The sequence below is a fragment of the Leucopleurus acutus genome (assembly GCF_964270905.1).
Source record: "Leucopleurus acutus genome assembly, chromosome: 6".
Classification (NCBI taxonomy): Eukaryota; Metazoa; Chordata; class Mammalia; order Artiodactyla; family Delphinidae; genus Leucopleurus; species Leucopleurus acutus.
This window is the reverse complement of record NC_139149.1, coordinates 89727344-89799432: the sequence shown is the minus strand read 5'-3', so window position 1 is coordinate 89799432 and position 72089 is coordinate 89727344. Positions and strand designations below refer to the sequence as shown.

The following is a 72089-nucleotide window of genomic DNA, read 5'->3' as shown; positions in this document are numbered from 1 at the left end:
ACTATGTCCCAGCGCCCCTTGGAGAAAAGCTTCCCAGCTCTTCCCAATAAATGGCAGTTTCTGTCCCAGTCAGGAGTTTCCTGTTTCAGTTCAGACCTAGGAATTTTGGCTAGGTTCTCAGTCCTTTCTAACTCAGAAATCCTCCCAGGAAACCAGATAATTTCTGGCACTGATCTGTAGAATTTAAGGCAGCTCTCAGCAGACTCAAATATCCATCTGCCATGTGGTTAGACCATAGTGGAATTCCAGAGAGAAAGGGAGCAGTATTTGTCTGCATTCCAATGTATAAATCCTTTTCTTTGAAGAAGGGGACTTGAATTTATTGAGGTCCTACTATGTACTTTACATAAGTAATTGCTTTTAATATTTACAATGAATTAATCTCCCATGGCTGCTGTACCACCAACTGGGTCACTTAGAACAAGAGAAATTCATTGTCTCACAGTTCTGGAGGCTGGAAGTCTGAAATCAAGATTATGGGAGGGCCATGCTCCCTCAGACACCTGGAGGGGAAATACCCTTCCTTGCCTCTTCCTAGCATCTGGTGGTTCTCAGCAATCCTTGACATTCCTTGGCTTGCAGATTCATTACTCCAATCGCCCATCTTCACATGGTGTTCCTTCTGTGTCCCTTCACATGTCTTCCCTCTGCACATGTCTCCCTGTGTCCAACTTTCCTCTTTTTATAAGGACATCAGTCATGTTGCATTAGAGCCCATCTTAATGATCTCATGTTAACTTGACTACATCTGCAAAGACCCGATTTCCAAGGAAAGTCACATTTGGAAGTTCTGGAGGTTAGGAGTTTGGGGGGCACATACAATAACCCCACTAGTACCCCCTCCTCTCTTTTGCAGACAAGGAAAGTGAGGCTGAGGTTCACTCAGCTAGTAAGTGTTGGAGAACAAGAATCAAATCAAGTCTAAGTCCAAGGTTGCACTCTTCCTATCCACATCGTGCTGCCTTCTCAGGATAACAAGCAGTTTATTCCTCTCCTTAAGTGACACCTTTTAAGAACCAATGTGTTTGCTTACGACACGTCTCAGTCTTGTTAGTGACCTGGAAGGTCTGGGGCCCACTCAACACTTGTTCTTCTAATGAGCCTCCTGTTCTTGCTGCTGAATAAATATGAGGTACACCTGTGTTATCGAGGGGAGCCATAGATGAACACCTGCCGGGTACCCCTACAGGTAGATGTGACATCCCAAGAGGTCTACACTGCTCAGGAGAGTTTCTCATACTGTACAAAACAGCAGATGCCATACGATGTGTTTTACCCTGGAAAGATTTATTTGTGGTACAAAGAGTCAGAAACTCACAGAGATAATCCCACACTGGCACCTGATGCCTCACAACGAAGTGTGTGTCCTGAGGCGACTCACTTGACCTCTCAGCCTCACCATCTGCGACCTGGAAGTAATGATGGCCAGCTCTTTGGAGGCATCATTTGGGGCAGCTTCAGAAATGGCCTGGAAGACTGTGGCAGATGGAAATGCTATATTGACAGCAAGAACGTTAACTGAAAATAATCGGTATTTATAGAATGCCATCCTTAAGGATCCTAAATTTCTTGTGGCCGTCATTCCCCAGCCTTGGGAATTGGAAGAATTGACCTGGAATGTGGTGAAAATGTTCACTCCTCCCCCATCTTCCTTGCCGTTCTGTTTTCAGTTAGAATCACGATTTGAGTTCTCGCCGAAAACAGAACACTGGGTCAAGGGGGAGGTTTGGGATTATTAACGACCATCCATCTTCTGAGAGTGAATGTGCTTCTGCATCAAAGTCTCCTTTCGATTTCTTTCTTTGATAAAATGTATTCAGCAACCAGGCTCTGAGGCAGACACTCCTCTCCCTTAGTCTTCCTCCCTCAGTCAAGTTATTTAATTATATTGTTTTTACTATCCCTTACTGTCTGGCTTTTGGATACCCATGTAATTATCTGATTAGTTCCTATGTAAAATCCTTGCTTTTGGTTTTCCTTCCAATATGCTAAAGATACTTCTAGTGGCAAAGAGCTGGCACTGCTACATTAAACAGCCCAGAATAGCGTGGAGCCAGATGAAAAAGGGTCTCATCTTACTTTATATTAGAGCTCCAGAGCTGGAGAGACTCTTTCCTGCCCATGTTGAAGATCTGCTTGGAAGAGATCCGCACCATAGCACTATTCTGCAGCATGGGTCCCATTTACCTTTATTAATAAACAGCACAGTTACAGGTTCCAAATAAAGAGGGCAGTGCAATCCCATTACACTAATTGTTCCCTATGATGAGTAGGAAGAGTCTAATTGAACTTATTTGAGGTGCCACCTTTATGTTCTCTCAGAACTTTCTACTTGCTTGGGGTTCATGCCATTCTCAGTGTCTCTGTTTGTTTAAAAGAAGACTGAGAGAGATTTGGAGCTGCCTAACTTGTGTCAGAACGTTTCTAGCCTGCGCATTTCCTGGTAATCAGCTATTTGGCCAGATACGTAGAGTTATTTGATCGGGTGTTTAGTCCTCAAATGATGGTCACTGCGTGGGAACAAAGCGAAAATGATTTAATTTACACAAATGCCGTTGTTTAATCACTCATTTGCTGTAAACTTGTTTCAAAACGAATGGAATATCTCTCTAGACCAGCACGGTTTCACTGCTGCATATAAATGAATAATTAGCCAAGAGAATCTATAAATGGCATTATTTTCTACCATTCTAGTTTGCTTTCTGCTGCTGGACTTCTTTAAGAACTTGAAAATATACTTTCTGATCATAGCACTTTTCCAAGAAGTAGAGAGAATTGTTAGAGGGACCCAAATGGCTGTTTATTTGTTATCTGAGGTAGACAGAATTGAGATAATTCATGAAACACTATCATTCTTGCAAGACCCCTATTTTATTTTATTTCATCTTATTTTGTTTCTGCCTTGGCCTCCATCCCTAATACCCCTAGCACTCCCATCAACACCTTTTTAAATGAGTTGTTATATAGATTCTTCTAATTCACCTTCCATGTGTTTATTTAGTTTGTGTTTATTTGAAAGATTTTATTGTGTCATTTTTGTATGCATCTTAAAGTTGTATAAATGGTAATGTGCTATACATCTCATTCTCTTTCTGACTTTTCATTTGAAGGAGTGTTTTGACAACTACACATTTTTCTCTGTATAAATCCAGTTCATTGCTTCTGAGTCCCACAGATTATTTCAATACCGATGCGTATACCATTTCTGATTCTTGCATAGAGCCCGTTTTACTTATTCATTTCCCTAGTGGATATCTAACAGGTACTTAGATTCTCTAGAGGGTACTTGATTGCTTTCAACTTTTTGGTACCACAAATAATGCTACAGCAATACTCTATCATCATGTTTCCTTATGGATTTCTGAGCAAGAGATTCTCTAGAGTTTATTCCCAAGAGTGGAGCTTCTGAGTTGTAAGGGTATACACATACTTTACTTCATTAAGTACTTTCAAATTGCTATACAGAATGTTTGCACTTCACCACCAGTGAGGGTGAAATTTCCCCACATCCTTGCCAGCACTTTATAATTTTTGCCAATTTGGTAGGTAGAAAATAATATCTCATTTTTTAAATTTTGCATGTCTCTGATTACTAATGAGGATGTATATCTTCCATATACTATAGTAGCTGTTTCCACTTCCCCATCTGTCAATTGCCTGTACATGTCCATTGCCCCTTTTTTTCTTTTAAATTTGCTCTTTTTCTTATTTGTTTGTGAAGTTTCTTATATATTCTAGATACCAATTCCACGTCTCTTTTGTAAATATCTTTTTCACAACATTTTGCTGATTTGTCAGTAATGGAAGTCTTTAATTTAGATGTGGTCATATCTACCAAATTCTTTTCCATTAACAGATTTTCATGAGCAGCCTCTGTGTAAAATCTTTGTTTGTTTTTCATTCTGCTATGCTAAATGTATATGTAATAGCAAAGAGCTGGCTTTGGTACCTTAAGCAGCCCAGAATAGAGTGGTGTCAGAACAGGTCTCATCTCACTTTATATTAGAGGTCCAAAGCTTTAGACACTCTCCCCGCTGTTGCTGCATTGCTTAGAACAAAGCCACATCATAGCTTATTTAGCAGTGTGGATTCCACTTATTTTTGTAAATAAACAGCACATTTACATGTTCCAAATAAGGACGATAATACATTCTCTTTGTACTATTGTTCTCTATAATGAGTATGGAGATGACTAATTAGAATATTTTGCAGGGCCACCCTTGATGTTCAGTCTGAACTTTCTACTCACGTATTGTTGCGTTTTGCGTTGTTTGTTTTGGTTTTGCTTTGGTTTAGTTTTCTGGAACTTAGGTGTACACTGTTGATCAATCATACTCTCAGTTTACGGATTATTATCATTACTTGTCCATACAAAACTCCTCTTCATTTCTTTGTTTTTTTAAGAATATGTGTACTTATGTATCTATGTATAGACATACGCACACACATAACAGCTATCGACCTATCACAGTAAATGGAATTATTGATTCCAAGAATTAAAATTTCCTACACTGGTATTATATGTCTACATCCTCGCTGTAGCCTCCTGGTGGGTGGGGCATTTTTCTTGATACTTGACTTGGGCTTGGCCATATGACTTGCTTCAGCCAATAGGATGCTGGTCCCATTGCATTAACCTGGTTAAATTCACACACTTCAGCTCCTGCTCTTCATCCCAAGAAGAACATACCTTGGGTAGCCACTAGTCTAGGGAGAATGAGAAGAAACATATGGAACAGATCTGGACTCAACCTGTAGCTTTTTTTTTTTTTTTTTTTAAATGCGTGATACGTGGGCCTCTCACTGTTGTGGCCTCTCCTGTTGTGGAGCACAGGCTCCAGACGTGCAGGCTCAGCGGCCATGGCTCACGGGCCCAGCTGCTCCGCGGCATGTGGGATCTTCCCGGACCGGGGCACGAACCCGTGTCCCCTGCCTCGGCAGGCGGACTCTCAACCACTGTGCCACCAGGGAAGCCCCAACCTGTAGCTTTTAACCAATTTCCCAGTCTAGATCAGCCAACCCCCAGCTGACCTGCACATGCATGAGAAATAAATGTTTGTTGTAAACCACTGAAATTCTAATATTTGTTATGCATTATTATTGCAAAAATAGCTAACTAATATGTCTTTCTTTCTTCCTCCATCCCTCCTTCCCTCCCTCTCTCCCTTCCATTTTCCCTTCCTTTCTCCCCTCCTCCCTCCCTCCCTCCTTTCCTTCCTTCCTTCCTTCCTTCCTTCCTTCCTCTATTTATGTATCCCATTTTATCCTCATACCACTACCATTTCCCTCCAGCAAGATTAATGTTTTATGTATATCTTTATGTATTTTTGAGTGTATATAATTTTTAAATTTTTGTAAATAATACTGTATTATACATCTTCTTCTGTTTCCAACTTTTTTCACCGAGTGTGTGAACATCTAGTCCTTTAATTCTAATTGTTATATAATACTTCATGATGTGTACCAATCACATTTTTCCTATTCTCATTCACAGTGATAAATACCCAGGGCACTTCAAATCCCTTTCGTGTCCCCTTATAGACCCAAAGAATCAATTCCTTGGGATACATGCCCAAGTGGAATTACTGGCTCATAAGGCAAATGCCTACTTAGTAAGGCTATAAATTGATAAATTGGCACCAGCCTACCATTGCTCTAGTAGTGTATGAAGGTCCCTCTGTCCCCATAGCCTCACTGATACTTGGCATTATCCAACTTTCTCTTTTTGCCAATCTAATTGTTTTAATTTGCATTTCACTGATTACCAGTGGTTTTGAGCACCTTGATGAATGCTTATGAACTTCCTGGGTTTGCTCTTCTATAAATTGCCTTGCCCACTTTATCTATAAGAGTTATTACCTTATTGATTTTTAGGAGTTATTTGTATGTTCACAAATTTATCCTTTATTCGTTTAGATGCCACAAGTATCTTTTCCCATTTTGGTAGGTGTAGGAACTTTGTGCGTAGTGCTCTCAATTGAACTAAAATTCTTAATTTTGATGTTAAAATTTAGTTTAGATGTTTTGTTCTGACTTGTGATTTATGCTTTTGAAGTTTTGTTTAAGAAGTCATTCTCCCCTCCTACACTGTTTGTGGGAATGTAAGTTGGTGCAGCCACTGTGGAAAACAGCATGGAAGTTCCTCAGAAAACCAAAAATAGAATTGCCATATCATCCAGCAATCCACTCCTGGGCATATAAGTGGACAAAACTATAATTCAAAAAGATACACACACCCCTATGTTCATAGCAGCACTATTCACAATAGTCAAGACGTGGAAGCAACCTAAATGTCCATCGACAGATGAATAGATAAAGAAGGTGTGGTACATATATACAGTGTAATACTACTCAGTCATAAATAAGAATGAAATAATGCTATTTGCAGCAACATGGTTGCAACTAGAGATTATCACACTAAGTGAAGTAAGTCAGAAAGACAAAGGCAAATACTACATGATATCACTTATATGTAGAATCTAAAATATGATACAAATGAACCTATTTATGAAACAGAAACAGAATCACGGACATAGAGAACAGATTGGTGGTTGCCAAGGGGAAGGGGGTTGGTGGAGGGATGGAGTGAGAGTTTGGGATTAGCAGATGTAAGTGTTTATAAATAGAATGGATAAACAGCAAGGTCCTACTGCATAGCACAGAGAACTATATTCAATATCCTATGATAAACCACAATGGAAAAGAATATTAAAAAATGTATATATATGTATAACTGAATTATTTTTCTGTACAGCAGCAATTAACACAATATTGTAAATCAACTATACGTCAATTTAAAAAAAATGTCATTCTCTGCCCTAAGTCACAAAGATGTTACATTACATTTTGTTATTTTAACCTAATTGTTTTATTTATCACATTAAGCTATTTTTCTTTTTTTTCAAAGTTTTCTCAAATTATAAATGTAAGTACTGAACTTTATCAAACATTGTTTTGTATCTGAAATGATCAGGTGATTTTCTATTTTTTTCCATTAAAGTGGTGAACTGTATTTATAGACTGTCTGATCACTCATTCTTCTATTCCAAGGATAAACCTGACTTAATTATAAAATTTTTTGGTATGCTATTGGGTTCAGTTATTTAAGATTATTACATCTCTGTTAATACATGAAGTTGACCTATAAATATCTTTATTATACTGTAACAAATCAGTGCTTATTCAATTAAATTCTTATTCATTTTTGGTATCAAGGATATACTAATTCCATGAAATGTGTTGGTCAGTGTTATGGGCTGAATTGTGTCTCACCAAAATTCATATTTTGAAGTTCTAACCCTCAGAACCTCTGAATATGAACTTATTTAGAGTTAGGATCTTTACAGAGGTAATTAAGTTAAAGTAAGTTCAGTAGGGTGGGCTTAATCCAATATGCCTGGTGTCCTTCTAAAAAGGGGTGATTTGGCTACTGTATACATGGAAAATGCCACATGACCAGGAAGACAGCCATCTATAAGCTATGGAGAGATGCTTGGAAGAGATTCCTCCCTCACAGCCTTCAAAAGGAACCGACCCTGCCAACACCTTGCTTTTGGACTCCCAGCCCCCAGAACTGCGAGATAGTAAGTTTCTGTCATTTAAGCCACCCAGTTTGTGGTACTTTGTTATGGCAGCACCATCAAACTAATACAGTCAGGTTTCCCTTTTTCCATTTTGGAACACAATTTATGTAAAATGGAGATTATTCAAAACTAAGCATTGTAATCTGTTCTCATATTTTCTTTCTTGTACAAATTTTTCTTTTCCTTAGCATGAATAATTGATTTGCTTTTTACTTGCTTAGTTTTGTAGGTACTGAACACCAATTCACCCCTAAAATTTCTGCCATGATTAAGTCTCTTCTCAATACATTCAAACATATCAGATATTCTAAAATTTGATTTTCTTGGAGTCATTTCTCCAGAGCCCTCCTCTGATCTCCATCTCTAATATTAACTGGATGCTCCCTAGCTCTGCCACATGACAGTCATCCTGGAATCTCCTCTCCCCATTAACTCAAGAATCTCTTTTGCTTCTCTCCTGATATGAAACTCTTATTTCCTGGATCCCATGTCTTTTTCTTTCTTGGTCAACTCTTTTTAGTAGATCACATACTACAGTAGTACAGGACAAATAGTGCAAAGCACATATTTTTCCTTTAATTTTAGGAAATTCTTCACCATTACTTTTCGAATATTTTCTTTTCTCCATATGGAAGCTGATTTATCTCCATCTGTAATTCATAATTGAGGGAGCCTATTACTTCTAGTTCTATCTTCCATATTACTTAACTTCTACTTCATTCTCTCCAACTTTTATCCCTTTCTAATGACTTTTAGTATAGTCTTTATATATAATTTTCTAGCTCACTAATTCTTTCTTCAGCTATGTTTATTCACTCTGCTATTCAAGCTACTCATTGAGTTCTTGATATTTTGAACTCTGTTTTTGGCTTCACACTCCCAATAGTTTACTGGGCTGCATTACTGCCCTGAGTTTATACCACCTTGGACTTACACTGGCCTGCCTTGAGGCAGCAGCGTGTGAGCAGGGATCTGACAAGACAATGTGGAGGAGAGAAAGCTCTCTTTGGCCTCTGACCTAACTTCCAAGGCTATTCTTCTTAACACTTTTGTCCTCCCAAGGGCTACTTGCAGTTAGTTATAAATAATGAAGGCTTTGTGCTCCTTTAGCTACTTAAACTCTCATGTGGCATCTCCAAGGTTGAGTTGCATTGCGGTGGTTGGGAGAAGCCAATAATCTGTGCTAACTCACTGTCTTGTCTGGACCGTTAAACCCAGATGATCATTTCTTCTTTTTTCATTCTAGGATCTTCATTAAGTAATCTTATTAAGCTTTGGGGGTTTCTTCTTTCTATGTTTTAAATGAGAGTGATATATGATTTGTTAATTGAGAGTGAATATCTGTTTTCAATTTTATAAGAATCTTGAGAATATTAAAATCATAAAATTGAGAATTATAAAATTCCTTTACTACACTGAGAAATGGTTCTAATTATGAAAATTCCCAAGAACATTGTCCTGATGTTAAAACACTGAAAAAACAGGTTCTATTCTGGTTCTTGGTCTCATTTTCATGTCAGGAAAAGTGATCCTGACCTAGGCAATGTTCCATGGGAGGCATATTAGCTATGGTGTAGGCTTCAGGAGCAGATGGACCTGGGTTTAATTCATGTACCTGCCATTTATTCCTACATCTTAGTCATCTTTTTATCTCCAGGGCCCAGCACAACTCCTGGCACATGGTAAATCTCCAATAAATGTGTATTAAGCAAAAATATTTAGCATTTCTAAGCCTCAGTTTTCTTCACTTAAAAAATGGGGATAATAACTTTCTAACATAATATTTGGCAAAGAATATGTATTCAATAAATATTTGTTTTCTTTCCTACTATCCCCTCCTTGTGGTCTCAGCCACTATATTACCCAAGTAGCTTATCTCAGTGCCCAGGGAAACCTGTGCTAACTTGTTGTTATTACCTCAATTCTTTGAACAGAACAGGGAGGATGATTTTCTCCAGCTGCTATTCATACAATAATTTCCTAAAGAGTAAATTATGAATGACCCCAAATGACAAAATGCATCCTAAAGTCTGAATCAGGTTAGAAGATACATTAAAGCTAATGAAATACCTAATTTGGAAACAGATTTTGGAATCTACAAAGCTCAGGAATTGACATGGTCTGATATAAGAGTTCAAAATTAATTTCATTCATAAATCTCCAATGTTGCCTTTTGAAGGGACACTGATGAAAAATGTCAGATGGAAATCTAACCTAGTCTTGTTTATTTGTTAAGTGATATATTTTGTTTACTTTTTAAAAATTATTATTAATTTATTTTTGCTGTGCTGGTTCTTCGTTTCTGTGCGAGGGCTTTCACTAGTGTGGCAAGCGGGGGCCACTCTTCATCGCGGTGCACGGGCCTCTCACTATCGCGGCCTCTTTTGTTGCAGAGCACAGGCTCCAGATACGCAGGCTCAGTAGTCGTGGCTCACGGGCCCTGTTGCTCCGCGGCATGTGGGATCCTCCCAGACCAGGGCTCGAACACGTGTGCCCTGCATTAGCAGGCAGATTCTCAACCACTGCGCCACCAGGGAAGCCCTTGTTTACTTTTTTTGTTTGTTTTTTTGCGGTACGCGGGCCTCTCACTGTTGTGGCCTCTCCTGTTGCGGAGCACAGGCTCCGGACGCGCAGGCTCAGCGGCCATGGCTCACGGGCCCAGCCGCTCCTCAGCATGTGGGATCTTTGCTCCTCAGCATGTGGGATCTTCCCGGACCGGGGCACGAACCTGTGTCCCCTGCATCGGCAGGCGGACTCTCAACCACTGCGCCACCAGGGAAGCCCCCTTGTTTACTTTTTATAACAGAATTGGCTTGGATACAGAGCATACCATCCAAGTTACAGAATACAAAAAGGCATATACTAGAAAATGTTTGCCTTGACTCCTTCAAGAAATTCGGTAGCTAATGAAAAGATTCCATTGTAATGTTTTTTTCTCGCCTAAATGTTTTTAAAACAATATAAGGGAGAAATGAGATCAAAGCCAGAACTATTTAAAACAAGTCATCCACATCCCTGGCCCAGTTAGACCCTGGTCTTGACATCATAACTTCCAGCTGACTTTAGCATCTTGGGACCTTGTATTAGAGTATGTAGTTACAACAAAGGGAATGGATTCTGGCCAACTTACACAAAATGGGAATTTACAAGGGGGCAGAGGGGAGTTCCACTGAGGGAGGCTCACAGAATGGAAGGCAAAGCTCAGAAACTGGACTGATTAAGTGTAAGAAAAAGGAACCGAATTGCTTTAGAATTCTGCTTCAAGATTTACTTGACCATCTCCCCAGGCCCTGCTGCCAAGATGGGTGAGTGCCACTCACAAGAAACTTAGAAGAGAGGCTCTGATCGATAAATTTTTTCTTTTCTTTTCTTTCCTATCACTCTTCTAGAGGAAGGCAGAGAGGCTTCATTCACAGTCCCACCCACGATATACATTTTGGGGGAAATATACTTTCCCTAAAAGGAATTGGGTTTCTCTTACCAAAAGACAAGGGGATGGATTCTGAATAATCAAATAAAGAAAAATTGTCCACTGTATATCATTCCAAAATGCAATTTAAAAGAAGAATCTTTTAAATCAGAAAGCTTCTTCAGTCTATTAATGAATTTAAAATTCAAAGTCATGCCTTAAATTTAGTGTTCTCTTATTTGAATTATTGGGAATGATTTGAGAATATGCCATAGTCTTTATAGATTGGATTAAAGATGGGAATGATTTCCTCAAAGAATAATTTTGGGTGGGGAGAAAGGATAGTAGTTGTAGTGGTAAACAAGTTGACCTTCTGGGTTGCCTACTAACCCACTTTATAATCAACAGTGAGTAATTCAATTTACCCAGCCTTGCAAATCATTAAAACATAAATAAAGAGGCCTGCAAAAATTCTGCCTGGCCTGCAAAATGTGCTTGGCTGTCATCCATATCGCCAATATTTCTGATCTCTATGTCTTCTCTCATGGACAGCTAAGAACATACAAGCTTTGATACACTCAAGCATACTCAAACATCTTCCCTGCATCACTTCCTGGGAACTAACTCCCCTACCAACCCACATCCAAAAAAGAACAGAAATGGGGGGAGGAGTGTGGAGGGAGGGAGGTGATTATTTTCTCATGAGGTTTCACATAATTTCTTTTCCACCCAGAGCATGTGACAGGAGGTGATTTTTGCAAATAAATTAACCTCTGTGCTCTTCAGGGTCAATAATACTTTCCCATTTTACTGGGGAATTTGAATTATTGACTGTCTTGTGTCTTCATTCCCTAGAAGGTGAATTGAAGGGAATAGGTTTTTGAAGTAGTTTTGATTTTTTTAATTGTTTATATCTTTTTAATAATTAATATTTTGCTAGTATTATTTTATTCATCTTTGACTGCTTTACGAAATGAGATAGTAACTAAAATCACTAATCCCACTTTCTAGGGAGGCACAGAGAAGGTAACTGGGACTTTGAGAAACAAACTGGTTTCAAAATATTCATAGAACCCTCTAGCACAAACTGGTCCAGCATGGGACATATTAAGTTCATATTAAGTTCTATATCCATATTAAGTTTTACATTCCCCTGGCAGCTAATTTCTAGGACTTTAAGGGAGAGGCTATCTTCCAAACTGATCACATGCCGATTTTCTAAGACCCATTTGGACTAGTCATGCCTTTAAAATCCAACTTAAATATTTGGAGCATACTGGAAAGGACAGGATAAATGATCAGACATCCCAGTACTTATCTGAGAGCCTAGATACCTATTTAACAACAACAACAACAAAAACATATTTTAGAATGCTATGTTTGGACTCTTTATTAAAACAGACAGCAACAATAAAGTATCTTTACAAGTTGTTGAAAAAAGACTGGTGATGCAGAATAAAAATTGGGAGGCTTTGGAATTCCAGATGAAACTTCCAGCTCTGCCTCTTGCTAGCTGTGGGCAAATCTTCCGTTTCCTCTTAAAGCTTCAGTGTCCTCATTTATAAAATGAAGAAAATAGTGCAGGTTTTGCAGTGAAAATTAAATAAGGCTAATGTCTTCGAAGAACTTGTGAACTCCCTGCATACAATATAAATTCAGTAAATGATACCTATCAGAAAAGAGACTCCAAACCTACTATGCAAGCTAAAGTGACTTGGGATTTAATATCTATTTTATCTTTTACAGGAAGTAGATCACCAAGTTATTTTTCTCTTGGTGAAGAGTGAATGGGGTCAAAATAAATCACTGGCTCATCACTCACCCTAAGACAACTCTCTAGGAAAGGGAGGTTTTTGCCCTCTTTGCAAGGTCAGTTTCTTTTCATTTTTTCCTTCAGTTTCTCCCCACCCCAATACCCATGTCTCCTTGAGATGTTTATTTATTTCACAGCGCTTCTCTATAGTCTGTGTTTTATGCCTCTTCCCCTCCGTGTAAGAAAGAAAGCTTACTTGATATTTCTCGTTCACTAAAGAAAGTGGTAAGTCAAACAGCGATAGGGTCTGAAGAGGTGACTCTCCCCCTATCAGAAGAGCCAATGGCGAATAGGCATCATGCAAACTTCACATATAGATTATTATTATTATTGAGCGTATAGCACCTTGGCTGTTTGCCCAGCATGTCCTTGCTAACTCAGGGTCACCAAAAAAAGAGTAATTCTCTGCCACAACTCAGTAAGACATGGGATCTGCATGATTAAAATGGCCTTAGTGTTTGGAATCCTGAAATAATGCACTCCAAATTAAATTAAAAATGGGTTAGGGCTTCCCTGGTGGCGCAGTGGTTGAGAGTCCGCCTGCCGATGCAGGGGACACGGGTTCGTGCCCCGGTCCGGGAGGATCCCACATGCCGCGGAGCGGCTGGGCCCGTGAGCCATGGCCGCTGAGCCTGCGCGTCCGGAGCCTGTGCTCCGCAACGGGAGAGGCCACAACAGTGAGAGGCCCGCGTAATGCAAAACAAAACAAAAGAAAAAAACAAAAAAAACCCGGTGAGATAGCTTTCAGTGAAGAACTGCTGTTACCCTGTTGCCTTTCTTCTTGTTCCCCTCCAAAGTCTTTATTGATTTCATTGTTGCTCAGATCTGATAACATCTGTCCTATTGTTCGGAGGAATTGAAGATGCTTACAAAGTCTTAATCAAATTAATGAATTAATGGAGGGAGTTTGGAGAAACAAAGAAAATGAGGTGATTCAAATATGTATACAGACACACATCCTTAACAGAGGTTGCTGCTGTGGTAGACACTTTTTTGATAAAACCAGAGCAGAATTCTTTGCTCAGTAGTCGCTTTCTGGGTAAATGTGTTTAGTCAGGACGTGAGACCACAGGCCTTGGACAACTCCAGCTCATTTGCCCCACAGTGATCACAGTGCCCACACAGACCATTTTGCTAATTAAATTCCCAGAAAACCTGTTCTGGATCACCCAATAATTGACTCAATTTGTATTTGGATGCCATTGCTGATGAGAATAAAGCACCACGCGATAATGCTTTCCCTTTCACCGTAATTTTATTACTTTATTGGACCACCAGGGACCTGGTACATCCCAGAGGGAGTACTTTTCAATTTAATTAAACTGCAGACATTTAGCTTAAAGAATCATAAATAATAGACAAATACTCCTGTTTCCCCTATTTGTCTCTTATGGAGAATTAACTGCTAATAATATAATAATTGAAATCCAAAATAAAACTACACAGCCAGGGAGGTGATCAGACCATGTGGCGGGTGGAGAGTCCAGCTGCAGAGGGTGAGTGGGGACGTCTGGACACTAGATATGGTGAAATAAGGGTCTCCTTTGCTTTAAGCTGCTAACTCGGAGGCAGGGAAGAGAGAATTATTTACTTTCACTGGTAAGATTTCAGGAGTCTCACCAAGGGGCCCCTGCTTGCACAGCCTACTTTCTTCCCAGCACACTGAGCTTTTAACCAGAAACAAAGCCGTTCTTCCTATTGTTACATAAAAGGCTTGGAATGCGAAGTCTTCCTGGTGAGGGAGGGGATGATGTAAGCTCATTAACAATGAGAGGCAAATGACTGATGTCACATCCTCTCCTGAGAGCTGATTTCCATGATGAAAAGAGGAGAGAAGCTTTGGGCCTTGGAGAGGGATGGGGAGGGAAACAGGGTCTGGGGTTTGTCATACTTCACACTTTCACCTAGGGCTGTTTCGTTGGTGAAACATCATCTGAAAGGAACGTTACTGGTATGTGGATCTGGATTAAGAATTTACTGGGTGCCAGGTTCTGTGAGAGGTATTTTCCCACACACTATCATAATTATCACAACACAGCTGCAAAATAGGATTTCTAGTCCCCTTTTGCTGGATAAGAAACTGAGGCTGGTATACATAAACTTCTTCTTTTCTTTTTTTTTGGCTGCACGGCATGTGGGATCCTAGTTCCCCGACAGGGTTGGATCCCGGGCCCGCTGCCTTGGAAGCGGAGTCTTATCCACTGGACCACCAGGGAAGTCCTCATCTGGCTTCTTAATAGCAGAGCAAGGATTAGCATCAAGGTCAGCTTGAGTCCAAACATATACTTTTCACTCGCACCATGATAACTCAGAGCCTGATCTAAAATTTGGGGATGATTTTTTTTGCTGTTTTCAAAATACACATCAAGTCAAATTTTTGCCATTAACTTTGGAATATTTTGGTGAAAGAAATCAGAAGGATTAAGTTCATTTTACAGATGAGACTGAAAAAGAATATGCAGGAAACAAGCCAAGTTTCTACAGCAAAGAATGAAGTAATTAGGATTCCATGTTCTGATGTTATAGCCAATTGCCTATTTGGTCTCTCCTATTGGGTAACTCAATTCCTTAGGTACTGCAACTCAGTCTGTGCAAAACTAAACCCAAGGTCTTGTATCTGCCCATTATCCATACCCCTTTTCTGCCCTAACCTAACTGTAAGAGGGAACTCTTTTTTTTTTTTTTTTTGCGGTACGCGGGCCTCTCACTGTTGTGGCCTCTCCTGTTGCGGAGCACAGGCTCCGGACGCGCAGGCTCAGTGGCCATGGCTCACGGGCCTAGCCGCTCCGCAGCATGTGGGATCCTCCCGGACTGGGGTGTGAACCCGCGTCCCCTGCATTGGCAGGCGGACTCTCAACCACTGCGCCACCAGGGAAGCCCAAGAGAGAACTTTTAACAGTTCCTCTCTTGATTACTGGACATCATCATTCATCTTTAGTCACTTAAGACAGGAATCTAAAAGTACATCCATATTTCTCCCTCTGCTGTACTTCCCTGTTCTGTGCCCCACGTCTAACCAGTCTTATTGAGTATGCTTCCCAAATTTCTCTCAAATCAGTTTCCTTTTTCCTTTTCTTCATCTCCAGTGTCAACACCTTTGTCATGCCCCAGTCATTTCTCCTCTGTCTTAAAGCTAGAATCTCCTAAGTGAATTGGCCACACTGCATTCTACGTTCCAATAAGTCCTCGATTTTACTCAAATTGATGACCGATTGGTTCCCTTAAAACCCAAAGTCTGGTACATAGAGAATGCTGAATGAATGAATGAATGAATAAAATAAAAAACCAAAAAGAGATCTACTCTCAAGTACAAATACTAGAATAGCAACAAATCAAATAGAAGAAATACAAGCTGTTTATACTGCTTTAAATTGAGGTAAGATATACACGGTGAGATATAAATCTTAAGTGTAAAGTTCAATCAGTTTTGTCAAAATATATACCTATATAAACAACACTTCAATCAAGATATAGAACATTTCCATCATACTAGAAATTTCCTTCATGGCTTTCCTTGATGATTAATGAGACTGAGGATTTTCTCATAGGCTTATTGGCCATCCATATACCTGCTTTTGTGGAATATCTATTTGTGTTTTTCACCTGTGTTTAAATTTGGTTGTTTATAATTACAGCTTTGTAGGAGTTCTTCATAAATATGGATGAGACCTTTGTCCGATAAAACGAAGGTGAATATTTTTTCTCAGGCTTACCTTTTCACTTACTGCAGTTTTTGAGGAGAAAAATTTGAAATTTGATCAAGTCTACGTGATCAATTCTTTTCTTTTATAGTTAGTGCTTTTTGTGTCTTGTTTAAGAAATCTTTGCCAACCCCAGGATTCAATGATACTCTTTTTTTCCCCTAGAAATTTGAAACTTTCAGCAGTTATGTTTAGGTCTGGAAGCCATTTAAAATCAATTCTGTGTATGATGAGAGGTTATTATTTTTTCACACATGGATATCCAGCCCCATTTGTTGAAAAGATTTCCTTTCCCCGTTGAATTGCCTTGGTGCCTTTGTTGAAAATCAGCTGACTTTCTATGTGTCTATTTCTGGATTCTGTTATGTTCTACTATCCTGATACCACTTTCACAGTGTAGGTTAATATACCTTTATAGTAAGTTTTAAAACTGATAGTGCAAGTACTCCAACTTTCTCAAAATTGTTTCGGCTATTCTAAGTCCTTTGGCTTTTCCTATATATTTAAAGTAATTATCCTGTAAATTTTCACAAAGAAAAATCAATTGAGATTTTGACTGAGAGTGTGTAGAAAACTTTAGATCTGTTTGAGGGAGAATTAACATCTTTAGCAGTAGTGATTTTTCCAGTCCATGAGCAATGGTATATTTCTCTATTAGCTTTAATTTATTTTCTCATAGGTATAGGTCTTGCACATCTTTCATCAGATTTATTCTTAGCCATTTGGTGTTCTTTACGCTATTTTAAATATTGTTTTTAAAATTTCATTTTCCAATTGTTTGTTACTGGCATATAGAAATATTTTAGAATATTCTACATAAATAATAAATGTAAATAGATGAATAAACTGAGTTTTGTTTTTTTTTCCAATCTTTATGCTCTTTATTGCTTTCTCTTTCTTTAAGACAATTTTCATAGATGCGATGAAATTTGCATTCTCTCAATGTTAGAGAGAAGAGATCCAGTGATTCACCATTGAACATGGAGTTAGCTTTAGGCTTTTTGTGGATGTAGATGTAGATCAGGCTAAGAGAATTCCCTATTTTCAGTTTACTGGAAGTTCTTTACCATAAATGAGTGTTGAATTATGTCAAATATTTTCCTGCCTCTAATAAGATGATCATGTCATTACTCTTTTTTTTACCTGTTGACATGGTGAATTATATTGAATGATTTTTTAATATTAAACCAGCCTCACGTTCTTGGGATAAACCTCACTTGGTCATTATGTGTCGCTCTTTTTATATTTCACTGAAATCAATTTGCTAATATTTTATTAAGGACTTTTTGCATCCATGCTCATGAGAGATATTGGTCTGTAATTTTCTTTATTTGTAATGTCTTCATCAGGTTTTCATTATCAGGGATAGAGGGATAAAATGAGTTAAGGAGTATTTACTTCTATATTCTTTTCTATTGATCTCTGTTGCCTTAGAAACACATCTTTATAATTTTTGGTTTGCTTTTTGTTGCTCTAAGGCAGTAATTCTCAAACCACCTAGAGATTTTGTTAAAACAAAAATTGATAGGCCCCTTACCCCAGAGTTTCTGATTCAGTAATTCTGGGTAGAGACCAATAATTTGCATTTCTAGCAGATTCCTAAGTGATGCTGATATGGTTAGTCTGCAAACCAAACTGTCAAGACTACTTTTCTAGGGATTAAAATGTGCATCTTTAATTTATCATAATTTACTTAGAGTTAATATTGTAACGCTTCAAATAAAAAGTATGAAGGTTTCAAAAAAATGTTCTATTTAGTCACTATCCTTTGTGCTGTTGTTGTCATGTGTTTTATATGTACCTCAGTAAGAAAAAGAAAATATGATTTTATTATTATGTAAAGAATAAACTGTTTTTCAGCAAAATTAAGAGAGGGAAAATATATCTTTTATATTTATCCCTTATTTACCATTTTAGATTCTCTTCATTCCTTCTTGTAGATCCATATTTTTAACTGGTATTTTTTTATTCAGATTGAGAAACTTCCTTTAGTATATCTTGTAGTGCCCACACACTGGAGTTCTCTCAACTTTCATTTATCTGCAAGTGTCTATATTTCATTCTCATTTTTAAAGGTTATTTTTATTGCATATAGGCTTCTGGTAGAAAATCGTTGCTGTTGCTGTTTCCACCACATTAACAATGTCATTTCATTGTCTTTTTACCTCAGTTGTTTCTGGGGAGAAATCATACATTTTCACATCATTATTCTCTTGAATGTAAGACACCTCCTTGTTTGGCTGATTTTAAAATTTTCTCTTTATCTTTATTTTCAGTAGTTTGCTATGATGTGCCTATATGATCTATTTAAAAAATTATTTTTCTTGGGTTTGTCAAGATTCTTGGATTTATAAATTGACATTTTTACACAAATTGAGGAATATTTTGACATTAATTATTTATATATTTCTTCATATTTTCCCCCATTCGCTCTCCTTCCCTTTGTATCTCCAATTATACATATATTAGCCTGTGTGACATTGTCCTACAAATCAATAAATCTTTGTTAATTTTCCCCTCTGTTTTTCAGATTGGATAATTTTTCTTCATCTATCTTCGTATTCACTCACTCTGTAGTTTCCAATATTCCAACTGTTAAGCCTATCCAGTGAATTTTTCATTACAGGATTTGTATTTTTCAGTTCTAGAATTTTATTCATTCTTTTTATGGTTTCCATTTCTCTGTTGAGATTTCCCATATTTTCCATTAAGCCTCTGAACACATTTATAGTAGCTGCTTTCATGGGCTCATTTGTCTTGTCTGGGCTATCTAGGGGTCTTTTTCTTTTTATTGCTTTTGCTCCTTATTATGGGTCACATTTTCCTGCCTCTTCCCGTATTTCTTAATTTTGTACTGTATGATGAACCTTGTGGATGATTTGTTTTTGGGACCTAAATTATGTCATTTTCTTTTAAAGAATATTGAGTTTTGTTTAGGGAAGCTGTTAAATAACTAGAAGCTCTTTTAGGTTATGTTAGGCTTTGTTTAATTCCTTTATAAGGACAAGCCTTTTGTGGTTTTGACCTTAAACTTGTGGATAGCCTTACTCTCAGATATGATTCTTATTCCAGAAATGTGGTCTTTTGGGGTTCTCAACTGAATGCCCAAGGTACTCGCTGAGGTCTCCCCACTCTGCATGCACTAGAGATTTAATGTTTCTTAGCACTACACAACTTCCTGTTTCTCCAGTCAGCTCTCAGCCCTGTAGCAGCTGGTCTCTACAAGACTTTCTTGAGTCTTGTCCTGCAAAGTCCCAGCCCAGCCTTCAGCCAAGGACATATGGTGAATTCCCACACAGAGTTTTGGAACACCCACTTTTGGAGCTCCCTCCTTCCTAGTACCATAAAAAATTCCAAGGACTTCCACTGTCTAGAATTCTGATCTCTGCTTTTTCAACCCAGCAAAAGTGCCCCTCCAATTGGGCTCCAATTTCCTACCTTGCAGCAGGAAAGTGCCCCCAGAAGAAAACCATAAAGGTTCACCTCATGTGTTTCTCTTCTCTCAGGTACCACAATCCTTTACTGCATGTTAATGCTTAAAAACAGATACTTCATAAACTTTGACCATCTTTATACTTGTTTATGGTGGCAGGGCAAATCTGGTATCAGTTCCTGCCTTATAGTTGGGAGCAGAAGTTTGAAAGCTGTTTGTATCCTTAAGTAAAGATTTTATGACTAACCACAAATGTGTTTGGTGAAAACAATGCTGTAGAAACTGAAGTCTTTCTCACTGCCCCGACCCCTCATACCCTTAGACACATACACATATACCAATCATCTGCAAATTCTGAGCTCTGATTACCACTGGATGTTCCAGTGTGGCTAAGGTCTGCACTCCAGTGGTGTTTTAAATATTTTCATGAGTTGCCATTAATTAAAAACTTGAGAAAACTGATATAAAAATCCACAGTGTCTACTTCTGTTTTAAGATGGAAAGATCTGGTGGCACTAAATGAGCATGGCAACAATAGCCTGGAACAGAGTGGTGGTTGCCTTCTTTAGAGAGGATATGTGCTTTCTGGTCTGCCACAGTCTCAAGCTAGTCCATTTTACTCAGTTATGTAGTCTGCCTGATCCCTGTAGTTATTTATAAATATGATCCTGGCATGTGGGCAGATAATCTTACACATAAGTAGCATGCCCGTGATATCCAATGTGATCTGCCCCATCACTGCCACATTCCCCATGATAGCTTTACTCCATGAATATACCCAGTATTCCCAAGCTCCTTCTGGGGACGTAAATAGCTCAATAGAGAAGAGAAATAAAGAGACAGGGAGCAGAGATATGGAATGAAGTTAAATTTGGCCAGTGTACCTTGGTCTTCATGCAGGTAAGAAGCTCATCAATAAGCGATCAGGGGCCAGCCATGCTGTCTGCTCCCATTCTGATTCCAAGATTAAGATGTGTTTATGCCTTTCAGCCAGCAAACCTCTCTCTTGCTTAAAAGCTTCTCAGATATTACTTTCCTGGAAATTCAATTTGGCCCTGCTCTGAATTTTATACCCATGGTTTTGCTTGAAACTCAAAGAAATGAAAAACCATAATTGTTTTCCTTATGCAATAGGGAAATTGTCTTTGTGTTTCATAATCAAAACATTGTTTTTTCTTGAATTCATTGTTCGTGTGTGTATGTGTTTTGAGGGGTAATAATATTAACCAACATGTTTTGGATACTTACTATGTACTAGAAACTCTGCTAAGCATTTCCTGTGAAAGATGAAATTTTATCTTCAACCACAATCTGGTGAGGTAAGAAGGAATGTTCTCTTCATTTTACAGATGAGAAAGTGAGGCACAGAGAGGTTAAATACCTTGCCTGAGATCAAATGGCAAGTAAGTGGTGACATTGGAATTTGAAATCTCTGAATTTAAAATGAAATATGTGAACCAAGTGCTAACCAGGTTGTGTCCTTTGACTTCCTGAGTGTGACGGTCACCAGCAAATGTGTCGAAGTCACTTTTACAGTGCAGATTCCCCACCCATCATCACTCTAGCAAGCTCCTGGTTTGCACAATACAGAGGGGTCTTCCATACCTTTCATACTTTTATATTCAAGTATTCACTATGAAGAGGAAACCCTTCAAGTGCATTCCTTTTTTGCATAGAAGTCAGCAAAACCTGCAGAATGAACCACAAAGTGTCACAATGAAATGTGCAAATCCCACAGGAAATGAATTTCACCTGCTCTGCTCTACACTGACTGTGCAGCTCATGCCTGTGTATTGACCTCACAGCTCTTAGACTCAGAAAGCAGGCAGGACAGAGGCATAAAGAAAACCCCTTCAGTCTCAGGGCCAAAAAACCTGCAAAGACTTGGCTGAGGGGACCAGGTAAACCTTGAGGAGTATTCTTTCTTCTTACTCAGGGTCATAAAACATGAAAGCTAGAAGGGCCCAGGGAGATCTTTTCCTCCAGTCCTCTCATTTTACAGATGGGGCAACTGAAGTCCAGAGACAGGGTCTGATTCCCCAGCTACTAAGTCAGTGATGGCAGAATAGAACCCAGTACCCAGACCTCATGGCTCCTTAGCACACACAGTGCGTCTGCTGGGCAGGACTTAAGGGTATGCTCAGAAGGTGACTCTACTCCACCTTCTGGCTGCAGGAGCAGGGGAAAGCAATGCATCCACGAAGAAGGAGCTGGCAGTGGAAGAACAATGACGATTCAATCAAGAGCCAAAATACCAGGTTATTAAAAATAGAGCTAACTTTTCCCCTTCTACTACCACTCAAACTTTCATATACATTTCCAAGCTTTCTCCCAAGAGATTTGAAGTAATAGGAAACAGAGGATATTGTTTTATTTTATTAGTTCTTTCTCTGATGGTTAGTGCCAAGAAGCAGAGAAATTACAATTGTGAGGGTCCTGAGGAGGACGCACTGACAAAGAACACCGCAATTGTTCTGTACTTTGACATGGTACTTGCTGCTTGACCTCTTTTATGTGTAGTGCAGTGTCCTGTTGTCATAAATGAAGAATATGGGCTGGCAGAAGTCAGCAGATTTTCTGAAGTTTGCTTATCTACTAAGTTCAAAGGCAGGACCTAGAACCTCTGCATTTCCAGTCACTCCTTCTGTTAGATGGGCCACCATCAAATGAAACACATTGAACCGTAAAGGAGACATCAGTCTGGGGAAGCAAACTTTGAGTAGTGGACAGAGCTGGGATATATTCTACCCAGGGACAAATGTCGACTCACTAGCTGCATGACTATGGCCAGCCACTCAACTTCTCTAAGCTTTCATTTTCTCATCTGCAAAATAACAATAACAGCTGCCTTGTGGGACTAATGTAAGGATCCCATGGTTATCCTTATATTACATAAAGTGGTTGTCATGTCCCTTCAAGAAATGTTAGAGTGTGTTCTCTTCAATATCCTCTGTCAACACTCAAAATATTCAAAAGTAACCAGAACAAAAGATCTATAACTAGTTAGGAATAATCAAGGTATCAACAGAAATACCAAATCATGACTGCAGTATGGCCTCTGACCAGACTTTTCCATAGCACAGATTTGTTCCCCTCTTTTGATGACTTTTCAGATATTCTTATTGGCATGCAATAAGGCAGAATATGGCTTTTTAATCTTTTCCAAACCTCCCTATTTAAATCCTTCATATAAAACTTTGCCTCTCCTAATTTTGTTATGCTGATTTAGTGTGTGTATGGGTTTTAAAGAAAGAATAGTTGAAAAGAATAAAGATTATAGATAGGCCCTCTTCTGAGGCTATAGACTTTGACACATACTATGTCAGTCATGCTCTCAGATTTTGGAAATGGGAAACAGAATTCCGTGAGGTTAGTTCTACATGTCAGTGGTAAATCATAAACTCTAGTTAAGGATAAGGTTATCTTTTATGAGCTTGTAACCACAGAAATGATCCTAAATAAAAGTATTTAGTAAACTAACAAAATTAATATAACAAATTGTATCCAGATTTTGTAATAGAAGACCTTTTGGTGTGTCTGCCTAGCCTCCACTTCACCATTTTTCTAAGACTTATTCACCCACTCAAATGGATGGGCTTTTGTAGCTGTATGTATACTGACTGACACTTCTTTCACTGGTCATAGCTGATTGGTTCAGAGATGGACAGTGGACCCAATCTGAGCTAACGAGATTCTCCCCTAGGATTTTAGATCTAGGGTAGTAATCAATTAGTTGGAAGCCTTGATGCGGGGAGGTGATGTGGTTCTAGGGCTGGGCATGTGATGTTCCACCACCTGCAAAAGGGGCTGGTGTAAAGAGAGAAAAAAATAAAATAGGCACTTGGAAAGTAGAGGCAAATGACCTCACAATCACAGAAAGCTTGGTAATAGCTCTCTTGATTCTAATAGATTGTCCAGTCCCTATTTCCTTCTTTCCTGGAGCCTAAGGGTTGTTGAGTTCTATGAGATACACAGGGATCTTTCCAACAAAGTCTAACTTTCACACACCTGAGTCTGTTTGTTACTTGTACTAAAAATCTCTTAACTGAGGTAGTGTGGATGATGATTAAGTGGTCAATGTTATTACCCATCTACTCTGTACCGAAGATATCTTGCTGGGAAGGATGAGTTTCTCATGCTCCCTCCAAGAGAGCAGGGCCTCTGCCAGAATATAGCTACAACAATCTCTTTGTTCAAGCTCACTTGTCGTGTAGTTCTATTTTCCCTTCCATGTATGTGTATTCTCTCCAACGAGACTGGAAGTTTCTTTAGGGAGATGACTGTCCGTATTCATCTTTTCATCCCCTATAGCACCTGGACTGTGATGCTATGGTGTTCACGTAAAAAGAAAAAGAAAAAATAAACCTTCTACTTCAATAATTTTCCATTTGGGCAAATGTTACCTCGATTTAGGAAATAATCACATTTCTTTCTCTCTTTTTTTTTTTTTTTTTGTCATAACCGATCTCTCTTCTCAGCTTTGTGTCAATGAGGAGATAGGTTTATTTAGCCAGTAATTTCCACTGCAGAAAATCTTGGTCCCAGATTGCCCTGCAAAAGCAATATGTTCTGTTTTATTTTTATGTTACATTATATTTATTTTAATTGCATTCTCCATCTGGTCAAAGATAGCATTAGGCACCATAGATGGAGAAAAGAAACAAAGAGATATCTAACCATGATAATAACTGGAATTATTATTTTTAAAAACTATCCAGGGGTACTATAACCTCCAGGAATGAGGCAAAAAACAATAGCCCTCTTGTTAGAGAGCTCTAGAAGGGTTCTGGAGAGGAAGAGAGATGAGGAGAAATGGACCAAATCAGGACTCCTGATGTCCCCCTGAGTGGCCCAGAGTGGATTGTTAACAATGAGCCCACACTTGGAACCAGTTCCAGGACAGTGTGGACCACAGTGTGAAATGACACATACAAGCCCTAAGCTATCTTGAGCACTTTTACTATTTCCCAAGTAGTTTCAGCGGGACATTAATGCACAGTTTCAATCACATGTTTTATTAATAAACTTTAGAAGAGACCTCCCAAGGGGGAGGTCATTTTCTTCTCATTTCAGAAGACGTTTCTGCAAAACTCTGCTAGCAATTGGAGGTCTTCCAAATGAAGCTAATATTATGTCAATGGTTTAGTATTCTAGAAACCAAATCCTAAAATTGGATGCCTACAGTGGATGGCTAAGCACTCGGGTTCCAGGTTAGGATGCTGGGTGAGAGGTTATCAGGGATGCTGAATCATCTGAAAATGATGGGACTTGAGGGGAGGGTTGACACATGAAAGTTTGCCAGAAAACAGTGAGTGGTGACACTCCCTGATGAGAATGCATTCCCGCAGCCACTCCCTGGAGTCTACCACTTAGGATAGTTTATGTTTCAGAAAACGAAAACCCATTTGAAACTGGCTTGGGCAAATAATGGCATTTGTTGGTTCACAGACTGACAATTTGGGGGCATATAGCTTCTGGTGTCGTTTGACACAGAGATTCACCATATACTCAGGGACTCCGTTGATCTGAAAGTCTTTTGTTCACCTTTAGTGTCAGATCTTTTCTTCAGGCTGATCCCAGGCTCAGGTACCAGAAATGGTTTCACGGCTTGAACATGACTACCTTTCCCCATGACAGAAGAAGAGAAAGCATCTTTCCTAATCTTTAATAAGAGCAGGGAAGCATTTTCCTCTGAAACCTCAAGGTAAAGGCTCTTTGCATTTTATTGGTCCAACTGGGTTATGTGCTCATCTCTAAGTCAATCCTTGTGCCTGGGAAGGAATGGTGGATGGGTTTTGCAGATTGGCTTAAGCTTATCAGAACGCATCCTTGGGTCACTTCCACTAGGAGTGGGACTTTTACCCAATGAAAATCTGGGATGCTATCATCGTGACAGAGGAGGAAATGGATACAGGAACAAAATCCCAGGTACCTCCTACAATATTCAGAGCCATGACGAGTACCACTGCCCACCCCCTGCACTAAATGGTCCACTTCCACCTAACTGTTACTACTCTTGATGCCAATGTCAGTATATTTCACAGAAAAATGAAAGAATGAATATAACAACAAAAGGCAGAAAAGGACATCTGGTATTCATCAGGTGAGGTACTTTGTGTCCTGTGAGGTCTGATAGGAGCTATCCTTGAAAGCGCATGCGAAAACAAGAAAGATGAGTTTAATAATTAGAATATTTAGAAGGCTGTCATAGGCACAATCGGTGCCCTACCCATATACTTGTCACCAGGCTCAGGGGTCCTTCCCCAGCTGCTATGGGAAGTGGCTGCTAACAGCTAGTAGTCATCCTGTTCGTCAGGGAATTGCTGTTGGCTGATGGGAGCTTCCTTGCTCAGGAAGTTAACCCCTGCTCCCTCCCTGACCCCCAGCCAATCGGTGACTAATGGGATACAAGAGTCTTGCCCCCGGGCTTCCCTGGTGGCGCAGTGGTTGAGAGTCCGCCTGCCGATGCAGGGGACACGGGTTCGTGCCCTGGTCCGGGAAGATCCCACATGCCGCGGAGCGGCTGGGCCCGTGAGCCATGGCCGCTGAGCCTGCGCCTCCGGAGCCTGTGCTCCGCAACGGGAGAGGCCACAACAGTGAAAGGCCCGCGCACCGCAAAAAAAAAAAAAAAAGTCTTGCCCCCTTTCCTCAAGCTGAGACAAATCCATGGAGCAGTTTATCTCCCGAGCCCCCTGGGCCTGTGGCCAAGGCTAGGTGTTAGCTGAGACCACCTCTGTCCTCAGCTCTTTTCCCTTCTTCTGATCTCCTCACTCCCCTTACGACTTCTTTCTAAAAAGCAGTCCCTCAGATCACACCACCCTGATCTCTGTCTCAGGCTCTGGTTCTAGAGAACCTGACTTAAAAGAGGCCACTTGGGGTAGAGGGGGAAAAACACAAAACACAGATGAACAAACAAATGGAAGTCAGGGGCTGTGGTTCCAGGTGAGTTTGATGAGCTAATGGGTTACAAGAATTAGAAGGTGCTTGGAATAATTTAAGACTTTGCTGTTTCCAAGTAACAGCCCCCACCCCAAAGTGTGTCAAATGTAAAAGGGAGGATGGCTTACAGAGAATGGAGGTGGCACAGAGGCGCTCAGGGCTGCAGGCCAGACTCAGTAGAGGCCGTTCGCATTGCCGGCCTCAGCTGCCCCTCTCCTCCTCTCTCTCATCTCTTCATCTGCTTCATTGTTTCCTTCTCTACTCCCCAGGCCACATGGGGGGATATCACAGTCATGCCAGAGCTCTGAAGAGTTCTCTTTTGCACCTAAGATGGGACAGGACTCCACTGTCCCAATGTTTTTCTTCAAGAGAAGGAACTTTAATTGGCTCACTGGTATCATGTAAACCCTGGACCAATCGAGGACTGGGGCCAGTGGAGGCTTGACCTGTCCCGGGCTGGTGTGATCACAGTGGCAGTGGGCACAAAGTGTGGCAAATTGCGCACTGGCTCTTGGAACTTCTGCCTAGAAATGACACAGGTTCCTTCCACTCACATTTCTTTGGCCAACACATGGTCATACCCTACTTCAAAGAAAGTGATGAAATGCAATCACATAACAAGACCAGAGGTGGAAAGCCATACAGATTTGGGATTACACTAATGAGTTCCACAATAGGATTTTGATAAAAGTAAATATTAACGGTTGATATTAAGTTGACATGAAGTAACCAGGATAATGAAGAATTCGTCAAGGAAACTGTGAAAAGGTAGTGTAGAATTTATTCCCCCCAAATTTGGGGGATAATAAATTAAGTCTAATCATCTGAGATTGCCAGAAGATGAACCAAGTTGGTTGTTTTCATCGTGTGCCATGGATGGAATGCCTCTGCCTCTGATGCCTCCATGAGAGGTTAGGGATGGGGTTTTGGGTACCCCTCCCTTTCTCTCCTTAACTAGTTTCATCTGTTTTGTTTGGTGCGTGAGTGTGTGTGTGGGAGGGGGGTGTTTGAGGGATTTTGCTTCTTAGCCTCCGTTCCTCCTCAGCACTCCAATTTCCATTTGGAAAATTACTTCCTCCATGCTGTATGCAGCCTCAAAATGTCCTGCCCATCAGCCACAGAGGCTACTGGCTCCTACCGGAAGCTCTCACCGCTTGGTACAGCCAAGCATGTTACCCAAGCTTAGTCAGACCCTCTCCTGGATTTTGACCCTTAGACCAGTAACTACAAAGGCAAAAGTAATGGTGAGAGTTTATCCAGCACCACTCCTGTTCCTGCTATTTTGTATATTCTCAGCCTCATTCTTCCATCCTCCCTTCAATCACATGAAAGCACTAATACCTTTCCAGTACATTTCCTTATGCTTTATTTAGCTCATTAGTTTCTGTTGCCTACAACAAAATAACCCTAGGTGGATAAAGTTTCATTGAGATTTGTTTTGGTTTGTTTATTTTTTTACAGAGTTCCACCACTAAAATATTAGAGTTTGGACCAGATAATTTTCAATGTTGTTCCTAGTCCTGTGCGTTCAAGCTTGAAAAACAACAACAGAAGAAAATGCTTATTGTAGATCTGGCAGCTGACTCAATGCAAATGTTACCACCAACAGGAGCCACAAAGAAACCTAGGTCAGTAATAGCTGGTGTAAAACATTTCTCAATAGCTTTCCCACCAGTCTTCCTGTGCTGGCCTCTGAAATTTAACCCTTGCTAACATCTAAATATTCGAAAGCTGCAGACTCGCACATCTGGAACTGTGTCATCTCAGTGTTGATTGTGAACCTCACTCTAAACTTCTCTGTGTGACGGAGGACCAAGAACATTGTCTCACGCACTTGCTGAATTTGAATGAGGTTTGCGCCATTTCTGTAAAATAGAGACACCATTTTTGGTGAATGATTTGTATAATCCTGGCACCATCTCCTCAGTCTTCCTGGCTGATATTTACGAGTTTAAATATGGCTAATGATACAACATTCCTGCCAGATGGTCAATAGGAACTACATGGATTCAGATATTTGAGCATCAGACAAATGCTTGATACGTTTGATTGAGACTCAAACACAAAGTCTTTTTTTGGAAAATAATTTAAGTCTGAGAGTTCATAATCATTATGAGAAGTAGACAGAAGTAGCCAGCCCAGATAAATGTAACAGGAATGAGTCTAGCATGGACCATGCATTTCTTTTCACCAGGGTTGGTAATTGATGTCTCATCAGGGCTGGTCCACGTCTTAGGACTCTATTTGTGTGTTCTGTCTAGAACACCTGTTATTACATAGATTGCAGGGAGTTAACAGGCATTGCCTCTGTGATCTGCTCAGTGTTCACTGATTTTGTTTATAGGACTTTGCTGCCTCCCACTATAAACATTTATGGGTTTTCCCAATCATTTTCATTGCCTGCACGGCCTCCACCGCCTTCCTCCCGTAAAGCATTCTCTGGCCATAGTCTGAGCACTCTGTCTCATGCTGGCCAGGGGAGTCTCCACCTCACTCCATCCCTCTGCTGAGTCTCCACCCTGCATGTTGGCCTGTTCTGTAGCACTCCCAGCCTCCTTCTCCCTACCTCCCTCACTTGATTATTGCTAATGCTCCTTGAACAGCCACCACCCACGCTAAACAGCCTGGCTGTGCACTCTGTGAACTTTTCCTCACTCTCTGCAAAATGAGCACTTCTTCCTCCTTACCCAGAAACCAGCCTGATTTCCCCCAGGAAAGACCGGCCTCTTGGAAGGACGTCGCCTCAGCACTCAAAACGAAATTTTATCCGGGGATTTTTGTTTGTTTGTTTGCTTTGTTCTCTAACTTTTAAAGAATCACTGGGCTGTGGCGAAGGCAGACACATTTCAAGTGCGGGCAGCAAAGAGTAGAAGCACTACTGGGTATTTAGCAGCTGCTCTTCACAGGCGCTAAGTGAGGATGACTCTTAGAGTCAGGTAAGAGGGTGGAGTTTCATGGAGGAGAGGATCTGCAGAAAATATAGAACAGAGCTCCAGTGGAAGAGGGTTAAGGAAAACAGAAAGCAACTAGTTTTGTACAAAAATCAAAAGGAAGCCCCACACAGACTCTGGAGGTCAAAGCCGTTTAAAGACTGGCCTCTTTTTCTTTAAGTGTCAATTTCCTTCACACAGATTACCCAAGCAGTCCACCTGGCTGACCTCACTGCTCTATCCTCCACATGGAGGTCCCTGGCACAGTCCTAGGAGCGACAAACAAAAATACAAATAAGAGCCCTGGAAACAGAGATTCACCCCTTAAGCTATGAACACAGCTAGTAAATTATGTGACATTACTGAAGAGTCACTGCAGTCCTTGTGGCCCTGATCTTATCGGGCCCATTCATTCCTATAGACGTGCCTGCGTAAACCAGCACCCCCGCCAACAGCCTCTTGCAGAGGAAAGCTCTTTGCCTGCTCTGTCTCTCATTCCTCTGTCCCTGGGTCTGTCCTGAGATATCATTGCCAGGTCCTGGGAATTACAGGATCTGCCTTATCAGTAATGCAGTCGGGTGTGAGTGCATTTCTTATGTGTGCGTCACACAGGGCAATTCTGTCAATGGCCAGTATTCTCCATTCGTTCCCCTGCCCGCCATCACCCCCGCATTGCCATTCCCCTGTCTGGAATCTGGGCCAGCCTCGGGAACAGCCCTGCCTCTCCGGGGAGAGACTGATTTGCTATGCTCTTCACCCTGAACAAGGAGATCTTTCACTTCCAAAGGGAAGATGTTTTATTTCCACCCCCCAGAATTAGAATAATGAAACATTTCTTGTAAACCTGGAAATTAAAATGCAGACAGTACATGTCCTTCAATTTCCTTTTATCGGTCTTCAGAGGTGAACCCAGGAAGAATTGTAAATATGTATCAGGGTAGCTCCTGGCCTGGAGGTATTGAAACTCCACTGACAGCAATGCCAAGTGTCGCTGTCTGGCGTCTCCAAGGGCTCCCCTCCCATTTCTCCCCACCCTCCATCTCCCTTCCAACTCTCTACCCTGTTTACAGTGACTTTGAGGCTGGTAAGAAGCATTTTGAGGTGACACTCGAGCAGCTGTGTGGCCCAGAATGCATTATCGTGTTATGTCTCAATTACAATATTCTTCGGTTGATGTGGAAGACAGGCACAGCCAGGATCCAGCCTTAGAGAGCACTGCCATCTCCTGGAAAACCCTCTATACTCGGGGCCTGCTCTCAAGGCTCCTTCAATGCCACCAGTAGGAAAACAAAGCCTTAGTCGTGGGCTTCTATCTTTAGAACCCAAGATCTGGGTGCACGGAGCTATCTTCTCCTGCCCCTTCCAACTGGAACGCTCCAGTTCCCTGAAGGACACGAAAAGGTGTTGTATTGTCATCTTAATTAAAAACAAGTAACTAGGCTGGGGAGGTCACTGGTGCCGAGACTGTGATCATTACTCCCACCTTCTGCTCCTGAGGCTGGTAACAGACGCTGCTTCCTGTAAATGAGTGCCTGGCACCAGTACAATCCTGCCCTTGGGATCTTCGGAAGAAGTGCTAGCCTTATTTACACTGTTGAGGACAGCGCTGAGGACTTGGGACAGAAGTTACCTGCTCGGGCAGAGCTTCGGAGAGGAGACAGCCCCAAGTTCCGTGGCAACTGCTTATTGAGATTCCACCTTATAGGCATGTTGGGATAACTAATGAGATACTTTCAGGAAGCACTGAGGACACAGAAAAGCCCCTATGAGTTTCCATTTAAACTCACAGCATATGAAAGCCGGCACACATGACTGTGTCTTACAGGATCTTCTGAAACACAGCTTTATTGATTACAGCTGGCTCGTCGTCAGCTTTGAGCTAGAAGATCAAAATACATTTGGAAAGATATCAGCCTCATCATCACGAACAAGAATGGGGTAACAGATTCCTCCACAAACGGCTTTGCTTTGAAATAACAAGGAAACGATGATCTGCATAAAGACAAATAAGAAAATAGTCTCATTAACTGAATTAATTGATTTCAGATAATTAACAGAATTCTTTAAATTCAACTAGTGTCCCTCGGAATCAGTAGTTCTTATCTTTTGGAGGACCCTTTGAAAAATGTGAAAATGTTGGTATCCTTTCCCCAGAAAAATGCATACACATTCTGCATATGATTTAATAAACGTCATCACCCCCTGGACAAAGCCAGAGTGATCTTAACGGCACTCAATTGAAAAATGCCCTTTGTAGCCAGACTTCTTTGCAAGCCCAGGTTTAAGTTTTGGGCTTCCTGATTATTTGGGGGAGAAATGGGGGCCACAGGAATGTTTGCAAATGAGCTGACCCGCGGGTTGCCACCTACAAGGAACGGCAAAGGGTATTCCCTTCTCTTCCATTGTCTGGCCTCATATTGAAAGTGGGTTTAAATGTTCATCCTCTGAAAATCCTGGGCTTGCAGAGGCACACATCTGAAAAGCTCTGATAATGACTTGCTTCAGCCTGGCTCCAGGAAAACAAAGCTCAATCAAGGGTTCTGCCATGGCACCTGTTTAAACATGTCCTGGGTCCCCACCCATGGAGAGGAACCCTAATGAAAGTGATTTGGGAACACAGCCTTCCACGTGGCAAGAAGGTACGACACCACCTCCTCTGACAAAATCATGGCTGTAGACCCGTGACCTACCAGGGGACTGTCGTGTATGAAACAAAGGGCAAATTTCACAGCACAAAGGTGAAATGAATTGTAAGAACTCTGTTGAAATAGCAGTAAAATATGGACATACAGGATTTATTCCAGGGATCCAGGCTTCAAACCCAAGGCTTGTGTCCTTGACTCCTTGTTTTTATCTTTATCATCAGTTTCTGGAAGGAAGCCTTTTCTCTTCTCTTTCTGATCTGTTGGCAGAAGCTGTGTGGTCACATGGGTAGTTTCTGGATTGAGCTTCCAAAGAAGTTTCACCCTCCAGCTTCTCTTGGGCCTGGGCCACTTCAGCAGGTCACTGGGAACTCACCATCTTTTCTGTCCCTGAAATTGATGGCAATGGCAGAGTCTCATACTTGTAGAGCACTTTCAAGTTTTTTGGAATTTCACCAAGTTAAACCTGATCTCTCTCTACTTAGCAGATGGGAAAACTGAAGCACGCATAGATGAGGATAATGAATATAAACTCCTGGCACATAGTAACGGTAATAACAGACAAGTACTGATTGGTTCTTGTGTATCAGACAGTTTATTTAGCACCTCATATGCATTCTCTCGTTTACTCTCCCCAGCAACCCTATAAAAAGTACAATTATGATCCCTTCTTTTCAAATTATTTGAGAAAAAACTCAAGACAATGAGAGAAGATTCAGTTAGCTATTATTGCAATAATGCCGTGTAACAAACAACTACAAATTCTCCATGTCAGACAGCAGTTAAGCACGTAGTTAGGCCATGCATCTCTGGGTTTATAGGAGGTTAGCTGCGCTAAGCTGGATTCAGCTGGGGTGGTTCTGTTTCTTGTGATTTTCATCCTTTCTGGACCAGTGGGCTGGCTGGGGCATGTTCTTCTCATAGTGATGGTAGAGATAAAAACAGCAGTGGGAGGCCACTGAAGTCTTAGTCTCAGAACTAACGCAGGGACACCTCTACCTACATAAAAATTAGCCAAAGCAAGTCATGTGGGTGAGTCTAAAGTCTAGCAATGGGAACTACACCCTGCCTAAGGTGAAACCATGGCAAAGTAGATGTAGAAGAAGGTAAAGAACTGGAATCCAAACTAGCTAAGGGGCAGGGTTGGAATTTGAACCAAGGTAGCCTGGCTTTAAAACCTAAGTTCTGAAACTAACACAACATTGTTAATCAACTATACTCTGATATAAAATAAAAAGTTAAAAATAAATAAAAGAGAAAAAAACCCGAAGTCTAATTTCTTAACTACTGTGCTATATCATGGGGACTTAACAAAAGGCCACTATTGCTTTCTTAAAAACTCAGCTTGTCCCTCCACAGACTGGTGGGATTCATGTAGACAAACAAGTGAGAATAGCAGAGGAAAGCTATTCATAAGAAGAAATGATAGAAGAATAAGAAATGGGACAGAGAGAGAGGTTGTAACTATTGCGTTAAATCACAATTACCAATATTCACTATTTACTGAACACTCGCTCATATTTCACATCATCGTTTCAGAGCAAACAAACAAACAAAATGTCCCGTTTTGTCTCCTGAGTGTCTATACTGGCATGTGTCAAATGTTTTGAGACCCAAAGCCACTTTTCAGTAGTAATTTGGGAGATGTATCCCTTTGTAGTGTAGTAAACCCTTCCTTTGGACAGGTTGGGAACACTGTGCTCTTATGAAAAGGGTCCCAGGGCCAGAAACATCAGGATCTAAACTCACAAGGAGCAGCAAGAGAGCCACACCAGCATCAGGGAACAAGGTGAAGACAAATTGAAGGGACAATGCCTTAGAATGACCTTTGAGAACCAACAGGATTGGAATAAAATAAAGGCAATGGATAAAGAGTAGATAACTGAACACATGAGAAACATTTGCCTACCAGGGGCAGATGATCTCGTTTCTCTAAATTTGAACCTCAACTCACAGCTAGATTGCTGGTGGCAACTACAAATAATCTGACAAGGGAGAGCAACCTTGTCAAGACCAGGCATCAAAATCCCACCCTCTAGCATGAAGCCAGTGAAGCCTGGAGAAGAGGTCATTGTGAAGAGAAGTGACCTGCTCCCCAGCCGTCCAGCATCTTCCCACTGGGTTTATGACATTCTCCTCTTCCTCCCTTTGTGGGAAGCAATCTATGTGGATAACCTCAGACACTGATCCTATACCATCCATTTCCTTATTCTCCTAACCTGAAATATTTAAAAAATTGATATAGAGCTTCAAGATGGCGGAAGAGTAAGACGCGGAGATCACCTTCATCTCCACAAATACATCAGAAATACATCTACACGTGGAATAGTTCCTACTGAACGCTGGCAGAAGACCTCAGACCTCCCAAAAGGCAAGAAAGAGATTAACAGCACCACTTAAAGAAGCTCCAGAGATGGGTGCGAGCTGCGGCTAACAGTGCAGACCCCAGAGACAGGCATGGGACACTAAGGCCGCCGCTGCCGCCACCAAGAAGCCTGTGTACGAGCACAGGTCACTATCCACACCTCCCCTCCCGGGAGCCTGTGCAGCCCGCCACTGCCAGGGTCCCGGGATCCAGGGACAACTTCCTTGGGAGAATGCACGGCGCGCCTAAGTTTGGTGCAACATCATGCCGGCCTCTGCCGCCGCAGGCTCGCTCCGCACTCCGTGCTCCTCACCCCCCCGACCCCCGTCCTGTCTGAGCGAACAACAGATGCCCTCAGCCGACCTGCACGCAGAGGCGGGGCCCAATCCAAAGCTGAGCCCCTGGGAGTTGTGAGAACAAAGAAGAGGAAGGGAAATCTCTCCCAGCAGCCTCAGGAGCAGCGGATTAAATCTCCACAATCAACTTGATGTACCCTGCGTCGGTGGAACACATGAATAGACAACGAATCATCCCAAATTGAGGAGGTGGACTTTGGGGGCAACGATATATATATTTATTTCCCTTTTTCTCTTTTTGTGAGTGTGTATGTGTATGCTTCTGTGTGTGATTTTGTCTGTACGGCTTTACTTTTACCATTTGTCCTAGGGTTCTGTCTGTCCTTTTTTTTTTTCTTTTCTAATTACTTTAAATAATTTTTTTCTTAATAATTACTTTATTTTAATAACTTTATTTTATTTTATCTTCTTTCTTTCTCTTTCTTTCTTTTTCTTTCTTCCTTCCTCCCTCCCTCCCTCTCTCTCTCTTTCTTTTTCCTTTCTTTCTTTCTTTCTTTTTCTTTCTTCCTTCCTCCCTCCCTCCCTCTCTCTCTCTTTCTTCTTTCTTTCTTTCTTTCTTTCTTTCTTTCTTTCTTTCTTTCTTTCTTTCTTTCTTTCTTCCTTTCTTTCTAATTTTTCTCCCTTTTATTCTGAGCCGTGTGGATGAAAGGCTCTTGGTGCTCCAGCCAGGTGTCAGGGCTGTGCCTCTGAGGTGGGAGAGCCAACTTCAGGACACTGGTCCACAAGAGACCTCCCAGCTCCACATAATATCAAATGGCGAAAATCTCCCAGAGATCTCCATCTCAATGCCAAGACCTAGCTTCACTCAACGACCAGCAAGCTACAGTGCAGGACACCCTTTGCCAAACAACTAGCAAGACAGGAACAAAACCCCATCCATTAGCAGAGAGGCTGCCTAAAATCATAATAAGGCCACAGACACCCCAAAACACACCACCAGACGTGGACGTGACCACCAGAAAGACAAGATCCAGCCTCATCCACCAGAGCACAGGCACTACTCCCCTCCACCAGGAAGCCTACACAACACACTGAACCAACCTTAGGCACTGGGGACAGACACCAAAAACAATGGGAACTATGAACCTGCAGCCTGAGAAAAGGAGACCCCAAACACAGTAAGTTAAGCAAAATGAGAAGACAGAAAAACACACAGCAGATGGAGGAGAAAGGCAAAAACCCATCAGATCTAACAAATGAAGAGGAAATAGGCAGTCTACCTGAAAAAGAATTTAGAATAATGATTGTAAAGATGATCCAAAATAGAATAGAGAAAATACAAGAAACGTTCGACAAGGACCTAGAAGAAGTAAAGAACAAACAAACAGTGATGAACAACACAATAAATGAAATTAAAAATTCTCTAGAAGGGATCAATAGCAGAATAACTGAGGCAGAAGAACAGATAAGTGACCTGGAAGATAAAATAGTGGAAATAACTACTGCAGAGCAGAATAAAGGAAAAAGAATGAAAAGAATTGAGGACAGTCTCAGAGACCTCTAGGACAACATTCAATGCACCAACATTTGGGGTCGCAGAAGAAGAAGAGAAAAAGAAAGGGACTGAGAAAATATTTAAAGAGCTTATAGTTGAAAACTCCCCTAATATGGGAAAGGAAATAGTTAATCAAGTCCAGGAAGCACAGAGAGTCTCATACAGGATAAATCAAAGGAGACACATGCCAAGACACATGTTAATCAAACTATCAAAAGTTAAATACAAAGAAAAAAATTAAAAGCAGCATGGGAAAAACAACAAATAACACAAAAGGGAATCCCCATAAGGTTAACAGCTGATCTTTCAGCAGAAGCTCTGCAAGACAGAAGGGAGTGGCAGGACATATTTAAAGTGATGAAGGAGAAAAACCTACAACCAAGATTACTCTACCTAGCAAGGATCTCATTCAGATTTGATGGAGAAATTAAAACCTTTACAGACAAGCAAAAGCTAAGAGAATTCAGCACCAGCAAACAAGCTTTACAATAAATACTAAAGGAACTTCTCTAGGCAGGAAAACACAAGAGAAGGAAAAGACCTAAAATAACAAACCCAAAACAACTAAGAAAATGGTAATAGGTACATATATATCGATAATTACTTTAAATGTAAATGGATTAAATTCTCCAACCAAAAGACATAGAATGGATAGAAAAACAAGACCCATATATATGCAGTCTACAAGAAACCCATTTCAGACCTAGGGACACATACAGACTGAAAGTGAAGGGATGGAAAAAGACAATCCATGCAAATGGAAATCAAAAAAAAGCTGGAGTAACAATTCTCCTATCAGACAAAATAGACTTTAAAATAAAGACTATTACAAGAGACAAAGAAGGACACTACATAATGATCAAGGGATCAATCCAAGAAGAAGATATAACAATTGTAAATATTTATGCACCCAACAAAGGAGCACCTCAATACATAAAGCAAATGCTAACAGCCATAAAAGGGGAAATCGACAGGAACACAATCAGAGTAGGGGACTTTAATACCTCACTTTCACCAATGGACAGATCATCCAAAATGAAAATAAATAAGGAAACACAAGCTTTAAATGATACATTAAACAACATGGATTTAACTGATATTTATAGGACATTCCATCCAAAAACAACAGAATAGACATTCTTCTCAAGTGCTCATGGAACATTCTCCAGGATAGATCATACCTTGGGTCACAAATAAAGCCTTGGTAAATTTAAGAAAATTGAAATCGCATCAAGTATCTTTTCCGACCACAACACTATGAGACTAGATATCAATTAAAGGAAAAAATCTGTGAAAAATATAAGCACATGGAGGCTAAACACTACACTACTTAATAACCAAGAGATCACTGAAGAGATCAAAGAGGAAATCAAAACTTACCTAGAAACAAATGACAATGAAAACACGATGACCCTAAACCTCTGGGATGCAGCAAAAGCAGTTCTAAGAGGGAAGTTTATAGCAATACAATCCTACATCAAGAAACAAGAAACATCTCAAATAAACAAACTAACTTTACACCTAAAGCAATTAGAGAAAGAAGAACAAAAAACCTCCGAAGTTAGCAGAAGGAAAGAAATCATAAAGATCAGATCAGAAATAAATGAAAAAGAAATGAAGGAAATGATAGCACAGATCAATAAAACTAAAAGCAGTTTCTTTGAGAAGATAAACAAAATTGATAAACCACTAGCCAGACTCATCAAAAAAAAAAAAGGGAGAAGACTCAAATCAGTAGAATTAGAAATGAAAAAGGAGAAGTAACAACTGACAGTGCAGAAATACAAAGGATCATGAGAGATTACTACAAGCAACTCTATGCCAATAAAGTGGACAACCTGGAAGAAATGGACAAACTCTTAGAAATGCACAAACTTCCAAGACTGAACCAGGAAGAAAGAGAAAATATGAACAGACCAATCACAAGCACTGAAATTGAATCTGTGAGTAAAAATCTTCCAACAAACAAAAACCCAGGACCAGATGGCTTCACAGTCAAATTCTATCAAACATTTAGAGAAGAGCTAATACCTATCCTTCTCAAACTCTTCCAAAATATAGCAGAGGTAGGAACACTGCCAAACGCATTCTACAAGGACACCATCACCCTGATGCCAAAACCAGACAAAGATGTCACAAAGAAAGAAAACTATAGGCCAATATCACTGATGAATATAGATGCAAAAATCCTCAACAAAATATTAGCAAACAGAAACCAACAACACATTAAAATGTTCATACACCATGATCAAGTGGGGTTTATCCCAGGATGCAAGGATTCTTTTTTTTTTTTTCTTTTTTTGTGGTACGTGGGCCTCTCACTGTTGTGGCCTCTCCCATTGCAGAGCACAGGCTCTAGATGCACAGGCTCAGCGGCCATGGCTCATGGGCCCAGCCGCTCCGCGACATGTGGGATCTTCCTGGACCGGGGCATGAACCGTGTCCCCTGCATCAGCAGGCGGACTCTCAACCACTGCGCTACCAGGGAAGCCCCAAGGATTCTTTAGTATATGCAAATCAGTCAATGTGATACACCATATTAACAAATTGAAGGAGAAAAAACATACGATCATCTCAATAGATGCAGAAAAAGCTTTCGACAAAATTCAACACCCATTTATTATAAAAACCCTCGAGAAAGTAGGCATAGAGGGAACTTTCCTCAATGTAATAAAGGCCATATATGACAAACCCACAGCCAATATCATCCTCAGTGGTGAAAAACTGAAACCATTTCCACTAAGATCAGGAACAAGACAAGGTTGCCCACACTCACCACTATTATTCAACATAGTTTTGGAAGTTTTAGCCACGGCAATCAGAGAAGAAAAAGAAGTAAAAGGAATCCAAATCAGAAAAGAAGAAGTAAAGCTGTCACTGTTTGCAGATGACATGATACTATACATAGAGAATCCTAAAGATGCTACCAGAAAACTACTAGAGCTAATCAATGAATTTGGTAAGGTAGCAGGATACAAAATTAATGCACAGAAATCTCTAGCATTCCTATACACTAATGATGAAAAATCTGAAAGTGAAGTAAAGAAAACATTCCCATTTACCAACAAAAAGAATAAAATGTCTAGGAATAAACCTACCTAAGGAGATAAAAGACCTGTATGCAGAAAATTATAAGAAACTGATGAAAGAAATTAAAGATGATACAAACAGATGAAGAGATATACCATGTTCTTGGATTGGAAGAATCAGCTTTATGAAAATGACTCTACTACCCAAAGCAATCTACAGATTCAATGTAATACCTATCAAACTACCACTGGCATTTTTCATAGACCTAGAACAAAAAATTTCACAATTTGTATGGAAACACAAAAGACCCCGAATAGCAAAGCAATCTTGAGAAAGAAAAACGAAGCTGGAGGAATCAGTCTCCCTGACTTCAGACTATACTACAAAGCTACAGTAATCAAGACAGTACGGTACTGGCACAGAAACAGAAATATAGATCAGTGGAACAGGATAGAAAGCCCAGAGATAAACCCATGCACATATGGTCACCTTATCTTTGATGAAGGAGGCAAGAATATACAATGGAGAAAAGACAGCCTCTTCAATAAGTGGTGCTGGGAAAACTGGACAGCTACATGTAAAAGAATGAAATTAGAACACTCCCTAACACCATACACAAAAAAACCTCAAATTGGATTAAAGACCTAAATGTAAGGCCAGACACTAAAAACTCTTAGAGGAAAACACAGGCAAAATTCTCTATGACATACATCACAGCAAGGTCCTTTTTGACCCACCTCCTAGAGAAATGGAAATAAAAACAAAAATAAACAAATGGGGCCTAAAGAAACTTAAAATCTTTTGCACAGCAAAGGAAACCATAAATAAGACCAAAAGACAACCCTCAGAATGGAAGAAAATATTTGCAAATGAAGCAACTGACAAAGGATTAATCTCCAAAATTTACAAGCAGCTGACGCAGCTCAATATCAAAAAAACAAACAACCCAATCCAAAAATGGGCAGAAGACCTAAATAGACATTTCTCCAAAGAAGATATACAGATTGCCAACAAACACATGAAAGAATGCTCAATATCATTAATCATTAGAGAAATGCAAATCAAAACTACAAAGAGGTATCACCTCATACCGGTCAGAATGGCCATCACCAGAAAATCTACAAACAATATATGCTGGAGAGGGTGTGGAGAAAAGGGAACCCTGTTGCACTGTTGGTGGGAATGTAAATTGATACAGCCACTATGGAGAACAGTATGGAGGTTCCTTAAAAAACTAAAAATAGAACTACCATACGACCCAGCTATCCCACTACTGGGCATATACCCTGAGAAAACCATAATTCAAAAAGAGTCATGTACCAAAATGTTCATTGCAGCTCTATTTACTATAGCCAGGACATGGAAGCAACCTAAGTGTCCATCAACAGATGAATGGATAAAGAAGATGTGGCACATATATACAATGGAATATTACTCAGCCATAAAAAGAAATGAAATTGAGTTATTTGTAGTGAGGTGGCTGGACCTAGTGTCTGTCATACAGAGTGAAGTAAGTCAGAAAGAGAAAAACAAATACCATATGCTAATACATATATATGGAATCTAAGGAAAAAAAATGGTCATGAAGATCCTAGGGGCAAGACAGGAATAAAGACACAGACCTAGTAGAGAATGGACTTGAGGAAATGGGGAGGGGGAAGCGTAAGCTGGGACAAAGTGAGAGAGTGGAATGGACATATATACACTACCAAACGTAAAATAGATAGCTAGTGGGAAGTAGCCGCATAGCACAGGGAGATCTGCTCGGTTCTTTGTGACCACCTAGAGGGGTGGGATAGGGAGGGTGGGAGGGAGGGAGACTCAATAGGGAAGAGATATGGGAACATATGTATATGTATAACTGATTCACTTTGTTATAAAGCAGAAAGTAACACACCATTATTAAGCAATTATACTCCAATAAAGATGTCAAAAAACAAAACAAAACAAAACTACTGATGCAGCCGCTCTTTGTTCCTCACTGGACATATGTGCGCCTCATCTCCATGATACAGAAATCCATCTTATAGAGGGAAGGGGAAGAGAACCCAGAGGGCCCACAGAGGACCAGAAGTGACTCAGATCAGCCCAAGAAAAAGGCAATAGGAGGGAGAGGTACACTAGAAGTTTCTTACAAGAGAAGAGAGACCAAATCTTTCTTCTGGTGATATTAGTGCAGCTTGGATTTTTGAGTCAGTGTGGAGGCCCAGCAGGCATCCAAGAAGTGGGGAAAGCCTAGGGTGCATTTAGAAAGAGTCACTCATCTGTACTCTGCCCCCCTCCCTTTTCCACCTCAACCTTCCAGGCCAAGTGTCTTTCTTAAGGGGCAAACGTCTCTTCAGTAATGCCCCTGGGAGACATCTTACTGATCCCAGAATGGCAGTATGCTAAGAAACCAAGAGCTAAAAGAGAGAGTATTGGGAATGTTTGGTCATTGACAATCACATCGACATACCCTAAGCATATGTTAGCTGCTTAATATACTCACAAGTGCTCTACCTTTTATCATTACTCTATGGTAACCAGAGCTCCTTTACTGTGTTTTGGAATTTCCCATGAGAGCTGGGGCTGGGATAGTAAGAATAATTGTCTTAACTCCTAACATTCACTGAACACTTACTCTGTGGCTGGAGGAGGTTGTCTAGGGTGGACAAATGACTTTGTCCTGGAAAACCAACATTGTCCAAAGCGCTTTACCAGTCGCTAATTTATTTAATGTTCCTAACAACTGTACAAGGTAGGTCCCCTTCTTATTCCCATTTTATCAATAAGGCAGTTGAAACAGAAACACATTCAGTAACTTGCCCCAGATATACAGCCACGAAGTGATTGAGCTGAGCTTTGAACCTGGGCAACAAGCCTTCAGAATTTTGGCCATTAACACCATCCCATAGTGTCTGTCTCATACGTGAAACCTGGGAATGGTTCCAGGAAATTGTTACCTGAAGAATTTGTGTAAGGGCCCAGAGACACTGTTGCTACCATGAAATAGACACTGGGAGTAGAATGACTTTGGCTTTGCTTTGGGAGACCCTGAACCTAATTTTGGATGAATGCCCAGCACACAGTTCAAGAAATAAATTGTTGACTTGCTTCTTGAGACTATGATACTCTGAATCTGCTAGGATGCATTCTGAGACTTAGCTGAGGCCCTGCTCTCTTCCTGGTCAAGTGATAGCTGTTGCTTTTTGACTGACCAGTGTCCATTCATTCTGCTTCCAGTACAAGCAACCTGGTTTTATTTCCCATCTCAATCTATGTGGTTTGGGGGACCTGGTCTATGAGAGGGCATGTGCCCCAGGCTTTCAGTGTATTACAACTTCTTGACTCAAGGAGGCACATTCAGTCCCTATTTGGGAATTTTATTGGAACTATTGGAAAAGAGAAGCACTTTTCCTCCAGGGTTGCAGAGAGGCTAGGATGCAGGCCTGGAGCTGCTGGGGTCACTTGCCCCTACGTGGAAAGAACCTGCTTCAGTCAAAGCAATAGATAAAAAGCTAATGCAAAATTAAAATATGGAAAATTACTAACTCTGGTAACATCTTGGAATTTCCAGAACCTTTTCTTCCTGAACTCCCTCTATACATTTCTATTAGGCAAACCAATAAATTCCCTTTTTTTTTTTTTTTTTTTTTTGGTTTAAAGCCAGACTGTTTGGGGTTCTAGTCCCTTGTATCTGAAAAAAATCTGCCTAAGACACCTGTGGTTCCTTGGAAGAAGGCACACCCTTCAGCCCTAGGGCTTAAGAACTGCATTCCTTCAAAAGCAGGATCCTGGGGATTCCCTCCTGTGACCGGGGTAGCAGCCAACATCAGAGGCTTGGCTTTTTATTTTAAGAGGCAAAGATCCAGAGACAACCAGGTGTTGCTTGACTCTTCTCCCAGACTCAGAGAGGGTTTGTGCAGGCTCATCCCTGCTCCCACTGCCCTCCTCCAAAACCCTGACTCCTAACCGTACTCCCCGACCCCATCCCACCCTGCCTTAGAAAAGACTGAGGGTATTGTTCATTACAAACGCGTAACTGAATGGAAAATTCACGGCTATTCTCAAGATCTCAAATTAAAGAATGTGTCTTGCATAGAGCACAGATAATTTAAGCAATCAGACCCTTTTCACGTTCTGCTCCAGCTTTAAGACAAGCAGATGAAACCTTCCCAGGCCCCCTCAGATACCGACGCGGAGCCTGAGGTCATGGCTCTTCTACTCTCAGCTCCGTGCACGTGACGTGTGCGAGGTGTTTGCTTACTTTTCTGTATTTGGAACTAGACTCTGAGATCCTTGAGGGAAGAGGCTTCCATCTTTTTACCCTTTACCACTTTTTACTTAAGAAATGAAGTCAAGGTACCCCGTGATTACCCAGCGGCATCTTTATCCCAGCGATGAGACAGGTGCTCTAGTTTAGGGGTCCCCAAAGTGTGTTTCCTGGAACAGCAGCATCAACATCACCTGGGAACTTGTTAGAAATGCAAATTTTCAGGCCCCACTTGCTGCATCAGAAACTGAGCTGAAGCCCAGCAAAGCCATGCTTAACAAGACCTCCAGATGACTCTCACACATGCCAACATCGGAGAACCACTGCCCTAGCCTCTTGCTACTCAATGTGTCATAGTCCAAGTACCAATAGTATCAGCCTCACCCGGGAGCTTGTTAAACATGCAAAATGTCATGCTCCACCACAGACCTGTTGCTATGCCTGAGAATCTGTGTTTGAATCCGCTTCCCAGGCGATTTATATACTTGAAAGCAGTGCTTCCTAAATTTTCAAGAGCATCAAATTACCTAGGGATCTTGTTAAATGCAAGCTCTGATGCTTGAGAATTGGAATTTTTATCAAGCTGCTACTGATCCATGGACCACACTTTGAGTAGAAAGGGCCTAGAGAGAAAACGGAAAGTTCTTCAGGGCTGCAGGGAAACTGGTGGCTGGTAGGGCAGAGAAACACCTCCAGATCCACTCACTACCCGTCCTTCTCCCCAGATCAGGCAGAGCAATTCTGTTTTTATCTGATTTTTATATCATGCTTTAAGGAAAATTTTTATTTGAAATAAGAATTCTGCTGCAAAACAAATCTTCTAAGCAACCGCATTACAGAAAATAGTCAACCTTTAAAGTGATATACTTGCAAACCTAATTCTAAATTAAATGTCATAGGGTAAATTAGTGTATGTGCAGGAAGGAGCTGGTGGATATTATGTTTTTAAACATTTTTAAAGCTTTACCATTTTCCGTATCGAATTAAATTTTCAAACATGAAACTGAAATGGCGGTTGCTTGTTGCTGGAGACCTGGTTTGAAGTTGGAGAACAAACCTTAAGTTTCAACTGACACTTCAGTGCAAACATTTTGCATTTCCTACTTCTTGTCTGAAATGCGATGGCTTGTCCTTTTTCCATGCTGCTTCCCTTTGGGCTCCATTGATCTGTAAGTCCATATTCGGCATTGGTCTATGATACCTTTCTTGGTAGGGATGAGATAAAGATGACTTAAGACAAATTCTCATGATCTCCTAATACCAAAATTTTTCTGTTCAGCCACTCACAATAATTCCCACCCTCCTTTTTCCACATCTCCATAATCAAAGAGACCCTACACTGAATCTTTCTGAACAACACTTCTGATGTCTGTCCCTTTGTTTCCATTTTTATGGCCACCAACTCAACTGAAGTCTTATTCAATTATTTGTGCACAATATAATATTTTCTGAACTGTTTGACTCAGAGGTCTCCCCTTTAAATGTCCCATTCTAATCCATCATTCCAGACTAATATTTACACAACAGGTGTTAATTTACCCTCCCGGTGCAAAAACATGGGTACTCTCTGCAGTCTATAGGAATAATGTCTAAACTCTTGTCCAGTGCTCAGGACCTTCAGCCAACTGATTCCCACTTGACTTTCCGCCTCACCTTCTCAGGATCCTCCACCTAGTCAATCGGATTTTTGGGGGGCAGTTGGGGGGATTCAACCCCATGAATGCACATTCCTCTTTGCCTCCTCTATGTTTCTGTGGTTGCTTTTGCACCATTCATGTAAAGAGAGAGACTTTCATTTTTCTATTTGCACCATTTTTAGAGCTGACTTGCACAAATGTATTTTTTTTAAAGAAAAAACATAATAAGAGCTCCAGGGGAAAGGAACACGCAGGTAAGAAAAGAGTTAATACACTCACCATTTAAGCTCTTTAGAGTTTTATTTTTTATTAGTATTATTTTAGATGAATGACTCCTTAGAAAGAAATAAAATTCCTTTTTCAGGGTAGCTAAGAAAAGACGGTGCAGTCTTGATTACATCAGAGTGGGAAACTATTATAAGTGCCTATTATTTTCTCATAAAGTCTTATCATAATACCAGATACTTCAAATTTTACAAGTCCGTAAAGGCTAATCTTTTTTTTTTTACTGTGCCTTCAATAGAGACCAGACTGGAAATGCATATGTTTTCCTGAAGTGAAAGTCTTTTCTAGAACAAGATTCCTCCTGTTCCATAATGGCAACATCTTCAAAATAGAAATATTTCTGTCCATATGATGTTGTAATTCCCAGGCATTTTCTGAATATTAATAGCAATACTTAAAATTTTTAACTATGATTTTTAAAATTATAGTTGATTTACAATATCATGTTAGTTTCAGATGTACAGCACAGTGATTCAGTTATACATATATATTATATACGTATATAATATATATATTTTTTTATTAAATGTCATTTTAGGAAATTAAGAATGTATTATGTTTTGGTAATAACACCCAAGGGGGTTTTCTTATGTTGGGTTCCCTAGAGGTAGACCCAGAAATGAAGATTTCATGCGCAAGTGGCTTATTCAGGAGGTGCTACCAAGAGAAAGTGACACAGGACAAGGAAAGACGGAAGCCAAGCATGGCTGTAACCTCAGAGAAAGTTCTTTGCAGGGTAACATCAACCTTATCCCACATGATCTCTGGAACATGAGTGACACTTTGGAGTTTTCCCCAATCCACTGCAAGGGACCAGGTTTCATGCTCTTGGATCCATCAGTCTCCACCCAGGCAGGGGCTGGGGGTTTCTGGTGGTGGGCAGAACTCCCAAACGTGTCTGTGGCTGCAAGTAAATCACGTGCAATAGCCCAAGGGCAGTCATCGGAAAAAGAGTCACACTGGTGTGAGCTGTTGGAAGCCAAAAACACATTAAGGACAGAAAGAGATGCAGGAGAAGGGGCTGGAAGGAGTCTGGATGAAGCACCAGCAGTGGCCACTAGACAATACTTCCAATGTCTTGGAAACAGAAAGTTCCTATCCCAAGAAATTATTCGATCAATCAATAATGATTAAGAACAGTGTGACCATAGATGTGCTCTTACCTTCCCTTCATCTCAGCTTCTTCATCAAATAAATAAAAGTACCTAACTCAGGATTCTTATGAGTATTATGTAAAGTAATATACATAAAGGATTCTAATCACTGCATATAGTATCAAGTTAATAATTATTAATTTAATTTTTAAAAACCCCTTTGTATTTAATATTGTAATTTTATATTCTTGGGCAGTGACCCTCTCTTAGTGCCATAATAACTTTATACCAGATTCAAATTCTATGCAGAAGATAAGAATATTACCAGGCGATATGAAGAATATATTTTCAGTAACATATCAGGAGATTGCTAAAGTGCATAAGAAAAGGAAGGGAAACAGAGCTTGGTCATACATAATGGAAACAAAAATATAACTCATTTTGACACTGATGTAGAAAAAGGTTAGAGCTAGAAACTTGGATACCATCTGAATTTATCATTTTGCCTCATTTTAAACTCTAAATTCACCTATAGGTCAAGGAGATCTCCATCCTTTGTAGGAATAGTTATGGGAAAAAAGCATCAACCAAATTTGGTGGAAAGAAAGAAATAGTAACCGAAAATGCAATATATTCAAACTTGGGAGCAAGAGAGCCAATGTAAGTATGCTGATGTTCATGCTACTTCCTGTCTGCGGGTGATAACTTCCTGTCTCTGACTCAGGGGTTTCATGTCTTCTACCACCCATGAAACAGCAACAAGCTAACTTCCTAGCTTTAAAGTAGGGTAAAATCAAATCCCAGACCCAACAAAGTCTCAGTATAGGATACTTTAAAGATTGCATTAGTTGCATCAGTTGTGCAGTTTTCCCAAACTATTACCATTTAAGACCAGAAAGTTGAAAACATCCTTGAGAAAGATCAGTGTGGTCATTCATCACTATTCTAGCCTTGCTTTTAGTATCCTTTCACAAAGAGTAAAACACTATCAGAAGAAGTAAAAAACATGTCATGGCCCTCAGTCTCCCACACCCTCAGAGCTATGTGAAGCCCCGCCCCCAGAAGGCTACAATTGTGTCTTTAACTTTTGGAAGTGTCCCTGTGGGAGGTTTCAGGCAAGCTGATAGCTTGCGTTTCCATCCATTCCCTTCCAGCTTTCTTTGGCCATGGACTCAATCTTTCGACATGAATTAAGCTTTGTAGATCAGAGCTCCTATAGTACTCAGAGATCCAAATTGTTAACAGACAGCCTTAGAAACTAAAATACAGGCTGAATGAAAGCTGATAACGTGAGTCTCAAGCCACAGCTCCTCTGCTTTCTTCTTGAATATGGCATTGGTGGCCATCCTAGTTTTCTTCCCTCCCAGGCTGACCATTGATGAAACCTAACCATTTTCTCCTAACAATGCCACAATTGTGAGCTGGCATTTTTATGTAAATAGCTGTTCTCTGATTCATTAAGCCCCACTGCCCCTGACATTTTCCTTTCTGACCCTTATCAGACACACACTGGCAAAACATGAAGAAATAAAGAGGACAAAGAAAGGCAATAAAAGGGTTACAACCAAGAAGTGTATTGTGACTGTGACCAACAAGGAAATTCGGAAACGGGTGACTGAACACCCAAGGATACCCTGTCAGCTGGTCACAGCGACAACATTTGTTCAAAGCCTGAGAAGTGCTTTGCATCATTTCAAGGTGTCACATAGAGATACATAGGAAATGACAGTCATAGATGCTACCTGAAGAGCACGTAAAGTGTAATAGACGATAGCACAATTAAACACCTGTGTACCCAGAAACATACAATCTGGCCCTTGCTTACCTCTCTACTTACTCTTTATTTTTCTCATAGCCCCTGTCACAAGATGCAAGGTCTAGTTTATATATTTGTGTTCTTGATTATTATGGTTCCCCAGAGACGAGATTTGTCTGGTATGCAACAGTGTCCATTCCAATCAATCTCACCCACTGGAACAGAAATTCCAGGGGAATAGGGACCATGTCTACCTTATTCACCATTGTAATCCCAGAGCCTAGCAAAATGTACCTTGTAGATTCTCAAAAAATTTTTTTAAATAAATAAGTAAAACATTAAAGAAATAAATAAATAAAACCAGCAACAGCTATATAGAGAGATTATATAACTTCATCTTCTGAATGCCGCTACTAACGCGATTACACAAAATTGAGTGTGAACTTGGGTCACAGGCATGAGCAAAATTTTCAGAGTTTAGACGGGAAAAAACTTTCTAGACCCTGGGGCAGCTGCCCTGAAACAAACCACAGATATATAAGTGAGCACAGCCAAGATCAGCAGAACTTCCTAGCTGACCTATAGATTTGTGAGTCACTGAATTGTAGAGTGGTTTGGTTTGTGGCATTATTGTACCAATAACTAACTAATATTAAAGTCTACTAAAGTAATAACAATTAATTACCAGCAGAACAAACATTAAAATGCAAAGATGATTCATCTTTTTTGAAATAGAAAGTATTTCTAGTTAAATTATTTGGTTCCTCCATAGCCTCAAACACCTTTCATGCAGCTATATCCACGTCTCTGGGGCTGAGCAGGCCTAGGTAGGATGCACCTACAGAAGAAACATGAAGGACATCAGCAAGCTCAGCACCACAGCAGTAGATGTCACCTTTCCAGCACTGTTTGAATACCAGTATTTCTCATACACATTATCCAGGACTGAAAAAACAGCCTCCACGGTTTCCTCGCAGGTGGCCTGAATCTGAGTTTCTGGCAGGACAAACCCATATGTACCCATATGTCCCTCAGCTCAAATGCATATGAGAAGGGGATCCCAATGTCCCAAGCCCAGTCTCATGAAAACCCTGAAATGGCATCTACAAATGAAAATATGGAGGAAGAGTTAGAAGTTATTCTGTGAAAGGACAGATTTCTACAGCCATTTCAGGGACTAAAGTTCAACCCAGCAAAATAAATCAACTCTTTCATATTAGGATCTATGAATAGCTGCCTTCTCTCTCTCCTTGACATTTTCCGCTTCTGTCTCCACTCACCATCCCCACTATACCTGGCATTATGCCTGGCACATCTATCCCCACAATGCCTGGCATCATGCCTGGCACATAGCAGAGGTTTGGTTAAAGTTTCTCAGCTGAATCAAAGACAAGACAATCTGATATTGGAAGATAAGATTCAACTGACCTGTAAAGGAACAGAAACAAAATGACCGATATCACTAAAATGATGATATTAGGAAAATATCATCTCGGTTGTCCTTCAGTGGGTGGAGGAGGGGGTGCTTGGGGATGGGGAAAGCAATGCACTCTCCTTTCAACTAAATCCTTTTTTTTTTTTTTTTAAACTCCAGGCCCCACCTGTTTTGCCTGATGGTCCTCTGGGAACTGAATCAACCGACCAAGGGTCACTGGAAAATGTCTTTCCTGTTAACTCCTGTGCCTTCTCCCTGCCAGTTCTTTTTAACTGAAGCCAGAGGGAGTACTGGTCTGAGCCAGTGTATTAATTTTTGCTTTTAGCTCACACCTTATCCCTAGAGAGCACAATTCTGGATTTGTACAGACTCCCTTTTATCCCTGGTCATTTTGATTTGTACAACTTCCTGTTGATCCGAGGAACTCTTCTATCCTGTCCACTCCAGTCTCCAAAGTCCACTGAATTCTTTTGTGCTTTAGATACTATTGAAGAGGTGAAAAAAAGATACTTATATAAAATATCTGCACTAGATCCAACTCTATAATTGGTTCCATGCTTTGCTTTCAATGCATTTGCTGCCTTCTGTCCAACTTGGATCTGTAGGTGGGAAATGCAGAGACAGATATCTGGTGTTAAAAATAAATCCAACAATTCAGAGCATTTGCTATTTTGTCCAAATCCATCCTCAGAGTTCCAGACCATCTTTCTAACTTCCCATTGAACATCTATACCTGGGTAGTCTTCTGATACTTTAGACTCAACATACTCATATCCAATTTTATCATCTCCCCCACTAATAAGGCTGTTTTGATTTTCATAGTTCTGACCTATCATGTGCCCCCAACATGTAAATTCCTACAATCATCTTTGACTCTTCTCTCAAACAGTTACCAAGTTGCATTTCTAATGCCATCACCCTATTTCAGTCTTATTAACTCTGAAATGGACTGCTGTCATCTTCTAATAAGTTTTCCTTCCTCTTGCCAATCCTTAATCCCGATTGATCTCCCTGACTTCCAGGTGAACCTTTGTAGAGCAGGACAATGATAATGATCCTGCTGAAAACCTTCAATAACTCTCAGTTACCCACTGCATTTGTGTAAACTTCTCAGTCTACTATTTGAGATCCTCTACGATAGGGATCTAACCCACATTTCCAACACCATATTCTCTAGATCCCACCCTAGATTACAGTCAAACTCAAGTTCTCCCACAGTTGCTCAGACATACCCCATGTTCCTCAGCCTCTCCGCCTTTTCTCAGAATATTTCCTCTACTTGGGATGCCTTACCTCTTCTCTGTTGAAATTCTACGCAAACTCAAAGAACCTTCTCAAATGCTAAGTTCTCCATAGGCATTTCTTGAGCACCCTAAGTGGATTCTCTCTCCCCACTTTTTTCTCCCATAGCCCTTTGCTCATGCTTCCCTTATTACTTCTCTCTTGTTTTTCCTTAAAGGTATTTGATACTTATCTCTCATAGGCTCATAGATTTTCAGAGCAGAAAATGACACACTTCCTTCTATCTACCCCCATGTCACCTTACTGAATTGGAAATCCTTCAGAACTAGATGATTTCTAAGGTCTCAGCCTTGCTCTCTTCAGACCCTTTCCTGAGATCAGAGTCACTAACTGAGGTCCAAGTATATTGGCTATATTTATTGACTGTCTGATAAATCTCCTTGCATACCCTTTTGATAGTCTAAGTATTCCCTACCCTAGATTCCCTAATGCTATATTCTACCCACCCGATGGTGTATCCCACTACTTCCCCTTGGGGTCTATACAAACACCACCAAAATCCCCTTGGCCACTCCCTGCCTGGATCCACAATTGCTTTACGCTTGAGGGCAGCCTGACTACACTTACAGGTACATCAGCTCCCTTGACTTCTTCCCCTGACCAGTGACAGATCTAGTTTTAGATTCTGTCTCTCTTTTCCTGGTCCTGTATTGTCTGACTGAATCCCAAGGTGTGACAAGGTGGTGTCTGGTTAGAGTGGGGATAGGCACAGTGAAATTCAAAAGGAAGACTAGGAGAGGTAATAAGTGGTTATGGGGTCCTGTGCAGCAGTAGGACTTTGCACTTTCTCTGTGTGTGCTAAGATTCAACATTAAACATATTTGCAAGCTTTTTGACTCCTCTCCACTCACTACTAAGAGTTTTACCTTCTCCTTCTCTTCCTGTAAAGAGATTCTGTGTCTGCCCTAGTTGCTGGGCTTGTGTTGTCCAGAACTGAGATGATGGGCAGGAAGGGCTAAAGAAGTACAAGGAATAAAGCTGGTTTTAATCATTTACACTGGAGAGAGGTACAAGAGCTGTTTGTAGAAAGAAGGGGAAATTATAAGAAGGAAAGCAGAGTCAGAAAGGGGATTTCTAGAGAGAGAAATTCCAGTAAGGAAATAAGAATGAAGAGTGGAGAGAAAGGATTCAGGGTAGCTGCTGTGTGTGAGTGAAATTAAGAGCATGAAGCCTAGAGAAAGAGTTGCTAAGAAATAGCAACTACATCCTTTTTGAAGTTCTTTGAGAGTCTCTGGTAGAGATATGAATTGCTTTTAATTATTTTTAATTCCCATGTGTTTCTGTGTTTCTTTGCGTGAAACTCCATGTTAACTGGTCTTAACTGTAATTTGGGTTACATGGAGCAGCTCCAGGCTACATTTTCTATTCAGATGGTTTCTTGCATTCTTTTTTCTTTCCTGCAGCTCACCCCAGATCATGATTCTTCTTCCCACTGCCAACCTTCACTTATTTTATCCTATATTGCTCCCTTTCCTCAAATCTTGGCTGTGGGGAGGGAAAGAGTCTCCCAGTTTCCTCTTCTTTATTGACAAAAGAACTTCTGATTTTTTTTTTAATGATTCCACAAGCAATTACTATGGGCAAGTAGATAGGAGTAAGAAATATAACATATATGATAAGCACACAGTTGTGATCCTTAGCTTATGGGTTTGGTCCTTTCTGAGAAGATGAAATGAAGATTCCCCTAGACTCTGCCTTCTATCTCAAAGGGTCAAACTCCTGATTATTCTTCTCTTTCTTTTTGACACTATATTGCAAGGCCATAGAGAGCCAATTGCTCTGCTGTCCTTCTTAGTCAAAATAATAAAAACCCTTTGCTAGTAGTGCATAATTTACATTGTTAAAGACCTCATACCTGCTTAATAACTTCTTCACTGGGCCCAGAGAAATTCCTGTAGACATATATTCACAGGCAAGCACTCAAAAAGATTGATTAAGGCCCTGGCATGGGTGTGGGAGGATGGAGCTTGGAATGGGATACAGGGGCTGATATGGAAAGGGTTCCAATGCAAAGAATATCAGCATTTGAAACATTAGATTTCTTATAGCTATTCTAATCTCCAGAGCAGTTTAGAATGAGGGTATATATAGTTCTGTTTCCCCTACTTAGTGATTGCCAAGTTGTCTATCATACAGTATAATATTTATGAAGATTTCTACAAATTTTTGGTTTTGTAAATACATAGAGATTAATTACTAGTCTCTGGTGGTTGTAAATATACCAGAAATGGAAAACTCCTTGAACAGTTGGTGTGATTCTATCTTTGTGTACTCTATCAAAGCTTATCACTAAGAACCTAAAAACACTGCTAACTAGCTTTTATGAGTTTGATACATGGTGGCAACATTTTCAGTCTTTTTATGGAAAAGTCTTAGTGATGAATGTTATGCTAACTCTTCAACACCTAAGGCGGTAAGAGATACAGAATTGAAGCAATCTTTCTCAATTCAATTTTCCAGTCTCTACACAGAGTATTGAGGATGGCCAGTAATTCCCATCTTCGGATTCCACCTTCTGGTAACGGCAATGCCAGTACCCCCTCTGTGGCCAGAGGGCTCTAATGAGATAGCCAATCAGCAGCCCAAGACCCTGTGACATTTGAATACAAACCTTGCAAAAACGGAGATGTAGTAACTGCTTTCCTGAACCTAAAAAGGAAATGAAATTCTCTAGAAAAATACCGGAGTATATAGACCTCTTTTTTTCTGCTGGTAGAAGGCCTGTCCCATCAAATATCTATAATGGCCTGACTTAGGTGGTTCATTTGTATTTGTCACAGAATCCTTTAAGCAGAAAGTAAACATTTATGGCAAATATCACAGGAATTGGGAAGTAAGGAGGGTTCTGGGCTTCTTGACTAAAATTTCTGTTTCTGTACATTCCTTTACTGAAGAAATAGAACTTTTGGCACAGAAATGAGGAGGATATAGGACACAGTGGACTGGGCATCTAAGTCGATGACAGCTTCCAGAAGTTGCAAACCCTTCCTGAGCGGAGAAAGGCAGTGTTCTGTGGTCAGATGAATGTGGCCTCTGGAGTCCAAAGACACGAGTTCCAAGCCCAGACTCCAACAGTTACTGTCTACAGGGACTTTAGAAATATAATTAACTCAAGGTCTTAATTTCTACATCTCCAAAATGAGCTTATTATATTGTCATGAGGATCAGATGAAGTAATGGCCATAAAATCTCTTTGTAATTTTTAAAGTTATAGGTAAATGTTATCTCCACCTCTTGCAAAATGATCACGTAGTACAAATGTCCGAAAACAATTGCAGGAAAGATATTGGGGTACTGACAGATATTTTTGACTTCTGGGGGGAAGGGCTGCCTTCAGCAAAGATCTATAGTGGTTTTTCTTTTAGTGCCCAGACCTGTGTTTTATGGGTGATGTTCCAGTGGGAGAGGGACAAGAGGAATGACAGAGCCAATGGGCCACCAGCCTTCTGTGATCTTAAGAACAGAGCAAGATTAGCCCCTATCCAGCCCAGCATTTATTGATAATGAGGAGCTTGTTTTAAAAAACAATTTTTTAAAGATATGCAGAAAATAACAAGTGTTTGTGAGAATGTGGAGAAACTGGAACTCTAATTCACTATTGGAAAGAACAGAAAATGGTGTACTTGCTGTAGAATATAGTACGATGGTTCCTCAAAAAGTTGAAAATAGAATTACCATACGATTCAGCAATTCTACTGCTGAGTATATACCCCAAAGAGTTGAAAGTGGGATCTCAAGGTGATATTTGTACACCTATGTTCATAGCTGTATTATTTGCAGTAGGCAAAAGGTGGAAACAATTCAAATGACCATTGATGGATGAATGGATAAAGAAAATGTGGTATATACATAACAATGGAATATTATTCAGCCTTAAAAAAAAAAAGGAAATTCTGACACATGGTACAACAGGTGTGAAGCTTGAAGACTTTATGCTAAGTGAAATAAGCCCGTCACAAAAAGATAGATACTGTATGATTCCACTTACATGAGGTAACTAGAATAGTCAGACCCATAGAGACAGAAAGTAGAATGGTGGTTACCAGGGACAAGGGGGGATGTGGATTTTTTGTTTAATGGGTAGAGACATTTCAATGATGCAAGATGAAAGTTTTGGAGATTGGTTGCACAATAATGTGAATATACTTAACACTACTGTACTGTCCACTTAAAAATAGTTAAGACAGTACATTTTATATTATGTATATTTTACCACAATTAAAAACTGAAAAAATAACTTTTAAGAAAAGGTAACAAATAACTACAATTCTAAATTGACCCTTTCTTTAACTTAGTTCTGTTGTTCTCAGGTTCACAAAAAGGCAAAGAGCCCAGTCCTTTTCAACAATTCTGCCCACCAGGACTTGGGTAAACACAGCTTCAGAGAAGGACCCTGGATAAGACAAAGCAGACTTTCCCTGCCCCAGCTTGAATTTCACTAGCACTTCCCCTTACAAATATTCCTAGGCAAATACTAGAGGCATAGTTTAGAAGAAAATAAAGCATTGTGTTTAGCAGAGAAGAGAGCAGATATTATTTAGCCGTGTTATTTTAGATATGCCATATTCCACTAACAGCTGGGAAGTTCTTTAAAGCACGGTTCAAAAGCTATAATTGCTGAACGGAGCTTCAAGAGAATTTACAGAAATGAAAGCGCATTCCTGCAGATTATTAACATAATCATCTCATTTATATTATACACGAATACCTAAGATGTCTCCAACTTGACACTTTTTGAAATAGGTAGTTAATTAATGCAGGTAAAGCAGCATTTAACCTGAAGCCTTCCCAGCAGGCGTCTGGCAAGGTGTGAAAAGCAGGAGAAAGGAAATAAGGAAAAGCAAAGGGAACAAAAGCGAGGCTGGAGCCAAAACCCTAGAAATGGGAATCAGGAAAGGAAGGCAGGGTCGTGCTGAGGCTTCTCAAGGCTCTGGCTCAATGGTCTTACCAGTTCTTCATGGTTACTTGATTTATTTTTGGTGTAGCCATAAGGCATGAGGATGAGCTGCCCGTAAGAGTGCATGGTCAGGAAGCAGGCAATGTTCTCCTTCCTGCTCTCGATAAAGCTGGAAACAACTTTAGTCTCTGGTTCAGACATGGGTCCTGTCCCACAGAATGTTAAATCTTGGCAGTTGTGAGATGCACCGAACCCCAAGGAAGGCATCACGATCTCCGTTTAGCACTGACCAAGGTCAAGGAGTCAGCCTTGCTCAGGACATCTGTGGGTGGAATTAAGGCTTGCCTTTGCTTGTCTAATTTTGTCCTGCTAAAATAAGTCATTCAAGGAGGAACTCAGGAAGGCAGGAGGACTGACGTGCAGATTTAGAAACAGACCCCTGCTTATGTGGCCCGGGAAGGAAGATGCAAAATGGAATGGCATTTTCAGTAATCTTTCACTTAAACCTTTGGTGGTCTCTGAAACAAATGCTTGGGAACCTGTTCTTGGGTTCCAGGGTCAGACTCTATTATAGTCTTGTTGCCCTAAGTATATCTCTTGCTGTCTTACTGGCTTGAGTCTCATTAGAGCTATTTCGCAAGGACAAAAAAAACACAAAAAGCTATTTTGTAGTCTGTCCTTCTCACCAGTAATAATAAGGACCAACAACAGAGCACCTTTTACATGCAGGGCACTGTGCTAAGCCCCTCCTGTGTGGCATCTCATTGAATCTCCACAACAACCTACTGATAAGATGGTATTACTCTGAGCCACGTTTTAAAAATAAGAGAAAACTAAAGCCTAGAGATGAAGCAATTTTTTCAATACCACAGGGCCGCCGAGTCTGAATGTTAACCTTTCCCATCTGGTTTTTAACCAGACTGCTCTTAACCATCCGTACCTCTATTTGCTTCCAATCCATTGGACTTGTTGAGATTCAGAAACATGAAACTGCCTTAAGGAGAAGAAAATGTTTGCCTTGTTTACTTCTGCCCTCCTGCTGTAAAATAATTTGTAAGGATACTTCTCTGATTTTCCTTTATAACAATTCGTATATTTTAAAACAAAGTGTTGGATTTCAAAAATATTCACACTGGTCTAGGTCTTCTTTGCCCTTTTTTAGCCAGTCTCACTTGAAAAGAGTCCTGCATTTCAGTGTTGCTGTTCTTACTGTATAGATAATATCACCTCTTTAGAGAGAGTAACACTGACCAGGAAGTCCAGAAAGCTGTACAGAATTAGATGTTTATTTCAAAAGGTATATATATAAATAGTACTAATTCTAGTGTTCACCTCTTTTCTGGCTTCTCTGCTCCATTTGTTTTGTGTGTCGTTATTCATCAGTTCATCTACGAAGCATGTACTTAACTACACCAGGATGCATCGAAATTTCTATTGAGATCTGTCCCAAAACACATGCCATTATTATGGGATGAATGGGATTTCCTCCAAAGCCGATCCTGTAACAGAGGAACATAGGGAAGTTGCCATTCTAAGGTTTCATGAATCACAGTGTTAGTGATGATGGGTGGTCCTCAAATATGAAAAATGGTTCCTTAGGATTGTCTGGAAAAATTGCCTCAACATTATGAAGCTTGTGCATATAATTTTTAGTCCCCCAGATGGGCTAGCAACCCCCAATAACAGGAACATCTGTACAACCCAAAGTGTATATACGTGTAAACCATCAAATTGGAGGGGTAGTTTGGCCTTTCCCTCACGAGCAGATTAACAGTGCCTGGTGGACGCAATCTGCTTAATCAGGAAAAGGTTCAGAGAGTCATTATTTTAGGTCCAAGTGATAAAGGGCGAAAGGGAAATAGCTTGGCAGATGGGAAAAGGCTGTTCCAGGTGCATCAGAGATGGTCTCTGCACATTTCTGGAAGCAGAAGACTGATGAGTAGAGATAGGGATAAAGACCTGTTTCGCCAGACAAGGTGGGAGGGAAGGGCTTGATTCACATACCGGGCCAGAAAGGCTGTTACAGAGAAAGGGGTCCCACGAAGGGCTGGGGGAGCCGGGGTGGGGAAGGGGGAGGAATTCATAGTCTCTGGAAACAGAGGCTCTTAATTATGGAGTGGTATGATTTAGGAACTTTTTTTTTTTTTCTTTTTTTTGCGGTACGCGGACCTCTCACTGTTGTGGCCTCTCCCGTTGCGGAGCACAGGCTTTGGACACGCAGGCTCAGCGGCCATGGCTCACGGACCCAGCTGCTCTGCGGCATGTGGGATCCTCCCGGACCGGGGCACGAACCCGTGTCCCCTGCATCGGCAGGCGGACTCTCAACCACTGTGCCACCAGGGAAGCCCCAAAACATTTTTATAGCTGCAGTGATTGAGGTCAGGAAAATGAACCCGAGACAAGATCTAGTTCATGAACCCATCCCAGGACCAAACTCGATGTACTCACCGTTGTCCAAGTATAGATGTAGCCATCTATGTTAAGAGCCTGAATCACATAGAAGTCCAGGTTTTTAACTCTTATCCTTGAGTTGTCTTTATAGTTCTGTAGAATCTGGATATTTAATAGAGAAACATTTGGAATGATCCTGGGAAGAGGTCTTTTCTCTCTTAATTTTCTAACAATTTCAACTTAATCATAAGTGGTGACTGAACATCCAACCTTTGCCATCCAATCCTGCCTCAACTGTCCTGTTCGTTATGGCGGTCTTTCTGAAACTTCACCATGCATCAGAATCACCTGGAGGACTTTTTTTTTTTTTTAATTTTTGGCTGCATTGGGTCTTCGTTGCTGCGCTGAGGTTTTCTCTAGTTGCGGCGAGCAGGGGCTACTCTACCTTGTGGGGCGTGGGTTTCTTATTTCATTGGCTTTTCTTGCTGGAGGACTTTTTAAATTACAGCCTGCCCACCCTCCATCTCCACCCCCAGCCCCAATTCAGTAGGTATGAGGTGGTGATGTGGAAACCCAGAATTTGCATTTCTTCCAAGTTCCCAGTTATGCTGATGCTATGGGTCTAGGAACCACACTTTGAGAACTATAATTTGTGGGTTGAATTATGTTTGGGTTTCTGAAAAGATTGACACAAAAAGTATCTTATATTAATTGTAAAGTTTTCTTATTCCCTCAAAGGAGGGATATAGGTAATACGCAAGAATTCACGGTGCCAGGTAGTTTCCATGTGTTAATCTCTTAATCCACACAATTGTGTGCTCTTCATGATTACGTTGAAGTAGTCATTTCATACACCTTTTGCAGGTAAAAAACTAGGGGTCCTAGTGATAGAAATTTTGCACAAGACTATTAGAAAGAGCTCCAGGATTCAAACTCATCTCTGACTTCCAAGATGTATTTTCTTCTCCATTTAGATTTGTTTACCTTCCAATAAAGATAATTTTGGGTGCATTAGAAAGAGAACAGAACAACCAACTCAGTTTTCAGTGAAGCTACTTATGAATTCCATTTCCCTTGGGGTGAAGGAGCAGCTCAGTGGAGAGCTGCCTTGCCAAGATGTGAAAGAAACCTGCTTTCCAAAGCCGAGACATGACAGGTATTTTGTGGGGTGGTTAACCATTATGAGAAAGTGAAAGACACTTATTCTTTCACAGACCACTGGCAAAAAGCAGGGGCAATCCATTCCCCGGAATGAATTCCACAGTCCATCCAGATAATCTTCTTGGGGTTATTGGATGGTTGGCTGATCTGGGGGAGACATTCATATTTCATTATCAAACAATGGCTTATGACTGAGGCCACCGAGCAAAGTTATCAGGTTGTTTTATTCCCCTAGAGGTACCTGTCTCCTTCCACTCTGTGGTTTCAAGGATGAGGCAAGGATGCTGGCAGAGACACCCACCAATATGACCCTTCTGTTGGCCATGCTGCCAACCGCCTCCTGCGGTTACCTTGGCTATTGTTCTTAGGACCACAAGCTGACACCTCCGTGTACCCCATGCAAAGCCTGGTCTTCCCCATATCCTAAATTATTCCCTAACTTTAAATAAACGCATAAACCACAAACTGAGAGGCTAAATCTTCATAAACCTTATAAAACCTTACCACACAGGGCTGACTCAGAGCGGCAAAGTGCACAAGTGGTAACGTGCATGACTCAAAGGTAGTGAAACTGAACCCCAGTCTGCATTTAAGCTTCCTGAAACTGTGAACGCATCCAAATGCATAATCTCCTGCGATGCTTATTACATTCGTTACATTCCTCTTTTTTTTTCCTTAGAGACTCCTGCAGTCCCAGCTGACCCAATCTTCTTTCTCCTCTCCCCACTTGTTGTTCTTGTACTCACTCAAGAAAGAAAGATTTCCTCCCCTTTCAGAGGTGGGATAGGTAGGAATGAACCTGGCAATTACGGATTCTCCTTGGTGGAGAAGAAGCTGTGAACATGCCCATGTTTGTCACAGTTACATCTTGTTTTGGTTTGTAAATGGCCTGGACTCATGCTACTCATTGGAAGCTCTTGGGAGCTGGGCTGATGAAGGCTCTCCCTCTATATCTGTGAGAAACTTACGAATTGAAATAAATATGGGCTGGATTCATCATATTCAAGGAAGTTTTCCCTTTTAGCCTCACCCATTTTCAAAGCTCCTGGCATAATTCCTAATCTACCCTTTACTTTAATTCTCTCTTGTAATCACCCCTTTTATTTATGAGTCTATGTATATGACCATATGTTTATCTTTATTGCCTCCTCGTTAGGTGTCAATTCTATTCTTTAAAATACGTCCTGGGCAAAGGATGTTTAGAGGTCTTTTTGGCTGACTCAGCTCAGAGTTTGACGGCCTATGGAAAACTCAGGCTGGTAGGTGGCCCACACTTAACATATCAACCCATTACTCACTCGGCTCCTGGGTAAATTCTACTTCAGAGCCACCGAGATTTGTTTGTAGTTGTTAGTAATTCTTGAATTTGGGGATGTGCTTTGTAAATTAACGTGTCTACAGTGAATAAAGTAATGCTAGTTCTTAATGCCAAACTACTTTGGCAGCGGTTCTTAAAGAGTAGTCCTGGACCAGCGATATCAGCACCACCTGGGAACTTGTTAGAAATGCACTGTTTTTCTGTAACATGAGTGTGCATCAGAATGACCTGGAGGAGGGCTTGTTAAAACACAGATTGCTGGGCCCACCCACAGAGTTGCTGATTCAGTAGATCTGTAGTTAGACCCCCCAAGAATGTGCATTTCTAACAAGTTCCCAGGAGATGCTGATGCTGCCGGTCGAGGGACCACCCTTTGAAAACCACTGGTTAGGTGCAGTTGTTGTCAACCCTGCCTACACAGTAGGGTAGGGAGCTCTCAAAAGGTGTCTGGGCCCCATCCTGGAGCAATTAGCTCAGAATCTCTGTGGATGGGGCCCAGGCGTCAGTATTAAGCAGCCAGGATTGAAAAATCACTGTTCTAAAACTGAGAGCCAAGAAGGCCTGGCCCTGTGGAAAAGTGGTTATTCAGTCTCAAACACTTTTCATCGTATCACATGGTAAAAGGGCAGAGAGCCTGGAGACTGGGTTATCCCTCTGGCTATGCTACGGTCTGGCTGTGTGACCTCGTACAAGTCACTTCACTTCTCTGGGTCTTTGTTTCCTTATAAAATGAAGGAACCAAAAATAAAGGTTGTCCATGATGTTCAAACATTCTTATGGGGAAAAAAAAAATGTGTTAAAAAAGAAAATTTTGTAAAAACTCAAAATACATATGAGAAGTGAATTGGGGATTTCTCCCTTACGCAGCCCCCCACCCCGTCCCCCTTCCGCTGTGGGAGCACCGGAGGCACCCAGGCCTTCACAGAGCACAAGCTGGAAACCTCTCAGCCAGAAAGTCTAAGGTCCTTTCCAGCCACCCTCCACGATTCTAAGTTCCTCAGTCTTAGTGGGGACGAGGGAGGCCAAGCGTGAAGAAAACTAAGGGATAAGTTCTTACTTCTGGGACTTTATTTTTAAGTCCTACCCCTGTGGTCTCACCCAACCATTCCAAATTCTCTTTACTCCAGAACATGATTCCACCCTCATGATTAAGATGTAAGCATTTACAAGTATTTAATTTTTAAAAAATGTTTATTGGAGTATAATTGATTTACAATGTTGTGTTAGTTTCAGGTGCACAGCAAAGTGAATCTGTTATATAAATACATATGGATATATGTATTTGGACTCTTTTTTAGATTCTTTTCCCATATAGGTCATTACGGAGTACTGAGTAGAGTTCCCTGTGCTATACAGTAGGTCCTTATTAGTTATCAATTTTATACATAGTAGTGTGTATGTATCAATCTCAATCTTCCAATTTATCCCTCCCCACCAAGTTTTGAATTTTAAAATCAAGACTTTGGAAAAGCCAAGTCTCTCTGTCTTGCCTCTTTTAACCTTGTCTATACTTCTGACTAGAGCCCCTGGATAGTAAATAAATATCCTTGAGTGGGACTCTAATTCTCAGCCTTCTCACTCACCTTCAAATAATACATGGGCCGGCTCTCATAGTTCATTCCTAGGAAATGCTACGTCACCACTTCCGTGTACTTCTCCCTTATCTCACTCATCCACTGATAGATCTGAAACAGCCAGGGAGGACTGAGGTTATCAATAAGAAGATTCTTTGCTTGCCTCTAAATTAAGATAATTGCTTCTTTCATCAAGATACTGAACTCTGAAGTCTTCGCCCTTTATTAGCACACAAACTAGAAGACTAAACTAATGAATTATGACCTCCCCTCCTCCCATATTCTTTAAAGATCTACTCTGCCACCCAAGCTTAGGACACCCTGTTGAACTTTACAAATAAATGATTGAGAATTATCAATTTCAACAATCCAGTATAACACTTCTGAAACATTGTACAATCACACAGCCTTCAAATGGCCATGAGACTTCCTGACTTTGCAGTGGCACTCAATCATGCCAGAAATTTCAGGTCCAGCTTATTTTGTGGGATCTTGTTTAGTCTTTATGAATCCCCAAAATATCTTTTGCTAATGTCCATGGATCCAAAATTAGAGAAGAACCTGTGTATGCCCTTCACAGAACATGACAGCGAAATTTCTCAATCAAGACCAAGTAAATAACTTGGGGTTCTTTAAGGGAGAATGAAATAAGGAATTCACAAATATAAGACATATTAAGATGTCATTGGCATGTGACATGATATCTCCCACTCTCAATTTCTGTATACTGGAAATACCTGAATGACAAGAGTTATGGTAAATAATAATAATTAATTTGGCATGACAACTATTCTATTTGAAAATTTCTGTGTCTCAATTGACATTCATCTTAGCCTGGAATATCTACAGATAAAATACATTATTATAACAGTAATAATACTTAAGTGGGGGAAGAGACTAACAACTCATCACATGGGTATTGTGTATTCTTCTGTGATGGGACTGGATCAGATGCAGGTGACTTGAGTCTTGGGAGACATACAAAGAGCAGCGTATCACAGCAGCAGCTATCATTTATTTATTGCTTAATCAGTAGAAGTGTAGTTTATTTCATTTACTCTCAAAGCTGCAGGATAGGTACTGCTATTCCTTTTTCATGTATAAGGAAACTGAGGAACAAAGAGGTTAACTGTCTTGGTCAAGGTCACAGAGCAAGTGGCCAAGCCAGGTGTGACTCATCTCTGATACCAGCACATAGACTTCTCATGGGTCTTACTGGATCTTGTTTAAAAAAAAAAAAAAAATCTAAGAAACTTCAGTACTTTGGGGTGATTGTTACAGAAGAAAATGTAAATTTTTTTCTTAAGTATTGAATTTTGTTACAATATTGCTTCTGTTTTATGTTTTTTTTTCATTTTTTGGCCCAGAGGCATGTGGGATCTTAGCTCCCTGCCCAGGGATCAAACCCAGACACCCTGCATTGGAAGGAGAAGTCTTAACCACTAGACTGCCAGGGAAGTCCTGAAAATGTAAATTCTTTCTTGTACTTTTTGAAAAAAATTCTGGAAAATATTAATATATTCCCCAACACTGAGGAAATAAATGGTAAAGCCTGGTTGGAGGGCAACTTGTGCATTTATGTCAAAAATTTTAATGTGCATATCATTTAACCCAGTAATTCTATTTTTAGAAATTTATACTTCAAAAGCAGTTTTACATAACATCACAACATACACACACACTACATATATACTTATATACTTTTTACTGTATCCAGTTTTAGAAACCACTAAACTTATCTTAGTAGCAATACAAATATTTCTTTGAAAAAAAAGTTTTCCCCATTTGAGAGCTGTTGCCTGTGCTCCCTGCATCCTACTGAAAATACCACACTTTTGGCTAAATAGGGTTCAATCAGAAGGCTTCACCACCCATGTCCCACATCCATATACGCATTGGCCCTGCCCAGCTTAAACCAGCTAAAGACTTGATTAACAAGAGTAACGTTTAATTTTGATCCACGTTTACACTAACAAAACTGGTTGGGGTGTTCTTTTCTTCTTTTTTCTTTTTGTTGTTTTGCCTTTTTATTTCATATCACTAGGATTTGTATCTTTAATGGTGATGGCCAGGGGCTGATGTTTGGGAATCCCTTGACCTCAGTGCACAGGCAAACCTCAACCTCCCATTCTGAGGCTCTCTAGTCTATGGATATTAACAGTGAACTATCCCTCGCCCATCCTAAAGTAGGTTGTGACCACCACCAACACTCCCACCAACGTGTCCATACTCACCTCCCCCATGGGGTGGTATCTGTTATAGGAATATGTCTCCAGAATCCTCCATGGGCTCACTACATTATCCATAGCTTCTTTGTTGTGCTACAGATCTGCAAAGGGAAGAAATACAGACAAAAATCGATGAAGAAACCAGGATAACATGAGGGTTGGAAGGTTGATGAAAAAGGTAGTAGGAAGCAATGTGCACAGCATTTTGAGGACAAAAGTCAGTGTTGGAGTCTTGCCTCTGCAACTTACTAATTGTGAGACCTTGGGTACCATGGAGTCCCTCTGAACTGCAGTTTCATCATCTGCAGGTTGAGGACAGCCATTCCCACTTTGCAGGGAGCCTTGGATAATTCGGCAAGATGTTGTAGATAAACACACTTTTAAATTTGTATAAGAAAGAATAGCTAAGATTTATTGAACTGAAACTTACTGCGAGATACTCACTGGGTTAAGCAATTTAAATCTCATTTACTTCTCTCAAAAACTTTAAGAGAAGATATTCTTATTATCCCCATTTCAGAGATGAGGAAATTGAGTCACAGGGAAAGTATTATTAGAATTTAAGCCCTGACAGCCTGACTGAAAAGCCTGAAATATTAACCACAATACTGTAAATAATTGTAAGAATCTTTATGCAACAGTTTATTTTTTGTAAATAAACTTTATTTTTTTAGAGAAGTTTTAGGTTCACAGCAAAATTGGATGAAAAATACTGAGAGTTCCCATATACCTGCTGTCCACCCCCCACCCACCCCCATGCACACAACCTCCCCCAATATCAACATCCCACACCAGAGTGGTACATTTTTTATAATAAACGAACCTACATTGACACATCATTATTTCCCAAAGTCCATAGTTTACATGAGGGTTCACTGTTGGTGTTATACTTTCTATGGATTTGAACAAATATATAGTAACATGTATCCACCGTTATAGTATCATACAGAAGAGTTTCACTGCCCTAAAAATCTTCTGTGGTCTGGCAATCACTGATCTTTTCATTAGTTTTGCCTTTTACAGAATGTTATATAGTTGGAATCATACAGTATGCAGCCTTTTCAAATTGGCTTCCTTCACTTAGTAATATGCATTTAACTTTCCTCCATGTCTTTTTAATGACTTGATAGTTCATTTCTTTTCAGTGCTGTATAATATTCCATTGCCTGGATTACCACAGTTTATTTATCCATTCACCTACTGAAGGACATTTTGGTTGCTTCCAAGTTTTGGCAATTATGAATAAAGCTGCTATAAACACCTGTGTGCAGCATTTTGTGGACATAAGTTTTCAATTCATTTGGGTCATACCAAGGAGCATGACTGCTAGATCATATGGCAAGAGTATGTTAATTTTGTAAGAAACTACTAAACTGTCTTCCAAAGTGACTGTGCCATTTTGCATTTCCTCCAGCAATGTTTCCTATGCTTACTTTCCATTTGCATATCTTCTTTGGTGAGGTGTCTGTTCATGTCCTTTGTCCATTTTTTAAATCAGGTTGCCTCTTTTCTTATTGCTGAGTTTTAAGAGTTCTTTGTATGTTTTGGATAACTGTCCTTTATCAGATGTATCTTTAGCAAATATTTTCTTTCACTTTGTAGCTCAACTTCTCCTTCTCTCGACATTGGCTTTTGAAGGAAGAAAGTTTTTAATTTTAATAAAGTATAGGTTATCATGCCTTTGGTGATGTATTTAAAAAGTCATCACTATTCCCAAGGTTATCTAGGTTTTCTCTTAAGTTATCCTCATTTTACATTTAGTTCTAAAATCCATTTTGACTTAATTTTTTGTGAAGAATGTAGGTCTGTGTCTAGATTCACTTTGTGTGTGTGTGGATGTCCAGTTGTTCCAGGATCATTTATTGGGTTTTGTCAAATGCTTTTGTCTGCATTTATTGATATGATCATGTGATTTTTTTATTTTTAGCCTATTGATGTAATGGATTACGTTAATTGATTATCAAATGTTAAACTAGTCTTGCATATATATCTGGGATAAATCTCCGTCAGTGGACATGGTGTATAATTTTTTTATACTTTTTTTGATTCAATTTGCTAATATTTTGTTGTGGATTTTTACATCTATGTTCATGAGAGATATTTGTCTATAATCTTTTATTCCTCGTAATGTCTTTGCCTGGTTTTGGTATTTGGGTAATGTTGGCCTCAACGAATGAATTAAAAAGTATTCCTTCTGCTTCTATCTTTTGGAAGAAATTGTAGAGAATCAGTATAAGCTTTTCCTTAAATGTTTCATAGAATTCACCAGTGAAACCCTCTGGGCTTGGTGCTTTCTGTTTTGTAGGGTTATTAATTATTGATTCAATTTCTATAATACATATAGGCCTATTTAGATTACTATTTATGGTCTATATTTTGACAAACCGTTTAATAAAGCTATTCAATGCCTCGCCTTTATGCCAGATATTGTGCCAGCACAATCATGCCCATTATATGATTTATTCGCATTACAGCCCTGTGAAATGTTATCGTCCATGTTTTACAAATAAGGAAACTGAAGCCAAGGGAAATTAAGTAACTTGCAAACAATCACAGAGCTAGTAAGTCATACAACTAGTCCTCTCTCTAAGCCACACAAATGTTTGATAAATGTTCTAATTCCCTTGCTAAAAGACTTTACCTAAGCAAAAAGTAGGGTTATATTTGCATTATGAGAGCATACCAACTGATCATTCATTTACCCAATAAATATATTTGAAGTGATTTCTGTGTTAATAGCACTAGGATGTGAGATTTTGGAGAAGCTGAGGTGTAAACGTTTGGATAGTGACAAGGAAACATGTTAGAGATCTAATTAGCTAATGTTTCAATGACTTTCATCTATTTTCCCACATTTTTCTCTCTGAACATTCTGGTATTACATTTACTCTTTCCCTAAACCTTCATTTTTTAATCTGTAAAATGGGAATAATAACACCTTACCGAAGGATTCTTATGAAGACTAAATAAGTTAATCTACATTTAAAAATAAGCAAATTTCTGGAACCTAGTTAACCCTTAATAAATGTTAAAACACAGTAGTAATTCAAAACAAAGCTAAGTAAAAGCCCTATTTTGCTGCAATAACATTGAAAATAAAAATTACATTGAGAATAATTTAGCCATCTAACTAGTGTTATCTTCAAACAATACCAAACTACAAAATATTTTGATAGAATTAATTAAAACTCAAGTTCTATTCACATCTACATAACTCCAGTAACTGGATTGACTACATTTTAATTTTTTAATCTGTTCAATTAACACCATGTACCATAATCACCCACTTTAATGGAAATCAATTTCTCTACAAAATTCCATGACTTTAATTGTTACTACTACTACTACTAATAATCTGACTTTAGCAGAAGCTTTTTATCTTCAAAACTGTAAATGTTTTATTGTTAAATGAATTTTACTTTGTTTAGCTTGTCCACGAAAAGCTCATGATATAGGATTGTCTAGATAGTTAGTTAAAACAATGAAATGAATTTTAGAAGGAGATTACAAGAAACAAATGTCATTAAAATTGTAATAGTTGAGGAGCAATATGCTTTTCCATGTTTTTCAGGGATTCGTTTCTAATATTTATCATTTATTTGATTTTTTAAAGGTAAGCTAGAGTGCTTCAGAATGAGAAATTTCAATATAAAAATATATACAGGTGTAATATGTTGAGGCTGATTATTTACAAAACATATTATCATTTTATAAGGAAAATACATACATCCCTTGGTGTGTTTAAAATTCAAAAAAATTCAATTTACACATGAATTTTCAGGAGTACATTTCGTGTGCTTATCAAATAATCAGCAAACATATACCTATTATAATAACACTAGTTAACCATTATTGGGCACTATATTCTAAGCACCAGTCAAAGCATTTGCATTGTTATCTTAATTCATTCAACAACACAATCGGCACTTGGTACTCTTTGCAAAAGTGATAATAGATAATAGTAGTAGTAATAGAACATAGATTTCTTTCTTACAGAGCTTAAAATCCAGTTAAGGAAGTGAGACATAAACACATGAAAAGCAAAATAACTTCACCATCAAATAATAAAACGTGAGGTATGATAAGCTAGAGCCTGATTACCAATTACACAGTGCACTAAATGTACTGAGGACAGGAGAGGGAGAATTCCAAACTGAAGTATAGCCAGTAATAATAACAACCAACATTTTATAAGCAATTATGCATGCCAGAACTGTTCTAAGGTATATAAATATATATCATATGATATATATATATATATATATATATATATATATATTCCTACATATAATTCTAACAACAATCCTTAAGGTAAAAGCTATTATCCCAGTGTGTTGGGGTTTTTTGTTTTTTTTCTGATGATTTTGTTACAGAGGCTAAATTATACTTTTACTATACTCTAGAAAATAAGCATAAAATATTTATTAGCCTATTTTTATAAATTGTCTATCTCTGATTTGGACTGCATGGAAAGCAAAGTAAGTATCAGCATTATAAATTCATCGGGAAATAGTTTCAGTGCTTTTTCAGAATGGAGAGAGGAGAGGAAATGAAGCAAATGAGAAGAATCTTCTCAGCCCTTCCTTCTTTCTCATTCCTCACACTGGCTGTCCTGCCAGGAAATGAGATCACTGGGGATCCTTTCACGCGACATTGGGACCAGGGATGGTGGCTGCTCAGAGCGACGCGGTTCCTTTCTTCACATAGTTCAGCAAATGTTCAAGTCTTTCTTTATCACCGTCATCTACTCAGTGCCGTAGGAAAGTGACTACACTAAAAAGCAGTCCTGGCAGCTGGTGGATTCTTGTTTCAATTGGGCTGGTATTCCCAGGCAATTTCACAATATGGAGGGGAATAAATTAAAGGTAACTGGGCACCATCAAGCACCAACATTTGGCTTTCCCCCAGCTAATGTCTGCAAAATGTGTGAGTATGATGCCTCCTAAGTCCAGCACTGAATGACTGGGTCCATATAATATGCAAAAAAAAAGTGATGCGTACGGGATTTGAGTGAAAACCCTGATATCATTTTAACATGAAATTAAACACAATACTTAAACCTCAAAACCCCAGATACTTAGTTCAAACAGTGTTTAAACCGTAAACCTAGAAAAGGCTGTTCCCTGTTTCTAGGCAATTACTTGGGTGATGCATAATACATGTAGAGAAAGAAGGAAAAAACTGGCTAATCCCCCAAATTACCACCAGTCTCATCTCACCGACCAAATGAAGAGATTATTGTACTTTGTGTATTCTTTTTTAACAGGAATTCATAAAATGTTTAACAGAGAAAATGATGCTTTGGTGGTACATTATTAATAAATACTGTACATCAAAGATTGCCTGATGAAATTTTGACTGGAATGTAAAAAGAGGCAAAAAGACCTAATGAATATTGAGGAAAATTTTGTATTTTAAATAGTTAGGAAACAGTTACATGAATATTTCATGACAGTAATGTATTTTCAAAGTTTTCTTTTTCCTTCTTACAAAATTAACATATGCTTATAAGTGGAAATTTTAGGAAGTATGGAGAGGAGAAAAATAAAAAAGAGAAGGAAGGAATAATCCTCTACAATCCTACCTCCCTGAGTTAACCACTGTTGATATTTTGGCATATTTCCTTTCAGTCTGTTATCTGTGCATATTTTTTTCATAAATACAGTGCAGATTATGCCTATATATAATTTTGTATTCCCTCCTTTTTTATTATATATTCTACCAGAGACATTTTCTCAAACCAATAAAAACTCTTTATAAACATTATTTTTAATGACTGCATAATGTTTGACAGTAAGTATATATTTCATAGCATCATGCACATAAATATTGTCATCTATGCTGGATATTAAAGCCATTTCCCTTTCTGGTTTTATCTTATAGTAAATAATTCTGGAGTTAATGATTTTTTGCTCATTTCTGATTATTTCCTTGAGTTACATTCCAGGAATGGGACTAGTAGGTCAGAGAGGATGAACAATTTCAAAGCATTTGATTCATAGTGCTAGATCCTAAATGATTCTACAGATTTACACTTTTATTGGGAGTATGCAATATATATAACAGGCCACCTCCCTAAATGATCAAAGGAGAGATTACAAAGCTTGTCATCCTTGTTAGATTTTCTAGACTAGTATTACGTCACACATAGTAAATAAAGAGTGTCAAAACTTGCAGCTAATCTATGTTTTGAGTTGGTAAGAGCCATATAAAAGTGGACATTATTTTATATCAGTAAATAATAATGAAAATGAAAATAGTCAATAAGGAGCAGAATTAGCAGATTTGAAATGTTTCCCTCAAGTGCAGTCATGAGCAGCTGTCCACTGGAAGCCATCTTGTCTGAGTCCCACTGAGCCAAATCACTTCCATAATTTAACCTGGGCTTGGCAATCATTTTTTTAAACAAAAGTTTTATGCATCTTCTTTGTAGAATATTTGTAAAATGAAGAATAGTTGAGGGAAAGGAAAAAAAAATATCAATCAAAGAGAACAATGTCCATTTTGGTACATATTTTTTCTTTTATTTTTTTAAGTATTTTGATACATTTTGTGTTCTGCATCTTTCAGCATAAAACATGTCTTTCCCCATGCTATTAAAATTTTCATAATTATTATTCTAATGGATAAATAATATCCCATTGTCATATGTCACATATTGACATTTGCATAACTTAATATGGGGCATTTAGGTTGTTTCCAAATATTACAATATTTAATATCTTGTTTATCTTGTACATAAAGCTATATCCCAGTGCATACAATTCCTTCCATAGTTTGCTTTCTCAGTGTAAATTTCCAGAAGCAGGGATACTAGGCCCAAGGATGTGTACGTTTTAAGGCTTGTGATATTTTTAAATAAGTTAATTTTTTTTTCAGTCAAAGTCCTATGACCTACATAAGTCTTTGCCATTGATCTATGAAGAATCTCAGAAGAGAAAATAAATGCAGTATCTATATGAAACCAAGTAAACTAATAGAAAACGCGAGATGGCGATGTCCAAACAGCTTTAGACATCACATAGATCCTGGACTCCCTTTATATATCTGAAATCAGACTGTC

General features: G+C 39.8%; 1 protein-coding gene across 1 annotated transcript; it reads right to left on the bottom strand.

The window, feature by feature from the left end:
* Nucleotides 1–49558: 49558 nt before the first annotated feature.
* Nucleotides 49559–65104, bottom strand: CPO (carboxypeptidase O; the record flags this gene model as incomplete). Its single annotated transcript, XM_082841598.1, is given in 11 exon segments — nucleotides 49559–49744; nucleotides 49747–49800; nucleotides 49804–49823; nucleotides 50670–50754; nucleotides 56406–56608; nucleotides 57763–57853; nucleotides 58803–58907; nucleotides 59958–60053; nucleotides 62808–62855; nucleotides 62859–62909; nucleotides 65033–65104. Coding segments are annotated over 11 exon segments (1011 nt in total).
* Between the last annotated feature and the right edge of the window lie 6985 nt (nucleotides 65105–72089).